Source organism: Rutidosis leptorrhynchoides, chromosome 11 (genome assembly GCF_046630445.1).
Source record: "Rutidosis leptorrhynchoides isolate AG116_Rl617_1_P2 chromosome 11, CSIRO_AGI_Rlap_v1, whole genome shotgun sequence".
In the NCBI taxonomy this organism is placed as follows: domain Eukaryota; kingdom Viridiplantae; phylum Streptophyta; class Magnoliopsida; order Asterales; family Asteraceae; genus Rutidosis; species Rutidosis leptorrhynchoides.
The window spans coordinates 320,152,018-320,224,106 of record NC_092343.1 but is presented as its reverse complement, the minus strand read 5'-3'; the positions used below and the strand labels follow the sequence as shown (position 1 = coordinate 320,224,106).

The following is a 72,089-nucleotide window of genomic DNA, read 5'->3' as shown; positions in this document are numbered from 1 at the left end:
AATTTTTACTCGAATTAGCAAATGGTAAATTAATTTCAGCAGATAATATATGTCGGAATCGAGAAATTAAACTGGTTAGCGAAACATTTAAGATTGATTTGATACCAGTAGAGTTAGGGAGTTTTGATGTGATAATCGGTATGAACTGGTTGAAAGAAGTGAAAGCAGAGATCGTTTGTTACAAAAATGCAATTCGCATTATACGAGGAAAAGGAAAACCCTTAATGGTGTACTGAGAAAAGGGCAACACGAAGCTACATCTTATTAGTAATTTGAAGGCACAAAAACTAATAAGAAAAGGTTGCTATGCTGTTCTAGCACACGTCGAGAAAGTACAAACTGAAGAAAAGAGCATCAATGATGTTCCCATTGCAAAAGAATTTCCCGATGTATTTCCGAAAGAATTACCAGGATTACCCCCACATCGATCCGTTGAATTTCAAATAGATCTTGTACCAGGAGCTGCACCAATAGCTCGTGCTCCTTACAAACTCGCACCCAGCGAGATGAAAGAACTGCAAAGCCAATTACAAGAACTTTTAGAGCGTGGTTTCATTCGACCAAGCACATCACCGTGGGGAGCTCCTATTTTGTTTGTCAAGAAGAAAGATGGTACATTCAGGTTGTGTATCGACTACCGAGAGTTGAACAAACTTACCATCAAGAACCGCTACCTACTACCGAGAATCGACGACTTATTTGATCTACTACAAGGCTTGTCTGTTTATTCAAAGATTGACTTACGTTCCGGGTATCATCAAATGCGGGTGAAAGAAGATGATATTCCAAAGACTGCTTTCAGAACACGTTATGGTCATTACGAGTTTATGGTCATGCCGTTTGGTTTAACTAATGCACCAGCTGTGTTCATGGACCTTATGAACCGAGTGTGTGGACCATACCTTGACAAGTTTGTCATTGTTTTCATTGATGACATACTTATTTACTCAAAGAATGACCAAGAACACGGTGAACATTTGAGAAAGGTGTTAGAAGTATTGAGGAAGGAAGAATTGTACGCTAAGTTTTCAAAGTGTGCATTTTGGTTGGAAGAAGTTCAATTCCTCGGTCACATAGTGAACAAAGAAGGTATTAAGGTGGATCCGGTAAAGATAGAAACTGTTGAAAAGTGGGAAACCCCGAACACTCCGAAACACATACGCCAGTTTTTAGGACTAGCTGGTTACTACAGAAGGTTCATCCAAGACTTTTCCAGAATAGCAAAACCCTTGACTGCATTAACGCATAAAGGGAAGAAATTTGAATGGAATGATGAACAAGAGAAAGCGTTTCAGTTATTGAAGAAAAAGCTAACTACGGCACCTATATTGTCATTGCCTGAAGGGAATGATGATTTTGTGATTTATTGTGACGCATCAAAGCAAAGTCTAGGTTGTGTATTAATGCAATAAATGAAGGTGATTGCTTATGCGTCTAGACAATTGAAGATTCACGAACAAAATTATACGACGCATGATTTGGAATTAGGCACGGTTGTTTTTGCATTAAAGACTTGGAGGCACTACTTATATGGGGTCAAAAGTATTATATATACCGACCACAAAAGTCTTCAACACATATTTAATCAGAAACAACTGAATATGAGGCAGCGTAGGTGGATTGAATTATTGAATGATTACGACTTTGAGATTCGTTACCACCCGGGGAAGGCAAATGTGGTAGCTGATGCCTTGAGCAGGAAGGACAGAGAACCCATTCGAGTAAAATCTATGAATATAATGATTCATAATAACCTTACTACTCAAATAAAGGAGGCGCAACAAGGAGTTTTAAAAGAGGGAAATTTAAAGGATGAAATACCCAATGGATCGGAGAAGCATCTTAATATTCGGGAAGACGGAACCCGGTATAGGGCTGAAAGGATTTGGGTACCAAAATTTGGAGATATGAGAGAAATGGTACTTAGAGAAGCTCATAAAACCAGATACTCAATACATCCTGGAACGGGGAAGATGTACAAGGATCTCAAGAAACATTTTTGGTGGCTGGGTATGAAAGCCGATGTTGCTAAATACGTAGGAGAATGTTTGACGTGTTCTAAGGTCAAAGCTGAGCATCAGAAACCATCAGGTCTACTTTAACAACTCGAAATCACGGAATGGAAATGGGAAAACATTACCATGGATTTCATTACTAAATTGCCAAGGACTGCAAGTGGTTTTGATACTATTTGGTTAATAGTTTATCGTCTCACCAAATCAGCACACTTCCTGCCAATAAGAGAAGATGACAAGATGGAGAAGTTAGCACGACTGTATTTGAAGGAAGTCATCTCCAGACATGGAATACCAATCTCTATTATCTCTGATAGGGATGGCAGATTTATTTCAAGATTCTGGCAGACATTACAGCAAGCATTAGGAACTCGTCTAGACATGAGTACTGCCTATCATCCACAAACTGATAGGCAGAGCGAAAGGATGATACAAACGCTTGAAGACATGCTACGAGCATATGTTATTGATTTCAGAAACAGTTGGGATCGACATCTACCGTTAGCAGAATTTTCCTACAACAACAGCTACCATTCAAGCATTGAGATGGCGCCGTTTGAAGCACTTTATGGTAGAAAGTGCAGGTCTCCGATTTGTTGGAGTGAAGTGGGGGATAGACAGATTACGGGTCCGGAGATTATACAAGAAACTACCGAGAAGATCATCCAAATTCAACAACGGTTGAAAACCGCCCAAAGTCGACAAAAGAGCTACGCTGACAATAAAAGAAAAGATATAGAATTTGAAATTGGATAGATGGTCATGCTTAAAGTTGCACCTTGGAAAGGCGTTGTTCGATTTGGTAAACGAGGGAAATTAAATCCAAGGTATATTGGACCATTCAAGATTATTGATCGTGTCGGACCAGTAGCTTACCGACTTGAGTTACCTCAACAACTCGCGGCTGTACATAACACTTTCCACGTCTCAAATTTAAAGAAATGTTTTGCTAAAGAAGATCTCACTCTTCCGTTAGATGAAATCCAAATCAACAAAAAATTTCAATTCATCGAAGAACCCGTCGAAATAATGGATCGTGAGGTTAAAAGACTTAAGCAAAACAAGATACCAATTGTTAAGGTTTGATGGAATGCTCGTAGAGGACCCGAGTTCACCTGGGAGCGTGAAGATCAGATGAAGAAGAAATACCCGCATCTATTTCCAGAAGATTCGTCAACACCTTCAACAGCTTAAAATTTCGGGACGAAATTTATTTAACGGGTAGGTACTGTAGTGACCCGAACTTTTCCATGTTTATATATATTAATTGAGATTGATATTTACATGATTAAATGTTTCCAGCATGTTAAGCAATCAAACTTGTTAAGACTTGATTAATTGAAATATGTTTCATATAGACAATTGACCACCCAAGTTGATCGGTGATTCACGAACGTTAAAACTTGTAAAAACTATATGATGACATATATATGGATATATATATATATATATATAGTTAACATGATACTATGATAAGTAAACATATCATTAAGTATATTAACAATGAACTACATATGTAAAAACAAGACTACTAACTTAATGATTTTTAAACGAGACATATATGTAACGATTATCGTTGTAAAGACATTTAATGTATATATATCATATTAAGAGATATTCATACTTGATAATATAATAATTTAAAATCTCATTTGATATTATAAACATTAGGTTAACAACATTTAACAAGATCGTTAACCTAAAGGTTTCAAAACAACACTTACATGTAACGACTAACGATGACTTAACGACTCAGTTAAAATGTATATACATGTAGTGTTTTAATATGTATTTATACACTTTTGAAAGACTTCAATACACTTATCAAAATACTTCTAATTAACAAAAATGCTTACAATTACATCCTCGTTCAGTTTCATCAACAATTCTACTCGTATGCACCCGTATTCGTACTCGTACAATACACATCTTTTAGATGTATGTACTATTGGTATATACACTCTAATTATTAGCTCTTAGCAGCCCATGTGAGTCATCTAACACATGTGGGAACCATCATTTGGCACTAGCATGAAATATCTCATAAAATTACAAAAATATGAGTAATCATTCATGACTTATTTACATGAAAACAAAATTACATATCCTTTATATCTAATCCATACACCAATGACCAAAAAAACCTACAAACACTTTCATTCTTCAATTTTCTTCATCTAATTGATCTCTCTCAAGTACTATCTTCAAGTTCTAAGTGTTCTTCATATATTCTACAAGTTCTAGTTACATAAAATCAAGAATACTTTCAAGTTTGCTAGCTCACTTCCAATCTTGTAAGGTGATCATCCAACCTCAAGAAATCTTTGTTTCTTACAGTAGGTTATCATTCTAATACAAGGTAATAATCATATTCAAACTTTGGTTCAATTTCTATAACTATAACAATCTTATTTCAAGTGATGATCTTACTTGAACTTGTTTTCGTGTCATGATTCTGCTTCAAGAACTTCGAGCCATCCAAGGATCCGTTGAAGCTAGATCCATTTTTCTCTTTTCCAGTAGGTTTATCCAAGGAACTTAAGGTAGTAATGATGTTCATAACATCATTCGATTCATATATATATAAAGCTATCTTATTCGAAGGTTTAAACTTGTAATCACTAGAACATAGTTTAGTTAATTCTAAACTTGTTCGCAAACAAAAGTTAATCCTTATAACTTGACTTTTAAAATCAACTAAACACATGTTCTATATCTATATTATATGCTAACTTAATGATTTAAAACCTGGAAACATGAAAAACACCGTAAAACCGGATTTACGCCGTCGTAGTAACACCGCGGGCTGTTTTGGGTTAGTTAATTAAAAACTATGATAAACTTTGATTTAAAAGTTGTTATTCTGAGAAAATGATTTTTATTATGAACATGAAACTATATCCAAAAATTATGGTTAAACTCAAAGTGGAAGTATGTTTTCTAAAATGGTCATCTAGACGTCGTTCTTTCGGCTGAAATGACTACCTTTACAAAAATGACTTGTAACTTATTTTTCTGACTATAAACCTATACTTTTTCTATTTAGATTCATAAAATAGAGTTCAATATAAAACCATAGCAATTTGATTCACTCAAAACGGATTTAAAATGAAGAAGTTATGGGTAAAACAAGATTGGATAATTTTCTCATTTTAGCTACGTGAAAATTGGTAACAAATCTATTCCAACCATAACTTAATCAACTTGTATTGTATATTATGTAATCTTGAGATACCATAGACACGTATACAATGTTTCGACCTATCATGTCGACACATCTATATATATTTCGGAACAACCATAGACACTCTATATGTGAATGTTGGAGTTAGCTATACAGGGATGAGGTTGATTCCAAAATATATATAGTTTGAGCTGTGATCAATACTGAGATACGTATACACTGGGTCGTGGATTGATTCAAGATAATATTTATCGATTTATTTCTGTACATCTAACTGTGGACAACTAGTTGTAGGTTACTAACGAGGACAGCTGACTTAATAAACTTAAAACATCAAAATATATTAAAAGTGTTGTAAATATATTTTGAACATACTTTGATATATATGTATATATTGTTATAGGTTCGTGAATCAACCAGTGGCCAAGTCTTACTTCCCGACGAAGTAAAAATCTGTGAAAGTGAGTTATAGTCCCACTTTTAAAATTTAATATTTTTGGGATGAGAATACATGCAGGTTTTATAAATGATTTACAAAATAGACACAAGTACGTGAAACTACATTCTATGGTTGAATTATCGAAATCGAATATGCCCCTTTTTATTAAGTCTGGTAATCTAAGAATTAGGGAACAGACACCCTAATTGACGTGAATCCTAAAGATAGATCTATTGTGCCTAACAAACCCCATCCAAAGTACCGGATGCTTTAGTACTTTGAAATTTATATCATATCCGAAGGGTGTCCCGGAATGATGGGGATATTCTTATATATGCATCTTGTTAATGTTGGTTACCAGGTGTTCACCATATGAATGATTTTTATCTCTATGTATGGGATGTGTATTGAAATATGAAATCTTGTGGTCTATTATTATGATTTGATATATATAGGTTAAACCTATAACTCACCAACATTTTTGTTGACGTTTTAAGCATGTTTATTCTCAGGTGATTATTAAGAGCTTCCGCTGTCGCATACTTAAATAAGGATGAGATTTGGAGTCCATGCTTGTATGATATTGTGTAAAAACTGCATTCATGAAACTTATTTTGTTGTAACATATTTGTATTGTAAACCATTATGTAATGGTCGTGTGTAAACAGGATATTTTAGATTATCATTATTTGATAATCTACGTAAAGCTTTTTAAACCTTTATTGATGAAATAAAGGTTATGGTTTGTTTTAAAATGAATGCAGTCTTTGAAAAACGTCTCATATAGAGGTCAAAACCTCGCAACGAAATCAATTAATATGGAACGTTTTTAATCAATAAGAACGGGACATTTCACATCCCTCGCCCGCGACTTAACCATCGTTAACTACAATCTCTGTCTCAATTCAACAAATTCCAATTCTTAATAAATCAAGTATATATTTGATTTTACACTTCATCATTGATGTAACCGAAACTTTTCAGATAACATCATTCGTACTTTGTGAAGTTCACAAGAATTTAACGAAAACCAACATCACATCTTAACAAATAACGAAGTATTGATTCATAATTTCAATATTATTGAAGAAATACTTATGTAACCTCTAAAGCCTTCAAGGAATTATTCAATTCTAGTTCCAACCGTAAATCGAATGAGTTTAATTCAGTATTAACTCATTAAAATCTATGTTACATCTGAGGAGAATATATACATATATATTTTCATAAAGACTGTAATAAAATTCTTATGTACAAAATATTAATTGTGAATTTTTTTTTAACGGGTAGGTAATACCCGAGAGATATATATAAATTCACAATTAATATGTTACATTCTTCGAATCAGATTAAGCAAATTATCAATTATACTTCCTACTTTCACAATAATATACATTCTTTAATAGAAATCAAAACAACCATATTCATTCAAACCCAATTACATATTCTGATTTTAAAATCTCAGAATTCAATTTGAGATATAACCGGTACCATCACTTTTAGATTCCTACATCTTTCAAAGCTATACTTTGACTTCAAAAGTGTGTTAGAACATCAAATGTATACAAACGATTACAATCCGTGTTCAAAACCTTAGAAAATATTTGAAGACACTTCAAATAATGAGCAATCGAGATGATGATCCAACCACATATTACCCACAGTTATGTACTTAAAAAGCTCTCGAAACCAAAGTCATAATTCAACACATATCTGTGTCAGATCTTTTGGCATTTATTAGCAAAAATAACCTTGCAATTCCTTTGCAAAGTAACAAATTATATCACAGTTCCAGCAAGACAACTTCGATTTTTCATTCGGAGTAGCCTTATCATAATTTTGATATACGTGATTACCCTTTTGTTACCAGAGAACCTTTCATATTTCACCACATTAGCAATAAACTTACCAACAACTTCACTGATCTTGGGCATTCCGAAGAATCATTATATTTATCGAAACCTCATCATTTACTCATCTGCCTCTTGTAACGAGAATTGCCATACGAATCATTGAGAATTAGCAATCAGTATTTTGAAATCTCACAGCATGTTGACACCAACAGTTATACATAACGTCTATTTCCAAGGCTTACATACTTCGAATGTGAAGTTTCTGAAAAACACTCTGAACCGCGAACTAGTTCTCGAAATGCTGATGAAGCAACAAAAACTGTAAACGACCTTAGCAGTAAAAAGTTTAATGATAAAGATTAGTGTATTAGCAAAGCTCATAAATAGAGAAGTTTTGGAACTGGAAAACGGATTGAGCAAAGTATGAAGGAGGCTGTGGACAAATCACAAAGACTGAACCTGCCTTCAAAGAATCCAAATGATTCAGTGTCTGCTGAAGTCATTAACGAATACCTTGCTCCTAACACTAAACCCTTACAGACAATATACTTCATCGTCCTCTGATATTAGAAATTCTAAGATATCATCGTATCTTTCATTATAAATATCCTCCATATTTCTGAAGATATTTCCATAACTATTCTTATCTGGAATTATTTATCTCTTTGCGCTATCTGTATTACATCAAAAAAGAAACTGTTTAGTTCCTATACTCTGTAAACCTTTGAGTTTAAAATATGAATGTTTTTGAAGTAGTGTTGGAAACTGAAGCATGAGTTAGTATAATATAATGACACTTGATCAACGTGATTATATTACAGTAATTCATGCTGAGTTTCTAAATGGAACGTGATGATTCACAGATCAGAACATCATCATGTGCCATGTTATAAGACTCTTGTATTCTATTTAACCTCTAAAATATCAAGAAAATATTTCTTGATGATTCGGCTTTTTCTGAGGTATTCTGGTAATTTGACAAGTCAAGATCGTGCCATTACAGTTTTCTTCCTAGAATATTAACAATGTTCATTCCAAAATTCATATCTGCAAATTCTGGACCATTACAAGCGGTGCTTAATCGCAAGAAGAAGAAACGAAGGGACAAAACTCCGAAATAGAAATTGGGGTATAAATTGCAGCAAATAAAAGAGAGCATTAACTGTGGATGACAATGATTATAGAAGATAGAAACAGAGAACTTTGAAATATAAGGGAAGATATAAAGCCCAACGACAAACCAAAAGTTATAAACCATATATATGGATGCATATAGCAATATAAAGACACGGGAGAACTATAAACACTATAAACCCAAGAGTATAGTAGAAGTAAATAGATTCTTCCGGCGGTAGATGAAAAAGAAGAATGACCGATATGAAAGTTAGAAGTATATCGAGAATCAGAACTGGATGGAGCATATTGATGAATACTTTAAAATATGAGTTGAGGGGGAAAGAATAGAAGGTGATGAAACATGACTATGAACTTAGAAATCAACAGATTTAACTCACACAATGATGGAATAAGTGAATCAAACCCTCTAGTGAATAGGTTAAGCTTTTTGGGATTAATTTAGTCATACCACAACTAAATCAAGTGTGATTAGATACACACCTAGAGCTATTATTCACCACCTGGGTGATTTGGGTTGAGAGAGAATCGGAGGAGCTCACCAGATCTGAGTGTGCGTAACAAATGAGAGGCTTAACCTAAAATGAAGAACATAAGACTTTATATACCCTTGCTGTTGACTCACACGTACGATTCATCCATCACACATATGAGTTGGCTTCATCAGCCGTACGGGTGATCACTCACTCGTGTCTTCTCATTTAGGTTGTAATTGTGACTTAGCTCAGCATCAACCATGCGTATGAGCCTGTCAGCCGTACGAGTGAGGCTTCACTCGGATGTCTAACTAAGTCTAACATAGTCAAACATCCAAATCTCGTTCCTGCAGTTCCTGTAACCACATACAAACACGGATAGGATAATAACGAACGATCATGGTGGTCTGTAAACTGTTGTACCTGCAATAAACGTGGGTAGATGTCTAGGGACTTGCATAAAATGCATCAACAGAAGGTGTGAGTTGTAAGAAAACGAAGGAGGTGAATTTATAAGAAAATCTTCGACAGAACAATTAAAATGGACGATCGCATTTAAAGTGGATCCTAATTCCCTTTGTTACCGGAGAATCAAATCTTATTACAAAGATTTTCTTCAAATCCCTTGAAATCTGAAAATCAATCATATCTACGTCAAATGATAAAATAAATCTACACTTACTCATTTCACTCTTCTATGTTAGCTTCATTCGTACTCTTCATATAAATGGATTGTTTATCCAAATTATTCGCTGATGATAAAACTCTAATTTTCAGCCTGTATGCATCATGAAAACATACTTATTATCATTCACGACCTTTTCACTCAAATTTCGGGACGAAATTTCTTTAACGGGTAGGTACTGTGACAACCCGGAAATTTCCAACCAAATTTAAACTTTATCTTTATATTATTCCGACACGATAAGCAAAGTTTGTTAAGTTAAATCTCAAGAATTTTAAATTGTGTTCATACATTCATTATAACCACGACCAAATTCCGACGATTCACGAACCGTTATATATAAATAAATATGTATATATATGTATATATATTATAACTTGAGAATATTAATAAAGTATTAAACGTATAATACTTTACATGAACGTATTTGTTTCAATATGTTTATCAATGGAATTAGAAGATAATATCAAATGATTGATTTATCAGATACATTGTGATATGATTATGGGTCTATGTTATGAGGTCCACTGTGATTTAAGAAATCTATTCTTTTTGACAACATTCGGAAAATGGTAAAGTGATTTATAAGTAAGAACGTGAAGTGTAACTAACTTAGATGTTGGATATCGACAAGTTAAGTAACTCGACATTTTTCATTAAGATGATTTCATACGTTTATTTAACCTTTGAACTTTATCCCATGCTTCACCAACAGACTGTAATTTAAAAACTTGAAACCTATTATGAATATATATGATTCTACTTTTCTAAAACGTTTTATGATATAACGATTTCCATTATTTTAACCTTTAAACAAAATGATTCTTAAAAATATATTTGGTTTTGGAAAACAAAATTATTATATTTATTTGATTTAGTTTCAAACGTACAAAAACGTTTTCAGTTTAAAAAGAACTTTATTATTAAAACATATATAACTTTTATAAATATCTAGAACCACTTTTGACAACTCATTACTTAACCAGTATGATAAATATAACGATATTTATATTTTATTTTATTAAATATATATAACGATTTAAATTAATATTAATATTATATATATTTATACGCATATTATACGTACATAGTTTTATACTTTTACTTTACTTAAACTTTACCTTTACTTTATTTTTACTTTACTTTAACTTTAATAATTCATACTTTAATAATTCACTTTAATAATTCATACTTTAATAATTCATTTTAATAATTCATACTTTAATAATTCACTTTAATAATTCATACTTTAATAATTCAAAAATCTATTATAAATAGAATTCAATAGGTTTCATTATTTCATAGAAACTTGAAAATATTTTTCTCTAAACTCTCTCAATCGATTTACATATATATATATTTACTTCGTATTATTTCAAGATATTATTAGTATACATAAAATATTACTTCGGAGTGCTGTCTGAGTGATTTTGAAATTATTTTTCGAGTGGGATTGGATTAAGAAAATTATGGGTTATAGCTATGGAGGTGATTGGGTATGGTTCATGGGTATGCTCCTAAGGTCAATATAGTGTTTATCATCTCCGTTGCGTCTACGTACCTTTCCTGCAATATTGAATCTCAATATTGATACGTGAGTACTCATAATTTAACTTTTACATACTAATAGTGTATCCCTGACTAGTGCTCGAGTATATAGGATTATGCATGTTTGTACTTTTGATATTGCCTTTCGTTAGTTTATGTTGAATCCTGAATTAGTTATATATGCGACTGAGATAAGGTATAAGATATGCATGTCGTTGGAAAGCTAGCGAAAAATTAAGAACTTTTCATTTAGATATCGAATGATTTCGATGAACGGATTTGAAGTTATAGTCCATCGAATTTTTGTATTATTATTAAAAATGATTATTATTATCGTCGTTATTATCGTCGTTCTAGTTTTATCTTATTATTATTATTATTATTATTATTATTATTATTATTATTATTATTATTATTATTATTATTATTATTATTATTATTATCTTTATCAATAAAAGGATTTATCATTAAAAATTGTTATTTTTATTATTATTACTATCGTTATTATCATTAAAGTTATAATTAGTATTATTATTATTATTATTATTATCTAATTATTATTATTATTATCTAATTATTATCTAATTATTATTATTATTATTATTATTATTATTGTTATTATTATTATTATTATTATTATCATTATTATTATTATTATTATCATTATTAATATATATATCATTATTTAAAAATGGTTATTGTTATTATTATTATTATATTATCATTATCCTTAATAAAGTCATAGTAATTATCATTATTAGTATTATTGTAATTAAAACTAATATTAGTAACACCTAATTATTTTGATTACTATTATTATCATTATTATGAACACGATATAAAAGACGAGTAAAAGCTATTAAACGAAACGATTAGAAAATAATGAGTAAGAGTATCATGATGAAATTAAAATATTATAAGATATTGATTTAGATAAAATTATCGTTCTTATTATTTTTATCATTACTATTATTATTAAAAGTATCGTTAGTATCAAAACTATCATTTTAACAAAAATTATCATTTTAACAAAAATTATCATTTTAATAGAAATGTCATTGTTACTATAAAATATCATTTTAAATAGAATTATTATTTTAAAGATAATATTAAAAATTATCGTAAATATTAAAGTTATCATAATTAGAATTATCGTTTTATCATAATATCATCTTAGTAATTATAAATATTGATATTTTTATAATAATAATTATTATTACAAAATAATACAACTTTTACTTACTAACATTATAGATATTATTTTATCAAATAAATATGTAATACAAACATATTTTACTGCGTGTAATAAATTACTTTAATAATACCTATCATATTATCTTTATGATATTAAATGAACCCTATAAATTTTATTACTTAATATATATAAAAGTATATTTTATTATATAAATTTTAATATAAAATTTTATTTATTAATAAATGAATTATATTAATTACTCTAATAAATCTTTTAAAAATATTTAAAAATATAAAATGACGATATTTAAATTATATTATAATCATGTATAAATTTTGGAAATCATTTTGAGTCAAATTGACTTTTGTTGACTTTTGCATATTAGTCTCGAGCATTAGGATTGTGGTACACTATGACCTGACCTAATTGTTAGACAAATATTGACCAACATATAATTATATATAATTAATTTAGGTTCGTGAATCCGAGGCCAACCTTGCACTAGTTCAATGACGTTATATGTATTTTCACTATGAAATACAGTATGGTGAGTTTCATTTGCCTTTTTACCCTTTATATTTTTGGGCTGAGAATACATGCGCAATTTTTATAAATGTTTTATGAAATAGACACAAGTAATCGAAACTACATTATATGGTTGAATTATCGAAATCGAATATGCCCCTTTTTATTAAGTCTGGTAATCTAAGAATTAGGGAACAGACACCCTAATTGACGCGAATCCTAAAGATAGATCTATCGGGCCCAACAAGCCCCATCCAAAGTACCGGATGCTTTAGTACTTCGAAATTTATATCATGTTCGAAGGAGGATCCCGGAATGATGGGGATATTCTTATATGCATATTGTGAATGTCGGTTACCAGGTGTTCAATCCATATGAATGATTTTTGTCTCTATGCATGGGACGTATATTTATGAGAACTGGAAATGAAATTCTTGTGGTCTATTAAAATGATGAAGATGAATGATTATGATAAACTAATGAAGATGAATGATTATGATAAACTAATGAACTCACCAACCTTTTGGTTGACACTTTAAAGCATGTTTATTCTCAGGTATTAAAGAAATCTTCCGCTGTGCATTTGCTCATTTTAAAGATATTAATTGGAGTCTTTCATGGCATATTTCGAAGAACGTTGCATTCAAATCATTGAGTTCATTAAAGATTATTATTATTAAGTCAATTTATAGTTGGATAGTGGATATTATGAAATGGTATGCATGCCTGTCAATTTTCGATGTAAAGAAAGTTTGTCTTTTAAAAACAAATGCAATGTTTGTAAAATGTATCATATAGATGTCAAATACCTCGCGATGTAATCAACTATTGTAAATCGTTTATAATGTATATGAACGGGTCCTTTCAAAATCGGCATGTAGTCTCATACTCTTAGCCCTTTCATTCAACGTACGATTCATACGTTCGGCGACCCCATTGTATTCGATGTCTCCGGTACCATTTTTAACATCTTAATACCGAGCTTTGCACAATGGTCTTTAAACTCAAGACTACCATATTCTCCTCCATTATCTGACTTTAAGCACTTCACCTTTAAATTAGTTTCATTCTCTACCATAGCTTTTCACTTCACAAAAGTATCAAATACATTGGATTTAACTCTAAGAAAATAAACCCATACATTTCAAGTGGAGTAGTCAATGAAGGTGACATAATAACGAGAACCTCCATGTGATTCTACATTCGTTGGACCAAACACATCCATATGAACTAGCTCCAATTTCTCCAACTTGGGCGCATTCCCTGATTTCCCAAAAGTCACCTTCTTTTGCTTTCCATATATACATGGTTCGCAAAACTCAAGCTCCACTTTCTTTAAATCCGAAATTCTCCCACTCGAAACAAGTATCTTCTTACCCTTTTCACTCATATGCCCAAGCCTTCAGTGCCATAGAGTAGAATTATCTCCAACATCAACCGTAGCAACTACCGTGTTTCATCAAACACCTCAACCATATAAAGCGTTACCCTTTTATGTCCACGAGCCACGACCCAACTACCCTTAACCACCTTCCATTGGCGATTTCAAAATTAACCGCATTACCTTCCTCATCCAATTGACCCACTGAGATAAGCGTCCTTTTCAACTTAGGAATAAACCTCACGTCTTTAAAAGTCCAATTAGAACCAAGAGTAGTCTTCAATACAACAACTCCTATGCTCCAATTTCAAGCTTTTTATTGTTTGCCAATCTAACCTTACCTTGATACGATTGAAAATTCGTCATCAAACTCCTAGTGGGTGAGGCATGAAACGAAGCTCCCGAATCCAAAATCCAAGACTCCACCGAATCTTCAATACTACATAAAAGTGCATCATCCGTATCTTCCGCTGTAAAGTTAACACCTTTTCCCCTGAGAATTTTTACAAAATCTTTGAAAGTGTCCTTTTGATTACAACCCCATCAAATAGCTTCACTTCGGTCCTTTGATGTATACCGCTTCTTTGACTTTTTTCTACCATTCTTCTCACCACCAAGACAAATTTTTCTACCCCGGTTGTCGGCACTTAACAAGGATCCAGATGACGATTCCCCCGAGTTTCTCCTACGAGTGTCTTCACCGAGAATCAAATCCCTAATACATTCAAACGCTAGCTTAGTAGTTCCCGTAAAGCTACTAACCGCGGTAACCGTACCCGATCAACTCTCCGGTAATGATGAAAGCAAGATTAGTGCTTTTAGTTCATCATCAAACTTGAGGTCTACCTATTCAAGCCTTGATATAATATTGTTGAATTCATTGATGTGATCCGTTGCACTCGAACCTACCCTCATTTTCGTATTGAACAATTGCCGCATAAGAAAAACCTTATTCGACATCTTAGGTTTTTCATACATGTTAGAGAGCGCATTCAAACATGTAAACGTTGTTTTCTCGTTCACAACGTTATATGCAACGTTCTTGGCGAGAGAGATGAATCGCATCTAAAGCTTGGCGATCCAAAAGAGACCAATCGGCATCATCCATGACTTCGGGTTTGACCTCCAACAAGGGTTGGTGTAGCTTCTTTTGATACAAGTAATCTTCGATTTGCATCTTCCAAAAGCCGAAGTCTTTTCCATCAAACCTATCGATTCTAAATTTTCCGTCTTCCGCCATCTTCCCAATTCGAAAACCTTGAGCTCTAGATACCAATTGTTAGGATTATAGGACCCAACAATAAGAGTGATTCCAGAAATCACTCTTCCCACAATAGATAAACGAAGACAAAAATAAAGAAAATAGAACCCGGAGAATTAACGTGGTTATATGTAATCAACGGATTGATTACTTTAATCCACGGACCAAACTAGAGAGATTTTATTGATAAATTTCGTGATATAATGTATGGGTTACAATAAAGTCTTTATATAGGCAAAACTCAACAAGGAAACGACTCAGGGAGCAAGCCAAACTCGATTCTGGAAAGTTCCTTCCGTCAAACACGCATCACGGCCGCGATGCCCTCATCCCGGTCGCGATATACTCTCCCATAATTGGGTCTCGTTCTGTCGTTGCATCACGGTCGCGATCCGCTAGTTGCGGTCGCGATTCGCCCCTGTTTTCGCGAGTCTTGATTGTTTGAATCTCTTTTACACTCCAACAAATAATATATTTAAAGATGATTAATTTGGTAACACATATTCTTGATTACTGAATGCTTCTGTATCTTAAAAGAAACTAGAAGAAAAAGGATTGTTCTAGTATATTAACACTTACTATCACCAACATTAGTAATAGTAAAAGTATCTCAAATTATGCTTTGTGTCATTACATAACTTCAAAAAAACTTCTCAAAATATCGCAGATTAATATAATAAAAGAAACTTGTAATTTCTAAACACGTAATCACATCTTAAACTTGGCTCCAGTTAAGTCTTCTCTTACTAGCTATCGAACAGCTTTATATCTGTCAAATAACAAAACACAAATTATTTAAATTCACAATTGAGTTGTTAGTTAACGCCATATTGATAAGCTATAATATTGATAAATCAATTAATCCTGCTATACTTGGTTGAAGTATGCACATAAATGAGCAGAGTGGTTGGTTGTTTGGCTTAGTTCGTTGTTGTTGACAAGGTAAACGATGGCATTGATAAACATCCTATGTCATCTGATCGTAACCGAGTTTTTCTTTTTAATGTTTATTTTTTCGCACTCGCGGGACTTGATTACCCAATGTTTTGGGAGCCAATGTGTTCGTTCATAGAGGGTTTCCTCGCGGCTGTATTTAGGGATATAAAACGGGCATATCTTAGAGGAATTACATTAAACAGCTGTATGAGCATCATATTTTTTCCTGTGTGCATCTTTGAGTTACTTGTGTTGGTGTGCGAAGCGAGTTAAACAAGAATTCGGTTCAACAGACAAGGCGCGCCGTGAAATGTCCCGTTCATAATAATTATAAACGTTTCATATTAATTGATTTCGTTGCGAGGTTTTGACCTCTATATGAGACGTTTTTCAAAGACGGCATTCGATTTTTGAAACAAACCATAACCTTTATATTTGTGATAAAGGTTTAAAATATTACGAAGATTATCAAATAATGATAATAAAAATGTAGCGTTTTCACACGACCATTACATAATAGTTTACAATAATATTACACAACAACTTCAGTCTTCGAATGCAGTTTTTAAACAATATTGTACAAGCATGCAGACTCCAATCCTGTTTTTATTTAGCATGCAACAGCGGAAACTCTTAATAATCACCTGAGAATAAACATGTTTTAAACGTCAACAAAAATGTTGGTGAGTTATAGATTTAACCTATATATCAAATTATATTAATAGGCCACAAGATTTCATTTTTCATAATTAACTGCAGGAACACTCATCTGTAAAAAAATATATAATACAGGAATACTCGTCTGTATAAAAATCATTCATATGAAGAACACCTGGTAACCGACATTAACAAATGCATATAGAATATCCCCAAAATATACATGTACACTCAACTGTATATAAAAATCGAAGTACTAAAGCATCCATAACCTGGATGGGGTTCGTTAGGCCCATAGATCTATCTTCAGAATTCGCGTCAGTTAGTGGCGTTCACTAATTCTTAGGTTACCAAGCAAAATGGTGATATTCAATAAGATAATTCAATCATAGAATGTGATTTTCAAGTACTTGTGTCTATTTTGTAAATCATTTATAAAACTGCATGTATTTTCATCCCAAAAATATTCGATAGTAAAAATGGGACTATAACTCACTTTCACAGATTATCCCTTCGTCGGAAAATAACACTTGGCCACTGGTCGATTCACGAACCTATAACAAATATATACATATATATCAAAGTATGATCGAAATATATTCACAATATGTTTTATTATGTTTTAACGATTTAAGTTTGTTAAGTTAATAGTCCAACGTTCGTAGTCCATAATTAGTTGTCCACAGTTAGTAGTACAGAAATAAATCAATATATATTATCTCGAATCAATCCACGACCCAGTGTATACAAGTCTCAGACTCGATCACAACTCAAAGTATATATTTTATTTTGGAATCAACCTCAACCCTGTATAGCTAACTCGAACATTACCGCATATAGAGTGTCTATGGTTGTTCCAAATAATATATATAGATGACGTCGATATGATATGTCAAAACATAGTATACGTGTCTATGGTCTATCAAGATTACATAATATATGTTAGAATACATGTATAATACAATATAAGTTGGTTAGGATATGGTTAGTATAGATTTTTGTCAATTCATCCCATAGTCAAATTAACCATTTTTAATCAATTTTATTTTACCCATAACTTCTTCGTTTTAAATCCGTTTTGAGTGAATCAAATTGCTATGTGTAACACCCCGTCAAAATCGACATTGACACAGATGTTAACTCTGGTCCCAGTGCATGGCTTGACTTCTAAGTACATCAAAGTTCTACAGCGGAAGCATAATATATAAGTACCTGAGACAAAACATGCTTAAAAGTGTCAACCAAAAGGTTGGTGAGTTCATATGTTTATCATAAACAATGATTTTGATAATAATGATAGATCACAAGATTTAGTTTAAAATTGATTGATATAGAAATATCAATCTAAAAGTGTTGCTGCAATTTGTAATATCGCTACTAAATAAGTTTACCCGATGACACCTTGTACTGTCAGTGTCGTGGAATCATTATTATGTAACCAAAGACCAATGGTCGAATGGTTAAAGACGTTACTCTCAATAGGCCTACTCATAATAATTAAGTTTGCATTTAAACATAGCAATTAACGATATTACGGTAGGGATTTAGCATGAATCAAAGCATGACAGCATAGTTAACAATTTAGTACTTGTGTCTAAGTGTAAAACAGTTATAAAGCAAGCATGTGTCTCACCCCAAAAGTTATAAATAGTTAAGTAAACAGTAAAAGTGGGGCTATGAAAATCACCTTAGTAGCACAAAAGAGTATTCCACGAAAGAATTGAACGGAAGGACGTGACCGAGATCTCAACTTAGAGATAGAACGTATGATCAGACATTGCCTAACAGACAATAGTATATAGTACTATATTGATAGTAATGTTTCACTAAAGAATTTCCATTTTCGGAAGGTTACTATTTATGAAAAGTTTCCACTTATAGTAATTTTCCAATTTTAAAAAGTTCGGGTTAATCTTTAGCAAGACGTTGTATAACTTTACTCAAACTTCGTTACTATCAAATAAGTCAGGAATGACCAGATGTAACCGGGGGCCCAGGACTCTTGACCAGAATTTAAGTCATGGCATTCGAGATCCACAAGCTTACCCATAAATGGCAACCTAGACATCATTCACTTACGACCGTGAGTAACGATGAAGTTCACATGAATTGTACATTATCTTTGATTAACCTTCACTTTAGGTTTATATGTTATTATATATGTTATATTATATTTATTAATGTATTAACAATTTGATTATCTTATATTATATACTATAAGTTATTATTATTAAATTAGTATAGTTATAAAATAAGTGTTTATTAATAATGTATTGTTATTAACTTACATTATCAGCATTATACTTTATTATATAGTATACTTAGTTATTAACCGTAAGTTATAATAATAATATTAATTTAGTATATGTAATATACTTATGTTAATCGAAAATCATACTAATATATGTTAATTCGAATATTAATTTAAATATTATATTTATAATTTTTATAAACTTAGTTAATTATACAATTCAGTAGGATATTTTATAAAAATAATTTTTCAAGTTTTTGTATTTATTTCCCACTTTTCTTTATATATATACTCGGTTTATATTAATCAAATTTAATTAGGTAATAAATATTAAAACGAAATAAATAAATAATTTTATATTTTTTACAGGTTCTATATTATGTAAAAATGTTATAAAAATTATTAAATCAAATTTTATATCAAAACATTATTTATTTAATGTTTTCTAATTATTTAACCATTGTAATCGGCCTATAATTAAATAAATAGAAACAATAATTTAAAATTAATTTTTATATTTTTTTAAAGTATCTAGTGATGCTACTAATCATATAAAAATTTTATAAAAATATTTAATACATGTTTGTATTTATTTTGTATTTTCTTTATTATTTCTTTCGGTTTAGAATAATGCAAAAGTAAATTCTTTTTAAATACTAATCTTCCCATTTATTTAAGTTTTATAATTTTCGCTTGTTTATAAAAGTATAATAATCTCAAAAAAAAATTATAATTATTTTTATTACTGTTTAATATTTTATTACGAATTTTATATTGTTTTTATGTTTAAATACTACATAATTCATATTTAATTATAAATAATATTCCATAAATTATCAAAATTATTTTTATACATCATAATACTTATAATACTAATTATAACATGTAAAAATAATTTATATATATTAAATTTGAATTTTTAAAGAATATACAAAAAAATAAAAGCAATTCGATAAAAAATATAGAAAATACCTCAAGTACTTTCTCAAGTTTGTGAGAGAGTTTTTCCAAAGATTTGATACAAGTTTTTATGAAATGGAAGTGGGTATTTATAGGAAAAAAATGGTTGGTGAAAAGAAAAAATATAAATAAAATAAAGGTGCCAATTTTGACAAAAAATAAAAATATGTTAAAAATGTTTTTAATAAGTTTTTGTTTTTGAAAATATTTAGTCAAAATTCATAGGCTCATTATTTAATTTATAAAAAAATCTCTTTTTTTAATAAGCTAAAAATATATATATAATGATTAAAATAACTTATCATTTAATTAATAATTATGTTTCATATAGTTTTAAATATAATACGCATTAATATTAATATTAACTAAAGTTATTTTATATAATTAGTGTAAACTTTAGTTAACAAAAAGTGTCGACTAAAAATAAATATTTGATCAATGTCAAATTTAATTATATATTACGTATGGATAACAACCCTATAGTCAAATTAGTCAATTCAGGTATGGAAATATGAGAGTTGTTATACTGTGGTTTTATATTGAACTAAAATTTATGAATCTAAACAGAAAAAGTATAAGTTTATAGTCAAAAATATAAGTTACATGTCATTTTTGTAAGAGGTGGTCATTTCAGTCGAAAGAACGACGTCTTGATGACCATTTTGAAAAACATACTTTCACTTTGAGTTTAACCATGATTTTTGGATATAGTTTCATGTTCATAAGAAAAATTATTTTCCCAGAAGAACAACTTTTAAATCAAAGGTTATCATAGTTTTTAATTATCTAACCCAAAACAGCCCCCGGTTTCACTACGACGGCGTATGTCCGGTTTTACGGTGTTCTTCGTGTGTTCAGGTTTAAAATCATTAAGTTAGCATATCATATAGATATAGAACATGTGTTTAGTTGATTTTAAAAGTTAAGTTAGAAGGATTAACTTTGTTTGCGAACAAGTTTAGAATTAACTAAACTATGTTCTAGTGATTACAAGTTTAAATCTTCAAATAAGATAGTTATATATATATGAATCGAATGATGTTATGAATATCATTACTACCTCAAATTTAGTAGGTAAATCTACTAGAAGTGACAAGAAATGATCTAGCTTCAAAGGATCTTGGATGGCTTGAAAGTTCTCGAAGTAGAATCATGACACAAAAACAAATTCAAGTAAGATTTTCTACTCGAATTAAGATAGTTATAGTTATAGAAATTGAATCAAAGTTTGAATATGAGTATTACCTTGTATTAGAATGATAACCTACTATAAGTAACAAGGGTTCCTTGAACTTATATGATTACTTGGAATGGATTAGAAAGCTTGGAAGTAAACTTGCAAACTTGGAAGTGTTCTTGATTTTATTAAACTATAACTTATAGGATTTATGAAAAACACTTAGAACTTGAAGATAGAACTTGAGAGAGATCAATTAGATGAAGAAAATTGAAGAATGAAAGTGTTTGTATGTGTTTTTGGTCGTGACTCATGGATTAGATATAAAGGATGTGTAAGTTTGTTTTCTTGTAAATAATTCATGAATAATTTATAATATTTTATGTAATTTTGTGAGATATTTCATGCTAGTTGCCAAATGATGGTTCCCACATGTTTGATGACTCATTAAGGGCTGCTAAGAGCTGATCATTTAAGTGTATATACCAATAGTATGTACATTTAGGAGCTAGGTATTGTACGAGTACGAATACGGTTGCATACGAGTAGAATTGTCAATGAAAATGAATGAGAATGCAATTGTAAGCATTTTTGTTAAGTAGAAGTACTTTGATATGTGTCATAAAGTCTTTCAAAAGTGTACTAATACATCTTAATACACTATATGTATATGCGTTTTAACTGAGTCGTTAAGTCATCGTTAGTTGTTACATGTAAGTGTTCTTTCGAAACCTTTAAGTTAACGATTTCGTTAAATGTAATTAATCCCATTGTTATTGTATTTAATGAGTTGTTAAATTGTTACATTATCATGATAAAATGATGTACTAATATATCTTAATATGATATATAAATATTAAGACGTTATTACAACGATAATCGTTACGTATAGATATCGTTTTTAATTTCTTAAGTTAGTAGTCTTGTTTTATGTATAAGGTTCATTGTTAATATACATAATGAGATACTTTAATTATCATTTCATCATGTTAAACATATATATATGTTCATAATGAGATACTTTAATTATCATTTCATCATGTTAAACATATATATATATATATGTTCATATATATAATATCATGTCATATATAATATCATGTCATATACAAGTTATAACACAAAAACAGTTTCAATTAATCAAGTCTTAACAAGTTTGATTGCTTAACATGTTGGAAACATTTATTCATGTAAATATTAATCTCATATAATATATAATCATGGAAAAGTTCGGGTCACTACACGTCGCGGCCTATCCTAGGCGCGACGCGGCCTAGAGTGTGAACAAGGGTCGAGCTAACTTCTATTTTAGACTTTGCCTTGGAGGCGCGGCGCGGCTATCCCTGGCACGGCGCGGCTTCGTCTGCGAGGAAGTTTCCAAAATCGAGTTTTCTTGTTCCCAAACTATTTCTTTGTTTAGTTTTGCCTATTTAAGCATCTTATTGTAACTCATACATGTATCCACGAAATTTATCAATAAAGAACTCTCTTTGGTGGTCGAGGATTAAAGTAATCATTCGTGATTACATATAACCTCGTTAAATTCTCTTGTCTTTATCGTTTTTTGCTAGTTTCTTCGTATACATCAACTATTTTCGTTTATTGAAAGTGGGTTTGATAACCTAGGGTTATCAAGTCTTGTTAGGGCTCACGTACTTCATTCCTAACAAGAGGTATCAGAGCTTCGGTTCGGTTTCACGAGAACAATGGCGGAAAAGAGTGATATGAAGATTGATAAGTTTGATGGGAATGATTTTAGCTTTTGGAAGATGCAAATTGAAGATGGGCTCTATCAAAAGAAGCTTTATCAACCGTTGAAGGGTGTTAAACTGGAAGAGATAACTCAAGGCGAGTGGGAGTTGTTGGATAGGAAAGCCCTAGGAGTTGTTCGAATTTCTCTGGCCAAGAACGTTGCTTATAACATCAGGGTGAAACCACAATGGCGGGATTGGTTGCGGCTTTATCTAACATGTATGAAAATCCATCCGCTTTGAATAAAGTTTTCTTCATTGCCCGATAGTTGGGCCGGTATGGTTATGGCAGTTAGTGGTTCAACCGGAACTACTAAGTTAACTTTTGAAAGAATCTGAGATTTGATTCTTAGCGAAGGTATTCGTAGGAAAGATTCGAATGGAAGTACGGGTTCGGTTCTTAGTGTTAGTCGGGGAAGAGCTAGGTCAAGAAGTCTGTCAAAGTGCAAGAACGTGGTGTGTTAGAATTGTCAACAAGTTGGTCACTATAATTCAAAGTGCCCGAGTTTTAAGTCGGGTGGAAGCGTATCGACTGTGGTGATCGAAGATGCGTTGATGTGTCAAAAAGAGGTTCTTGACGAATCTTGGGTTTTAGATTCTTGGGTTTTAGATTCGGGTGCCTCGTATCATGTTACCCATACATGAACGAGATGGTGAACTTCAAGGAATACTCCAGTAAGGTTCGAATTGCGAATGGGAGTATACTTGATATTGCGGTAATTGGTGATCTCGTGGTTAGACACTTGAATTATGCTTGGATCTTGAGGAATGTGCAGTTCGTTCCAAAGCTCAAGAGTCAGTTGATTTCGGTTGGGCAAGTGGATGACAATAATTGTCTTGTCCTATTTGGAGATCAAAAGTGGGTAGTGTTTAAGGGAGATTATGTGGTTGCTCGCGGATTTAAAAGGGGAACCATGTATATGGTTGAAGTTCCTAAAGAGGAATGACTAGGTGATTTTGTGGATGTCAAAAGTCCCAGCATGCTAATGCTTTCTGTAATTTTTGAGTGATCTTGTTTGAGTGGGAGCTTAAAGGAAGTTGAAGCTAGTGAAAATTCGGGTCGAATTGGGTACACTAGAGCTTACGATACTTCGGGTAGATCTTCTCCAATGACAACCTTGTTGTGGTCGACCGAGGAAGATGAACAAGAGGTTTTCTTAAGAGTCATGGTTAATGATACATCCGTACAATGGGAGTTGGCTTGGGATGGAAAATCGGGTTTGTCAAAAGACGTGCGCACGTATGCGGTCGGTATTCCAATGGTGAAAGCAAAGGCGGTTATGTGGAAGATCAAGGATGTGATTGCGTTCTCACACGGCTGCCTTGATGGTGTTATCCACATGTTTGATCTACTGGCGGGTTTATTCTTTGTTGGAAAGTTGAATCGGGTGGATGATATTGTGTACGGGTGGATCGCTTGGGCGATGGGGTTAATTGGGTTGGGTCGGACTCAAACGACCCGTTATCTCCAAAACTAAGGAGGTATGTGTCATAGCCAAAGAGAGGGTCTTGTTTCCCAAGCTAGTAACAAATGGATAGAATTATAGCTCAACGGTATTTTTTGGTGTCGAAAGACTTCACCTGTTCGAAGGTTATCTAATGAAGTGCGGCGTGATCCGAGTGCAAATCCGGTGGTATCAAAAGGAGGTATAATTAGCGGGTCAAGTTGTTATTGTGGGATGATGATGTTGATGATGTCAGGTTAAGATGTATGTTGTTTAATGTCTCTTCGAGTGTGAGATTGTTGCTGTGCGAAGTGAGTTAAACAAGAATTCGGCTCAACACACAAGGCGTAACGCGGCCTATCCTAGGCGCAACACGGCCTAGAGTGTGAACAAGGGTCGAGCTAAAGGAAAACTTCTGTTTTATATTTTGCCTTGGAGGCGCGGCGCGGCTATCCGTGGCACCGCGCGGCTTCGTCTGCGAGGAAGTTTCCAAAATCGAGTTTTCTTGTTCCCAAAGCTATTTCTTTGTTTAGTTTTGCCTATTTAAGCATCTTATTGTAACCCATACATGTATCCACGAAATTTATCAATAAAGAACTCTCTTTGGTGGCCGAGGATTAAAGTAATCATTCGTGATTACATATAACCTTGTTAAATTCTCTTGTCTTTATCGTTTTTTGCTAGTTTCTTCGCATACATCAACTATTTTCGTTTATTGTAAGTGGGTTTGATAACCTAGGGTTATCAAGTCTTGTTAGGGTTCACGTGCTTTATTCCTAACAACTTACAATGATGCCTAAACATAAATAAATAATATCTTAATTAATAAGTATGTCATCTTAAGAGATAAACATGAAGGTAACTTTTATACCTGCTAACATGTACTTCAAAGATGAAGTTCTCTGTAGGATATCTTTAATATTCAGGCACTCACAAATATAAAGTTGTTGAAGGTGAGTGATGTGTTGTAAGACCTCTGAAATAGATTTCACATCCTTAAAACTACTTATTTCTAGAGTAGTTAGAGATGGTGGAAGAAGAAAAGATGTTGACGAAGTATTCATCGCATCTCTTTCTATTCCAAATGAAGTCACTCCTGAATTTTAATGAAGTCACTCCTGAATTTTCACCAAATAAATGTAATTCAACAAGTGAGGACGGGTAATTCTGCAACCCCCACTCGGACATTGGCTTCTTTAACTCTCCTATTTATAGCTTTCTTAGATTAGGAGGCCACAATCCACTTGGAAAAGTATCGTCCATGGTTGGACATATTACTATCTCCATCTTCTCTAAAGACTTGAGATTTTGCAAATGCTTATGAGGAATTGACTTTAGATCCACACAATTCCAAATATTAAGAACTTTGAGAGAGGAAAGAAGCTGATTGAATGTTGTTGACAAGGAAAATGATGTCATTGATAAATATCCTATGATCTCCAAATTCTCAACAGTATTGGAGCAATTATAACCTCCAATGAATCACAACCAAAAAAACTCACCTTTCTAAGGACAGGTTTCGTGTTGCTAGTTTCAACATCTACCTCTTCTTCTCCCATTGACACTAAATTGCTAAAATTACCAACTTTAAGAAACTTAAGAGAGGATGGAATCTCACGAAATGTTGTTGAAAATGTCAATGACTTTATTGAACAACAATTAAATATCTTCAAGCTCTCAACAATACATGGGCAATTGTAACTCTCCAATGAATCACACCCAAAAAGAAAAACATAGCTAATGACAGATTTCGTTTTGCTACATGCATCATTATCTTCATTTAGCGGTATTAATCCAATTGACACCTCGACTAGTTTTGGACAATCCTTTATATGAATTTCACGAAGATGAGGAAATGATTCAGTAGTTTTGTCATCATCAAAAGTTGACAATATCTCCAAGCCATCTATATCAGAAACTTCCAAGTATTCTAATGAAGGAAATACAATACCATGAGAATGTTTAAGATATCTACACACTTTTACTCTAAGCTCGGCTAACTTATCAAATGAGGGACTGACAAACCAGCTAGGAAATTTCACATCCCCATAGTTCAAAATGTTCAGTTTTTTCAACTTAGTAGCAGGTCTTAGCCTACAAAATACCTCATATTCGATCAACGAATTCCGTGAAGCATCAAATTCATCACCCCATTCCATATCCAAATTAACAATGCCCTTCTTTTTTTGTAAGTTAGCATCATTTGCTTGTTGTGGATTTTTCACTCTTTCCAATCCTTTAATGGAAAGTTAACCTTGAAGATTCAATAGGCTTTTAAGGTCGAATACCTTGAAACCATTAGCTTCTTCGATAATAACCTTGGACAGAGTTTGTAGACTCGTTAAACTACCTATCCCTAAGGGTGTCATCCTCAACAATGGATTATTACTCATGTCTAGATGTCGCAAATTTATTAACTTTACAAAACTGACTGGCAACATACATAACTCCTTACAACCATGAACCAACAAGCTTTGTAGATTATCGAGGTCACTGACCTCTTCTAGTACTTGTTTGATGTTTGTTCTTAAAAATTTGAGGTACCACAAATGCTTGAGAACACCAACTGATCGTGGTACATTTGTGATTGAATGTCGAGTAAGCTTAACACCCTTAGGAACTGTAATCGGGGAAGTATCTCCATAAGAACAATGTCCAATGTATTGATGTACGACGAACGATCTGACACATGTAAGAATGTTCGCAAGCGTGCTGATCTGTATAGTTTCTTGAGCTTTCGATATTTTGTACCTCGTTGAGGTAAAAATGAAAAGTGACGGAACTTATCAAAATCTTTGTTTCTAAAATCTACACCCCTCTTATTATCCAACATAAAGAAGAATTCTCCCGCAACACTTTTGGCCAAGTCATTCATTAAGTCATGCATGTTGTATACCGATTTGTGACACGTTGAATGCTGAAAAATTGACCTTGACTGTAGCTCTTCAAAGTACTGACAACCTAAACTCTCTGATGTTTAAAGCTAAGGGGTATAAAATACTATTAAATTTTACAAGGAAATACTATTAAATACGATACAATTTTACTCAAGATATTTATTTATTTATTGAATGGATATACCTAAACCTTGCTACAACACTATAGGCAGTGTACCTAATCGTAGAGTAGTGTAGTTTTTAGTAAGTCCGGTTCGTTCCACAGGGAAAATCTTTTTCACAAAGCTTAACGCTATATTAGCTTAAATTTATAAAAATACAAATATATATATATATATATATATAAGTAATATTATTATTATAAAGGGGGGTTTTTACCGTTTAATGACCGGTTTGTCGATTTTAAAACTTTAGTCGCAGTTAAAACAAAATGTAAAATATTAAATAAATAAAAGACTTAATTTAAAGCGTAAAGTAAATAACGATAATGAAATTGCGATAAATAAAAGTGCGATAAAATAAACTTGCGATAATTAAAAAGTACGATAATTAAAAGTGCAATTAAATACAATAACAATAAATAAAAGTGCGATAATTAGAAGTGCAATTAAATATAAAATAAAGGAAATTAAATATGAAATAAAAGAATTATGCTTATTTAAACTTCCGTAATCATGATGTTTGACGTGTTGATTTTAGTTTTATGCCCATGGGTTAATTGTTCTTTGTCCTGGATTATTTAATATGTCCATACGGATTTATCCATAATAGTCCATCAGTCATAAATATAAAGAGCGAAAGCCTTCGTCAAATTATTCTTATTCCCGAAGTCAAATATTCCAACTAATTGGGGATTCGAATTGTAACAAGGTTTTAATACTTTGTTTAATGAATACACCAGGTTATCGACTGCGTGTAAACCAAGGTTTTACTACTTTGTTAACAATTACACCAATTACCCTTGAATGTAATTCACCCCTGTTTCAACAAGTCTATTAACTATTAATCCAGTTCCGTGTCCGGTAAAATGAATAATTATTGGTATTTATAGATATCCCGCCCACCGTACCCAGTCAAGCGTATGTGGTTATATATAAATACATCGAATTATAAGTTTGTTTATTAAATTAACAAGGTATTGTTTAGTTAATATAAAATCCATTAATAGCCCATAGTCTAATTTCCACAAGTGTCGTTCTTTTGTCCAAACCCCAATTATGGTACAAAGCCCAATTACCCAATTTTAGTAATTAGCCCAACATCATGATTACTTCGGATTAAATAAGCATAATAATAACTTAGCTACGAGACATTAATGTAAAAAGGTTGAACATAACTTACAATGATTAAAAATAGCGTAGCGTTACACGGACAGAATTTTGACTTACACCCTTACAACATTCGCTAACATACCGTTATTATTAGAATTAAAATTAAAATTAAAATTAAAATATAAATATAAATATATACTACGTATATAGATAGAGAGATTGATATTATGTTATTTTGATCGATCAAACTGCGTTTGCATTTATAGGCAGATTCATTTTTTGGGGCTCCGCGAGTCGCGGCCCATTTGGTCTTCGAACTCCGCAAGTCGCGGAGTTCCATTTTACAGCTCACTCAACTTTGGCTCTTTGTTTGCCGACGATTATATAAATAAATATAATATATAAATAATTTTAGTAATTATTTAAATATTATATTATATTTATGTCCATAGTTGACTTGTAATTTTTAGTCCGTTGCGTCGAACGTTGAGAGTTGACTCTGGTCCCGGTTCCGGATTTTCGAACGTCCTTGCGAATAATTTAATATCTTGTACTTTTGCGTTTTGAATCTTGTACTCTTGTAATTTAGAGACGTTTCTTATCAATAATTGAAACCTCATTGATTGTATTTTGTACTTTTGAGCTTTTTGGTCGTTTGCATCTTCAATTCGTCGAATCTATCTTTTGTCTTCACCTTTTATTATTTAAACGAATATCACTAGTAAATAGAACAATTGCAACTAAAAGCTTGTCTTTCTTGAGGAATAATGCTATGAAATATATGTTCGTTTTTAGCATTATCAAATATTCCCACACTTGAGCGTTGCTTGTCCTCAAGCAATATAGTCTTGTAATACTAGAATCACTTCTTTATTCTTCACACTTTGTACATTAGTGATTTCTTTACGGCGGTATAAACAATGGTAGTAACGATGTGGTTTACAGTCCCACATGACTATAAAAATTTAGATCCTTTAAGAAATTGGATCTTTATGAAAACACTTGATCTTTTGAAAATTAAATCTAGTTTTTACCCTAGATAAGTTTGGTGGGTTTCAGATTTGAAAACTTTAGCTCAAAACTTGTGGTTTTGTGTCACCCACTTGCTAACCTTGTATTGGGAAAGCAACACGTCCAGTATACTTGCTCCGAATATTACCTTTCGATAAACTACCGTCCGGTTGTAAAGGAAAGCATTGAACAAGCAACTGTTAAGGCAATGTTCCCTGACATGCTTTTAATTATGGTCTATAACGTGTCAGACGCAATTACTATCCTTGGTAGGAGCAATAGTAAAGCTCTCCCTTATGATTTTTCCGTCTGGCACAAGGTCCTGTCTTTGACCATGCTATGCAACCACCGTTCTTACGGTTGACACCCGATTTGGTTCAGGTGACCTAATGAATTCCAGATGAATTCCTAGGATTTTACGTTCAATGGTAATGAACGTATTGAAAATGGGTATTCAGAAAACAAATCGGTTTATAATTTGATCAAAATATTTTCTCGTTCAAGCTCGAGTTTAGATAACATTGAATTCCATGAGTTTGAATTTCTCAATCTTTAAGGTCAATCTCTAAGATTGAGTAATATCAGTCTTAAAAGCTGATTTTTGATCTTTAAGGAGATTATCCTTTCTGGGGATCTGATTCATTAGTCTTATCCAGCTAATTTGCACAGTGCCCCCCCATTTTACGAGATTAATCCTTCTCATGGTTAGGATAAATCTGACCACTTGGCGACCCTGTTTTATGCTGAGGTCCGTGGATTTCCTGCTGATTTTAGTGATGACTTTTCTAGATTTTTCGTCAACCTACAGCTGGTCTGGACGACAACTTCCTGACCTAAATCAAGAAGCGCGTTTCTTTTTTGGAAGACTTTACTTCTTTTTAATGATGGAATTGATTCATCGTGTAGATCCATCTCTTCTTTTCTTTCATCGGGTAAAACAGTTTAGTTTAGTCCAAAGCAAAAGTATTTTCAGTTATTTGTTACAGAAATATGTGACATATGTTTAAAATATCTTGGTAAATTTTCCCACACTTGGCTTTTATTTTCCTTTTTATTGTCCTCTATTCCATTTTAAATGAATTTTAACATTTTGGTTTGTTTCTCAATTTATGTCCTTTCCGAGGTAACAATAATTTCGGTGTTAAAACCTAGTTTTATCGTTCATAAATATGTATAAACATTATTTTGAGTTCATTTAATTGAAAATTTTTAAAAATTTTACTAGAATTGGGTAGTCAGTATATAAGACTAGGGATGTTCTTTATTATCAGAGAGTACTAGGTTCTAATACAACTACTACTTTACTAGTATTTCTAATGGTAACCAAGTGTATAAAGTAAAAATTTTATAATCCGAAAGAATTTAACCCCTTCCCACACTTAAGATCTTGCAATGCCCTCATTTGCAAAAAATCAGTAACAATTTAAATTATTGAGGGTGATTTGTGTGAAAATGATTAAATTTTACCAAAGTTTCCAAACATATTGGCATTTGTTTGCTGAATGATAAATGGTGCATATCATTTGTTCATTCCGTCTTGTTGTTATATCACATTTATTTTGCATCTTGTCGTCAAAATTAGTTGCTTTTGCTGAACTTAATGCCAGTCTTTGAAAATGCGTTGTTTTACCCTGTTGTGTACATAAGATAAACTGCAAACATATATACATATTTTTGAAGTTTGGTATATTACCCCACATTCAAACATTATTAAAATCTAAAAATAAAAATTTGTAAATTATAAAAACTAATACAATTCCAACATAAGTATTAAATGTATCAACATTACAAATTATAAAATAAATAAAACTAAGTAGACTAGGGATGATACTGATACCAGTAGGGGTTCCATGCATAACCATATGTGTTATAAAATGCTTCGGCTGGGTTATACGTAGGATACGGTGGTTGGATCTCTATAGACCAGGGAGGAAATACGGGCGATGGAGTAGGAATATAGTTTCTACCTACATGTTGGCAATGAGCTATGATTTGGTTTTGATGAACTTGCCAATCTTCAAATGCTCGATGTCTAGCATTTTCATACTCTTGTGAAGCTATAAACCTTTGCATTTGTGTCATTTCATTTCCTCCTCCCATATTACCTGGCTGTTGGTTTCTCTCAACCTGTGGATGTCTACCATGGTACTGTACTGCGGCGTTATTTCGCCTCTTCAAAACCTTCGCACCATGGTATACATTTAAACCTATTGTATCGCGGGGTTCTGGTTCTTCGACTAATAATCCCCCCTGACTTATATCCACACCGAGATATTCAGCAATCAAAGTAATAAATATACCTCCTCTTATTATGCTATGCGGTCTCATCCCCCTAACCATAGCTGATAAATAATAACCCACACAATAAGTTATACTTACAGCGCTTTGTGGGTCTCGAATACACATGTGGTAAAACAAATCCTGTTCATTTACCTTTTCCTTATTCTTACCTCGTTGTGTAATCGAATTGGCTAAAAACCTATGAATTACTCTTAACTCTGCTCTATCTATATTCAAATAAGAGTAATTTCCCCCTTTAAATCGGTGATGGCTAGTCATTTGACTCCATACACCATGCGTATCAAAATTTTCATCAATTTTCCTACCGTTCAATATCAACCCTCTACAATCGGCAGATGCTAACTCCTCAGGCGTATATATACGTAAGGCCTGAGCCATGTCTAGTAAAGACATGTGGCGCATCGAACCTCCTAACAAAAATCTAATAAAAGATCGATCGGTTAAACTAACTACCCGATCATTTATTTCTATACTACATAATAATTCTTCACACCATACTTTATATACAGGTCTACGCATGTTGAATAAACGTACCCAATCGTTAAAAGTAGAATTACCATACCTCTGTGTAAGTAATTCCCTAATTGGCCCGGCTAATTCTACAGCTTCTAACGATGCCCATTCTATTACCATAGGTACTTCAACAGCTTTAGAATGAAGAGTATGCAAACCCCTTTGGTATTTTGGATAATCTATCCAACGTCTGTCAAATCTCAAGTTCGGGTGCAAATCTTCAAAGTGCATATCTGAAAATGTCATGACTGGATGAGGTATATCTTGTTTATAATAGCTATCAACATCCTGTTGTTCCGCATTCTCAGGAGGAGCATTGCGAGCTTGGGATGAAGATTCACCCCTTTCAGTCGTTTTTCTTGAGTAATTCCTTGATAGCATCCTTCTCAACATGATTTTAGTAAAAGATTTGATGAAAAACGGCCAAAAATTGCGAATTTCGTGTGTGTTTTTCGGGTGTTTTTCGTAGTTTGGAGTGTGGTTGTGGGTGGACTGATCAGTTCTTTACGTTTTTATTTTTTTCTGTAATTTGGTCTCTCCGCGAGTCGCGGTGATTTTGTTCTTCAAACTCCGCGAGTCGCGGCGTTTTTTTTTTTTTAATAAGCTTTAACTTATAAAACAAATATAAAATAAATTTAAAATTTTGTTTTCCTTTGTTTTAGGATGAGGTCGTTTCGGATCGATGTCTTAGTCCGTCCCTCGACAAAATTTTAAAATTTGTCTTTTTCAAGCGATTGTTTTAAAAGCTTAGATTTTTGGGTTTTTTTTTATAATGTTTTTGGCATACTTTAATTCAATAAGTTTAAAAATAATGATAATAAAAGTTCTCGTCCCTCCCTCGGGTAAAGCAATTTCGATTCAAAGACCTAGTCTTCAACTTACGACGAATTTTAAAAATCATATTTTTAACTTAGCGAAATAAAGTAAATTTTTGTTTTTAAATTCACACCAAACTTAAATTTAAAATGCATAAAATTAAAAATTCACACCAAACTTAATTAAAAATTCATATTATAAATTCACACCAAACATATATTTAATTTTGTTGTTATACATACAAACTTATATTAAAAATATTAATTTTTCAAATATTTACAATTTTAAATATATTAATTTTAAAAAGTTTACAATATTAAATTAATATTTATATATTAATTTTAAAAATATGGTAAAAATAAAATTAAAAATCTTTTTGGCTTTTATCCCACTTTAATCAATCAAATATTATCAAAAATATACGCCCATCTTTTCGGTAAAGTAATTTCGGTTCCATGACCTAATTTAACTCATGACGAATTTTTGAAATATTTTGGGTTGATTGATTAAAGATATTTATACCTTAAGAATAAACGTTAAATTTCGCAGTGATGTAATAAATTTTTAAATGATATCAATAATTTCGGTCGCCAAACCTAATTTCATCGAATACCAATTTAATACTTTATAGTGAACAAATTAGCGTTTATTATCAAAAGGTTAAAAATAAAAATAAAAAAATAAAAAACTGTACAGACTTACCTGTGAGATAGTATTCTTAGTTATATGATCTATCCCATTCATAAGATAGTCGGTTTAATTGATTTTTCATAGCTACATATGCGTAACCTCGAGCATTCAGTGTTTTTTCTTCTAAACATATGAACGGTCCGTCTCTGCATAAAGTAACAAATTCGGTATTTGAATAGGTTTGATTATTTGAACATTTACCTCCACGTGACCATTTTCCGCATTTGTGACATCTTTCAAGGTGTCGTGCTCTTCTTTTCGCTGCAGATTTTGATTTTCCTTTACCAAATTGTAACTTATTATCTTCGCATCTGGATTCTTTTCTTACTCCGTCCAATCTTTCTCTGATTACTGATACTATTTCACTCGGAAGTGTGTCATTATTACGTTTAGTGATCAAAGCGTGTAGCATTAGACCATGGTTTAGTTCACAGGCAGTCTTCATTTCCTAAAAAAATAAAAATTCAGAATGGGGGGAGAAGACTAGTTCTTTAGGGTCTGCTAGGGAAAGACCATTCGGGTTCCATTTTCGAGAACTACACGAAAACAGAAAATCTAACTCTAACAGAAATACATATTATCCTTTAAAAGACTTAATTCTCCCCACACTTAGTTAGCTGTGGTATCGAAATTGTGATTAACTTCATTGTCAACTTCCATTGGACTATCTATGTAATGTTTAACTCTGTGACCATTAACTTTAAATTCAATTCCATTTGAATTTATTAATTCTATCGTTCCGTATGGGAAAACTCTTTTGACTATGAATGGTCCAGACCATCTTGATTTCAATTTTCCAGGAAATAGCTTGAATCGTGAATTGAAAAGAAGAACTCTGTCTCCTTCTTTAAATTCTTTTGAACTTCTGATTCTTTTATCATGCCATTTCTTCGTTCTTTCTTTATAGATTAACGAATTTTCGTATGCTTCATGTCTTAATTCTTCTAATTCATTTAGTTGGCTTAATCGTAGACGTCCAGCTTCATGTAAATCAAGATTACATGTCTTCAAAGCCCAAAATGCTTTGTGTTCAATTTCTACTGGAAGATGACATGCTTTTCCATAAATAAGTCTAAAAGGTGTGGTTCCAATTGGAGTTTTGTAGGCTGTTCTAAAAGCCCAGAGTGCATCCTCCAATTTAATGGACCATTCCTTCGGATTTGATCCTACAGTTTTTTCTAGAATACGTTTTAAAGCTCGGTTGGTATTTTCAACTTGTCCACTTATTTGTGGATGATTTGCGGTGGAGATTTTATGAGTTACTCCATATCTTTTGAGAACTTTCTCAAGTTGATTATTACAAAAATGAGTTCCCCGATCACTTATTAAAGCTTTCGGTGTTCCAAACCTTGCAAAAAGACGTTTTAAAAAGTTGACTACAACTCGTGCATCGTTAGTTGGGAGAGCTTGTGATTCCGCCCATTTAGATACATAATCAATGGCTACGAGAATATAGAGATTATTATGAGATTTTAGAAATGGACCCATAAAGTCAATACCCCAAATGTCAAATACTTCACATACTTGAATGACATTTTGTGGCATTTCATCATGTTGACTTATTTTTCCGGCCCTTTGACAAGCATCACAGGATTTGCAAAGAAGGTGTGCGTCTTTGTAAATTGTAGGCCAATAGAATCCAGCATCATAAACTTTTCTTGCTGTTAGTGAGGCCTATAATGCCCTCCTGTTGATCCTGTGTGACAATGGTTTAAAATTTTACTAGCTTCATCTCCGAATATATATCGGCATATTATTTAATCTGGATAACTTTTAAACAGATGTGGATCTTCCCAGAAATAGTGTTTTATATCACTAAAGAATTTATTTCATTTTTTGGTACGATAATCCTTTTTCAAGGAATCCACATACTAAGTAGTTTGCATAGTCTGCAAACCATGGTATTTCATTATAATCTATCTTCAATAGATATTCATCAGGAAAGTTGTCTTGTATGGCCGATTCATTTAGAACTTCTAATTCAGGATTTTCAAGACGAGAAAGATGATCAGCGGCGAGATTTTCTGCTCCTCTTTTATCTCGGATTTCCATATCGAATTATTGTAAGAGTAAGATCCAACGAATTAATATTGGTTTGGCATCTTGTTTCAAAAATAGGTATCTAAGAGCAGAATGGTCGGTATAGACCACCGTTTTTGCTAGAACGAGATATGAACGAAATTTGTCAAAAGCGAAGACAATAGCAAGGAGTTCTTTTTCAGTAGTTGTGTAATTCGTTTGTGCTCCTTATAACGTCTTACTAGCATAATATATAAGTTGAAATTGTTTTTCAATCCTTTGTCCTAAAACGGCTCCCATTGCAAAATCACTTGCATCGCACATTAATTCAAACGGTAGATTCCAATTTGGTGTTATCATGATCGGCGCATTAGTGAGTTTCTCTTTAAGAATATTAAAAGATTTGATACATTCATCTGAAAAGATGAATGGAGCATCCTTTTCTAGGAGTTTATTCATAGGAGTGGCAATTTTAGAAAAGTCTTTTATGAAACGTCGGTAAAAACCGGCATGCCCTAGAAAATTCCTAACTCCTCTAACATTGGTGGGATGTGGAAGTTTAGCAATTACATCTACTTTAGCTCTATCCACTTCAATTCCTTCTTTTGAAATTTTATGTCCAAGAACGATGCCTTCTTTAACCATGAAATGGCATTTCTCCCAATTAAGTACTAGATTTGATTGTTCGCATCTAATAAGCATTCATTCCAGATTAACTAGACATGATTCAAATGTATCACCGAAGACTGAAAAGTCATCCATGAAAACTTCCATGCATTCTTCTATCATGTCATGAAAAATCGCCATCATGCACCTTTGAAAGGTTGCAGGGGCATTGCAAAGTCCAAATGGCATGCGTTTGTAAGCAAAAGTACCATAAGGGCACGTGAATGTGGTTTTCTCTTGATCTTCGGGTGCTATTGGAATTTGAAAATATCCGAAAAAACCATCAAGAAAACAATAGTAACTATTTCCGGCTAATCTTTCCAACATTTGATCAATGAAAGGTAAGGGAAAGTGATCTTTTCTGGTGGCGTCATTTAATTTTCTATAATCAATACACACACGCCATCCTGTTACAGTCCTAGTAGGAATAAGCTCATTTTTCTCATTTGTGATAACAGTCATGCCACCCTTCTTAGGCACGCATTGAACTGGGCTTACCCATGGACTATCAGAAATTGGATAAATTAAACCTGCATCTTGCAGTTTAATTATTTCTTTTTTAACAACATCTTGCATATTAGGATTTAGTCTTCGTTGACGTTGCACATACGTTTTATGACCTTCTTCCATAAGGATTTTATGTGTGCAAACGAAGGACTTATTCCTTTAATATCATGAATCTTCCATGCAATGGCTGGTTTATGAGCTTTCAACACAGAAATGAGTTATGATTTCTCATTTTTAGTAAGAGAAGACGATATTATTACAGGTAATTCAGATTCACCATGTAAATAAGCGTATCCAAATGGTTTGGAAGTGGCTTTAGCGCTAATGTCGGTGGTTCTTCTATCGATGATTTGTATCGATATCTGTCTTCTTCTTTTAGCATTTGAATTTCTTCTGTTGTTGGTTCGTAATCATTAGCCATAAGTGTGGCTAACATTTCAGTTTATCAATTGGTTCAGTTCCTTTTCCTAAAGAACATTCTCTTGTTCCTTGTAATTCTGGAAATTCTTCTAACAATTTTGCATGTGAATCTATAGTTTGAATATAATAACATGTATCATCTGCAGATTGCTGTTGTTGCATTGCTCTATCAACTGAAAAGGTAACACTCTCGTCCTCTATACTTAGGGTCAATTTCTTACCGAACACGTCTATCATTGCTTTAGCCGTGTTTAAGAATGGTCTTCCTAATATGAGAGGAACTTGAGAATCTTCTTCCATGTCCAGAACAACAAAATCTACTGGAAATACTAAAGTACCAACTTTAACTAGCATATTCTCCATTATCCCTCTAGGATATTTTATTGATCTATCGGCTAGTTGTATACTTATTCTTGTTGGTTTCAATTCTCCAAGGTCTAGTTTAGCGTATAGTGAATACGGCATTAAATTTATACTAGCACCTAAGTCTGCCAATGCTTCTATTGAACTAAGACTACCCAGAAAATATGGAATTGTGAAACTTCCTAGATCAAATAGTTTTTCTGGTATCTTATTCAACAGCACTGCTGAACAATTAGCATTCATAGTAACGGCCGAGAGTTCTTCCATTTTCTTTCTATTCGTGATCAGATCTTTCAAGAATTTAGCATATCTAGGCATTCCTGAAATCACATCAATGAAAGGAAGATTGACATTTATTTGTTTAAACATATCCAAGAATTTGGATTGCTCGGCTTCAAGTTTCTCTTTCTTCATTTTACTCGGGTAAGGAAGTGGTGGTTGGTATGGTTTAACATAAGGTTTATCCTTAACTGTGTTATCTTCATTAACCTTTTCAACTACCGGTTCTTTTTCCTTATCTTGTTTAGGTTGTGGTTCTTGTGGAGTAGGAATAGCTTCATCAGAAGTTACAGGTATTTCAGGTGGTTTAAGTGTTGTACCACTTCTTGTGGTAATGGCTTTAGCTGTTTCATTCCGGGAGTTTGCATTTGTATCACTAGGTAAACTTCTCGATTTTCTTTCACCTATTAACCTTGCTAGGTTACTTACTTCTTGTTCCAAGTTTTGAATAGAAGCTTGTTGATTTCTAAATGCTTGAGCATTTTGTTCATTGGTTTGTTTCTGAGATGTGAAAAACTGCGTTTGAGTTTCAACTAGCTTCGTCATCATATCTTCTAAATTCGGCTTTTTATCATCGGTTTGTGGTGGTTTGTTTTGAAAATTAGGTCTTTGCTGATTGTAAGTATTATTGGATACTTGTTGATTGTTAGGACCTTGTTGGTTGTTGTATGAAATATTTCGATTATAATTCGGGTTTTGATTATAAATAGGTCTTGGCAATTGATAATTATTCTGATAATTATTTCTAGGCCTTTGGTTTAGATATGAAACATTCTCTCTTTGTTCCATTGTTAATTCAATACTGAGACAATCTTTTGTCAAATGTGGTCCTCCACACTACTCACAACTAATTCGTATTGAGTGGATATCTTTAGTCATCTTTTCCATTCGTCTCTCGACAGCATCTATCTTTGCAGAAATGGAATCTAAGTCATGGCTAGAATCGGCTCTAGCTGCTTTAGATGATCTAACGATATCTTTTTTTTGGTGCCACTCATGTGAGTGGGAAGCAGTGTTATCAATAATTTTGTAAGCATCAGTTTCGGTTTTCTTCATAATGGAACCACCAGCTGCTATATCGATGTCTTTCCTTGTAGTGATGTCGCATCCTTGGTAGAATATTTGTGCTATTTGACAGGTGTCTAAACCATGTTGCGGACATCCTCTTAATAATTTTCCAAATCTTGTCCACGCCTCATATAGAGTTTCATTCGGTTTCTGTGTGAACGTAACAATTTCTCCTTGAAGTCTTACGGCTTTAGATGCCGGAAAGAATTGTTTAAGAAATTTTTCAACTAAAACGTCCCATGTATCAATCGCCCCTTCAGGTAACGATTCCAACAAATCTTTGGCTTCTCCCTTTAAAGTCCGGGGAAATAACATGAGATATATCTGTTCATCCTCCACTTCTCTTATTTTAAATAGTGTGCAGATCCTATTAAAGGTACGAAGATGTTCATTTGGATCTTCCTTCGGCGCACCACTAAATTGGCATTGATTAGTCACCATATGTAGAATTTGTCCTTTGATTTCATAATCTGGCGCATTAATGTCTGGATGAGTAATTGCGTGACCTTGTCCAGTGCGTTTAGCTCTCATTCGGTCTTCCATACTTAAAGGTTCCAGATTCTCCATAATTGAATTTGTTGAATCTGAATCACTAGAAGATTCTGATTTAATGGTTCGTTCCTCAACAATCTCTGTTTGAATGATTGGTGGTTCCGGAGGAAAAATTAATGGTTCAGGATCTACGAATCGTCCCTGAATATTCTCCGGATTCTCAATTGTGAGGTCGGGTTCAAAAAATGGATTATCGGAAATTTGAACTGGAGTACTTGGTCGACTGGATGACGATTCTAAAGGAAAATCAACGGCGGTAATATTTGCTAGATGTCTTGATCTAGTTACAGGTGGTGAACGTACAAAAGGTGGTGAACGTCTTGCTCGGTGCATTCACTGAATATCCTATTAGTTTTTAAAAGGAAAGAAAAATTATATAAGTTATCCAATTAATAGACTTTTCTGATTTTGTCCACGTTTCGAATAGCCAAAAGATGCAGCAGAGGGGCAGGATTCGTTTGGTCTCAATATAATTGAGGACTGTTTGGCTCCAATAACCCGGTCCACGTACAAATCCAACTATTACTACGAACCAGAAAATTTTGATGTTTATCAATTTAACCACTTAAAATAAATTTTCGTAATTTTAAGAAATTTAGATAAGAAGTAGAAAAAAAATCTATGTCCTAAAACTAGAATAGCGAGAAATAAGAAAGAAAAAGAGTGCGTCGAAAAAGAAAAAGAAAATTGTTGAAAAATAAAAGGCGTCGAAAAATAAGAAATAAAAAGAGTGACTTATAAAACTTTAAAACACTTGCCTAACCCAACCTTATTACTACCACTAACTTAAAATTATAATCGCAAATTGAGATTACTAATTGGAATGATAATTGATACATAGGTAAAAGGTGTCTAAAAATATTAAAGCTTACAAGTAAAACTATATCCCAAATGGAAATAACTTAAAAAGGTACTAAAACTTAAAAAGACGTCGCAAAATTCTAAAGCACCTAGATCTTAGTCTAAAGAAAAAGCACTTAAGGGATTTTACGACAGAGCCTAAAAATCTAAAAATAACTATGGCAAAAACTATGTCTTAAAACTAAATACGAGCGAAAAATATAAAAGTTACGCTAAAAACAAATAAAAGGGACAAAATATAAAAATATACTAAAAGTTGTAAAAAGTACAATTTTTATAAAAATATTATTTTTATATTATTTATTTTATAAAATTATTAATTTAGTAATTTAAATAATCTAAATAAACTAAAATACAAATTAAATAAAAAGTAAAACTAAATAATATTAAAATCTAAACCTAATTAGGGTTTAAAATTAATTATAATTAATAATTATCCGTAATTAATGCGAATTAGGGCTTCTGTGTGGCCCGTGTCAGACGGCTCCGCGAGTCGCGGTGCCTCGTGGCTACAAACGCCGCAAGTCGCGGGGTTTGGAATTTCAGTTGACAGGCTGATTTAAATTCGACGTTTTACTTTTTTTTTATATTTTCTGTTTAAATATTTAAATAAAATATTTATAAAAACTAAATAAAAACTTATGTTTTAAAAACTAAAATAAAAATAGAAATACTTTATAATAAAAATCTTAAAACTAGATTTATATATTTATTTATTTATATTTTTTTTTTGGTTTTTAATTTTATGTTCTAAATAAACACAAAATATTTAAATAAAACTTATATTTTTATAAAATAAAAATAAAGAAACTTTATAAAACTTAAATATTTAACAAACTCTTAAAAATATTGTATTTTTGTTTTCTTTTTATATTTTCGAATATATTAAAACGTATTTTTACAAAAACGTATTTTTATAAAAGTAAACTAAAAATAAAAATCTTTTTTTTCGGTTTTTTTTATAATTAGCGTTGCGCTTCCGGCTTTTAAGCTAGATTGTCCCCGGCAGCGGCGCCAAAAATACTTGATGTTTAAAGCTAAGGGGTATAAAATACTATTAAATTTTACAAGGAAATACTATTAAATACGATACAATTTTACTCAAGATATTTATTTATTTATTGAATGGATATACCTAAACCTTGCTACAACACTATAGGCAGTTTACCTAATCGTAGAGTAGTGTAGTTTTTAGTAAGTCCGGTTCGTTCCACAGGGAAAATCTTTTTCACAAAGCTTAACGCTATATTAGCTTAAATTTATAAAAATACAAATATATATATATATATATATATATAAGTAATATTATTATTATAAAGGGGGGTTTTTACCGTTTAATGACCGGTTTGTCGATTTTAAAACTTTAGTCGCAGTTAAAACAAAATGTAAAATATTAAATAAATAAAAGACTTAATTTAAAGCGTAAAGTAAATAACGATAATGAAATTGCGATAAATAAAAGTGCGATAAAATAAACTTGCGATAATTAAAAAGTACGATAATTAAAAGTGCAATTAAATACAATAACAATAAATAAAAGTGCGATAATTAGAAGTGCAATTAAATATATAATAAAGGAAATTAAATATGAAATAAAAGAATTATGCTTATTTAAACTTCCGTAATCATGATGTTTGACGTGTTGATTTTAGTTTTATGCCCATGGGTTAATTGTTCTTTGTCCTGGATTATTTAATATGTCCATACGGATTTGTCCATAATAGTCCATCAGTCATAAAATATAAAGAGCGAAAGCCTTCGTCAAATTATTCTTATTCCCGAAGTCAAATATTGCAACTAATTGGGGATTCGAATTGTAACAAGGTTTTAATACTTTGTTTAATGAATACACCAGGTTATCGACTGCGTGTAAACCAAGGTTTTACTACTTTGTTAACAATTACACCAATTACCCTTGAATGTAATTCACCCCTGTTTCAACAAGTCTATTAACTATTAATCCAGTTCCGTGTCCGGTAAAATGAATAATTATTGGTATTTATAGATATCCCGCCCACCGTACCCAGTCAAGCGTATGTGGTTATATATAAATACGTCGAATTATAAGTTTGTATATTAAATTAACAAGGTATTGTTTAGTTAATATAAAACCCATTAATAGCCCATAGTCTAATTTCCACAAGTGTCGTTCTTTTGTCCAAACCCCAATTATGGTACAAAGCCCAATTACCCAATTTTAGTAATTAGCCCAACATCATGATTACTTCGGATTAAATAAGCATAATAATAACTTAGCTACGAGACATTAATGTAAAAAGGTTGAACATAACTTACAATGATTAAAAATAGCGTAGCGTTACACGGACAGAATTTTGACTTACACCCTTACAACATTCACTAACATACCCTTATTATTAGAATTAAAATTAAAATTAAAATTAAAATTAAAATATAAATATAAATATATACTACGTATATAGATAGAGAGATTGATATTATGTTATTTTGATCGATCAAACTGCGTTTGCTTTTATAGGCAGATTCATTTTTTGGGGCTCCGCGAGTCGCGGCCCATTTGGTCTTCGAACTCCGCAAGTCGCGGAGTTCCATTTTACAGCTCACTCAACTTTGGCTCTTTGTTTGCCGACGATTATATAAATAAATATAATATATAAATAATTTTAGTAATTATTTAAATATTATATTATATTTATGTGCATAGTTGACTTGTAATTTTTAGTCCGTTGCGTCGAGCATTGAGAGTTGACTCTGGTCCCGGTTCTGGATTTTCGAACGTCCTTGCGAATAATTTAATATCTTGTACTTTTGCGTTTTGAATCTTGTACTCTTGTAATTTTGAGACGTTTCTTATCAATAATTGGAACCTCATTGATTGTATTTTGTACTTTTGAGCTTTTTGGTCGTTTGCGTCTTCAATTCGTCGAATCTATCTTTTGTCTTCACCTTTTATTATTTAAACGAATATCACTTGTAAATAGAACAATTGCAACTAAAAGCTTGTCTTTCTTGAGGAATAATGCTATGAAATATATGTTCGTTTTTAGCATTATCACTCTCCATTGACATGCTGCCTTTATCTTGTTTAGGAAACCCATCTGCCATCCATAATAGGACTAGTTTATCCTTCTTGAACAAGTAGTCTTTTGGAAATAAAGAACAATACGCAAACAGTTGTTTGAGATGTTGAGGAAGATCATAGTAGCTCAACTTAAGAGCCGGAAGAATATCACTTTTGTTTTCTTTCCATATCTCACTTTTCAATAGATTTTCCCAATCAACCTTAACAATTTCTTTTCCTTTCAAGACCCTCCCAATCGCTATTAACACCAAGGGCAACCCCTTACATTTTTTAACGATCAATCGAGCAACTGATATTAGTGATGGATGCTTGTCAAAATTATGATCATCTAAGGAAGATTTAGCCAACAAAGATAGAACATCTTCTTCTGATAGAAGCTATAGATAATGACGTAGGGTGCTGTTCATCACCCTTGCAACGGTGGTCTTTCGTGTAGTAACTATAATTTTACTTCCCGGCGCCCCTTTAAGAGGTTTTTCAAGATTTGTCCACTTCTCGTGGTCTTCATTCCATACATCATCCAACACGAGTATGAACCTTTTATTTGTGAGTTTTTCTTTAAGGGATACATGAAGAAGATCTAGATTAGAAAATGTTTTCTCTTCCCCGGAAACAGCTTGATACATCGCTCTGCTAATAGCGAGTACATCAAACTCGTCTGAAACACAAACCCATGCTTTGAGTTCAAAGTGATCTCTTACTTTTTTGTTGTTGTACATAAGTTGTGCAAGAGTTGTTCTCCCTATCCCACCCAATCCAACAATAGACAACATTCTCACATTTTGATTACATGCTTCATCTCCCAACAACTTATTGAGCAATGCTTCTTGATCCACTTCTCGACCCAAAATGGTGGACCCCTCAACTAATGATGTTTCCTCTAGTCGTTTATCATTTCTATTTGATCTATGTTCACCTATAGCATTGATACATAGACCGAGATTATTTTTCCAGCTCGACAAGATCATTCAGTTTGACGGTGATCACATCTAGCATAAAACGTATCTTACGCCCACAAATCAAGTTTTAAGGAGACAAATTAGTACACCAAGTTGGAATGATCTTTTTCAATCCCTTACCAGGGCTTTTGCTGCCAGATGATATATCATTAAACTTTCTTTTCATAGTTTCGGTGGCCATATCATTGAGTACATCGTCTATATCATAGGCCAAATGATAAAGCTCTTGTAGCTACTGATAGTGTATCCCCCCGTCAAGATAAACGAAGCTCAGTTAACGGAGATATCGCGCCTAACGAGGATAGATGACATAATAATGGATCACAAGAACACATATGTCAAATACAAATCGAGGGCGGGATATCCTCAAACTCAAATAAAGGCGCCCAAATGATAAAATAAGAATGCTACCAAAGTAGAATCCCAATATTTAGAGTTGGTACGAAACCACTTCCGTTATACGAAGCAATAGTAACGAAGGAACGTGGTGATGAAGAGATCATGGTTACCAATGGACAAGAACTTCTCCTAAAGTCACATGATCACCTAGACTGAAGGAGAGAAGTAAGCGGTTGACCAAACTCGCTTCTACTAACATCCAAATGACAAAAGAGGAATGTTGTAGGGTAGCTTTCTTAAGCCAGTAGGAGTTGCAGTTGGCCGAAGTGAAAGTCCCCTTTGTCTTATCAGAGATAGCCTCGAAGACTGAATCTACCTAGAAAGCTGGTGATAGAGCTATTGCCTAACCCTATAAAAACGAGAACATGATCTCTGGAGAAGGCATTCACTCTAAGTTACAATTACTCATATACAATACTCTCAATGAGTTACCTTCGTATCTTAGTGGCGTAAAGTACGATACCTTCATACTACCTTCGGGGAATCGCCAACAAGCATACATTCATTATCATATCCTGTTATATTACCCATTCAGTGATCAGACCTCAATATCCTTATTTCTTCAATAAGGGTTGCCAAGAATTGTACAAACAATTGGCGCCATCCGTGGGACTCCACTTCAATATTCACTTTGTTTGAGAAAAATACAAGATCATGGCAGAATCTGATCACCCACCACCCGGTTTCTCTTTACCATCTGAGGTAGACCAGCATGAAACTAGGACACGAACGCCTATCACTCCTGCTATGCCAATAACCACAGATCGGAGTGATTCTGGACCACCGCCGTTAATCGACAAAACTTTCATACTCAACAACTATGATAACATACGTACCGTTATCAAAAAGTTACGAGAAGAGGGGAAATTACTTAGTCGGTGAACCCTCACATATGATAGCGAGGACGTTGACGAAGATATAGAAATGGAGGCGAGGCTAGCAAGAAGTCTCCCTCTTACCAGCTAGCCCTAGATCTTACAACTGGCTATCCCTCCGAACATCACTTTTCAGCCGGTGCCTTCGTAACCAGCTCATTCAATGATCACCACCAGTGTCCCGTTGAACAACACTGGAGGGCCAGTTACGCAGCAATATACCTTCGGGAGTCCGTTTCCTGTTGTTCCACAAAACATGCCTAACACCATCACGGTCCTACCGGCCACATGATTTATTCCCGTGGTAACTAATCAAAACGCTTCGTTGCTTATGGGGTCGCAAATATGGAACGGAGGTAATCCATGGGTTAGTTTACCCTATCAAAATGTGTATGCCGGAGGCACCCCCGTAGCAAACAACCTTCACCACGGAGCTAATGGAAACATTGGCGGATGCTTAGACCAATTCTGGAAGAGTCAGAAAACTCCTTTTATATCTTCGATACAAAACCACCCGCTACCTGTTGAGATGAAGATACCTTCCCACCTGGGATATTACGAGGGAAAAGATGACCCTGATGATTTTATAAATATCTTCGAAGGTGCGGCTCGAATGTCACGGTGGGACACGGCCGTAGCTTGCCATGCATTCTCATACGTGCTCAAAAGCGATGCAAGGATCTAGTTTGACTCTTTAGCAAAGGATTCCATCTCGAGTTTTGAGGACCTTAAACGACTCTTCAGGTCGAAGTTCAGCCAGCAAAAGAAACACAAGAAGAATCATGTTGCTGCCCACAGTATCAAGCAGAAGGAAAGTGAAGCTTCGAGAGCTTTTCTCATCCGGTATATGGATGAAACCCAACAGATCCCCGAACTCCCCGAGTCACAAAGAATCCCGAGACTCTTATACGGCTGTAGGACCCGATCGTTGGTGAAACATCTTAGCCGTGATCTCCCCGACACTTACGAAGCTTTGCTAGACAAAGCGCACGTTTGGTTTGATGCTAAAGACACCACCAATAGCTTCATAAACGAAGAATCCCAGCGTTTTAAGCAGAAAGAAAAGGCAAGTCACCGTGAAGAAAAGTCTTGAAGAAGGAACGAGCGGAACAGGTTCTCCCCTTACAGAAGGGAAAACACCCCCGGGATCCTCGAAACGTTGATAAAGTCACCTAAAGAAATCCTAGCTACCGAAAGGGCTGCCCAAGCCTTTAAAGCTCCACAGAAGCTGAATAGCAAAGGAAAGATGAGAGATACAAGCAAATTTTGTGACTTTCATAATGACTTCGGGCACGAAACGGACGACTACATACAGTTGAGGCAGGCCATAGAGGAGGCAGTCAGATCTGGAAAATTAACGCATCTAGTAAAGGGCATACGAAACCCGAAGGTACCGAAGCAAGAACCTAAGCCCGAAGAAAAGAAACCAAATGCAGACAACGCCATACTGACTATCGCGGAATGCTTCACCGTCGAGAAACTAAAGACCTACAAGAGGGGAAGAAAAAGCGGAGTGATAAAGTAGGAAGAGATCTCCTTCCCAGCACTCGATACCATCACTCCCTCCGATAAACCTGTTACAATCAACGGACGAATCTTTAAGAGAGAAGTACATTGAGTTCACTTGGATGGCGGCAGTGCATGCTACATCATGTATGAGCATTGCTTCGATCAGCTTAGCCCTGCCATCAAAGCCCGCCTAAGTCCACCAAGAGTACCTCTAGACAGAATCTCCGGGGAAAGATGCTGGACTATCGGAGAGATAGATCTCGATTTCACCATTGGAGAACCACCGTTGTCCACGACCGAAACACTAGACTTTGTAGTAGTCCGGTCCACCTCGTAGCATAATATTCTGCTAGGGAGAGTAGCCATGATGAAGATGGGAATAATTGCATCTACTATACACCAATTAGTAAAGTTCTATACGCCCGAAGGGATTGGTACCTGATGTGCGTAGAGGTTTATACGAAATAGTTATATTTTTATACGAAATACTATTAAATACAATACAATTTTTCACAAGTTATTTATTTATTTATAGAGTGGATATACCTAAACCTTGTTACAACACTTATAGGCAGTGTACCTAATCGTACAGTAGTGTAGTTTTTAGTAAGTCCGGTTCGTTCCACAGGGAACTAGCCAAGTTTAACGCTATAATTTTTTAAAAACTATATTTCTATAAATAATATATATATATATATATATATATATATATATATATATATATATATATATATATATATATATATATATATATATATATAAGTAGTATTATTATTATTATAAAAGGGGTTTTTACCGTTTAATGACCGATTTGTCGATTTTATGTCTTAAGTCGCAGTTAAAACCTAATGTAAAATATTAAAAATAAATATAACTTAATTTAAAGCGTAAAGTAAATGATGATAATTAAAATACGATAAATTAAAGTACGATAAATAAAATGACGGTAAATAAAATTGCGATAATTAAAAAGTACGATAATTAAAAAGTGCGATAAATAAAAATGCAATGAATAAAATGACAGTAAATAAAAGTGCGATGAAATATGAAATAAAGGAATTATGCTTATTTAAACTTCCGTAATCATGATGTTTGACGTGTTGATTTTAGTTTATTACCATGGGTTAATTGTCCTTTGTCCTGGATTATTCGATATGTCCATCTGGTTTTTGTCCATAACAGTCCATCAATCATAAATATAAAGTGCGAGTGTCCTCATCAAATTATCCTTATATCCGAAGTCAAATATTCCAACTAATTGGGGACTTAAACTGTAACAAGGTCTTAATACTTTGTTTAATAACTAGTGTTCGAGCCCTCGCTTCGCGGCGGGGGTTCGGTTTTCAATGTATTTTATTGCGTTTAGTTTGTAAAATCATTTTGTGGTTAACGATGATGTCGTTGAAGCGCAACTCGAGTCGAACTAAAAGGTATAACCCGTGAAAGATTTAAATGTTATTTTAAATTAACAATATATGTACATCTCCGCATTTCGCTATGGAATTGTCGACTTTTAAAAATTTAACGGAGAATTAACGTGTATGAAAAGTACCCCAAATATTTGGCATTTTTTAAAAAGCGTCCCTTTTGCGTATAGCTAGTGACATTGTGTTTCTAAAATTACTTCGAGTTTAACGATGGTGGCGGAAAAATTTAACTCATTGCGAGCGCGAAGATATGGCCCGTTGAATATTTGGGTGGAGTTTGTTTAAGATTTTTTATGAGAATGGGTATTTGACACTTTATCCCCCTGTTTAGGGGGTGGGTTTGATTTTTTGGATAAAGTGTGGGGGGTTTTGTTGTTCAAGTTGGGGAAAAAAAATGCGAAAAGTCGAAAGTACCCCTGTGCACTATTCATTTACCATATGTCTTTTAGATATAGATATAATATAATAATAATAATAATAATAATAATAATAATAATAATAATAATAATAATAATAATAATAATAATAACAATAATAATAATAATAATAATAATAATAATAATAATAATGAATAGTTGTTAAGTGTTATAAGGGCGGGATTGAATTGTGAAAAATAAAAAGTTTGAGGGGTGTTTATAAAACTTTTGAGGGCTACTATTCATTTCTTCTATATCATTTAGATATATAGAGTAATTACACCAGGATATCAACTGCATGTAACCCAAGGTTTTAATACTTTGTTAACAATTACGCCAAGTGTCCTTGTACATAATTTACCCCTGTTTTAATGAGTCTATTGACTATTAATTCATTCCCGTGTCCGGTTAAATGAACGATTATTAGTACTTATAAATATCCCACCCATCGTGTCCAATCGAGTGTATGTGGTTATTTATAATTACGTCCAATTGTAAATCTTTATATTAAATTAACGAGCTATCATTCAATTAAACAAATATAAAGCCCATTAATAGCCCATAGTCCAATTTCCACAAGTGTCGTTCTTTTGTCCAAACCCCAATTATGGTACAAAGCCCAATTACCCCATCTTTAATATTTTAGCCCAACATCATGATTACTTCGATTTAAATAAGCATAATAATAACTTAGCTACGAGACATTAATTTAAAAAGGTTGAACATAACTTACAATGATTAATAATAGCGTAGCGTTACACGGACAGAATTTCTACTTACACACTTACAAAATTAGCCACTATAACCTTATTATTATTAATTTAAAATTAAAATTAAAATTAAATTTTTTTATATATATATATATATATATATATATATATATATATATATATATATATATATATATATATATATATATATATATATATATATATATATATTTAAGAGTAAGAGAGATTGATGATGGAGTGTAAAATTCGGCCAGAAATCGAGCTATTTAAAGAATGTGGCCTGCTACAGTGATCAATGCGACTGCATAGATCTTGTGCCTTCTGGCCACGCGATCGTATGGCACCATTTTACAGCTCGGGATCTTTTATTTTTTTATTTGCCGACGGTTTTAATATATAATATAATATATATATAATTTTAAGAATTAATTATATATTATATTATATTCATGTGCATAATTGACTTGTAATTTTTAGTCCGTTGCGTCGCGCGTTGAAAGTTGACTCTGGTACCGGTTCCGGATTTTTGAACGTCCCTGCGTACAATTTAATATCTTGTACTTTGCATTTTGCGGCTCGTACTCTTGTAATTTCTAGACGTTTCTCATCAATAATTTGAACCACTTTGATTGTACTTTGTACTTTTTAGCTTTTTGGTCATTTGCGTCTTCAAATCGTCAAATCTGTCTTTTATCTTCACCTTTTAATATTTAAACGAATATCACTTGTAAATAGAACAATTGCAACCAAAAGCTTGTCTTTCTTGAAGGATAATGCTATGAAATATATGTTCGTTTTTAGCATTATCAAATATTTCCACACTTGAGCGTTGCTTGTCCTCAAGCAATATAGTCTTGAAATAAAAATACTAGAATCACTTCTTTATTCTTCACACTTTTACATCAGTGATTTCTACACGGCGGTATGAACAATGATAGTAACGTTGTGGTTTACAGTCCAACATGACTATGAAAATTTAGATCCTTTAAGGAAATTGGATCTTTATGAAAACATTTGATTTTTTTAAAATACATGCTAGTTTTTACCCTAGACAAGTTTTCCGGAATAACCCTTTACCAGTGTTTGCAAAATTATTTTTGTGGGTTTTGAGGGTTTCAGATTTGAAAATTTTAGCTCAAAACTTACGGTTTTGTGTCACCCACTTGCTAACCTTGTATTGGGAAAGCAACACGTACAGTATACTTGCTCCGTATATTACCTTTCGGTAAACTACCGTCTGGTTGTAAAGGAAAGCGTTGAACAAGCAACTGTTAAGGCAATGTCCCGTGACATGCAGATAATTATGGTCTATATCGTGTTGGATGCAATTACTATCCTTTATAGGAGCAATAGTAAAGATCACCCTATAGTTTTTCGGTCTGGCACAAGGTCCTGTCTTTGACCACGCTATGCAACCACCGTTCTTACGGTTGACACCCGATTTGGTGACCTAATGAATTCCAGGTGAATTTCTAGGATTTTACGTTCAATGGTAATGAACGCATTGAAAATGGGTTTTCAGAAAACAAATCGGTTTGTAATTTGATCAAAATAATTTCTCGTTCAAGCTCGAGTTTAGATATCATCGAATTCCTTGAGTTTGAATTCTCAATCTTTAAGGTCAATCTCAAGGATTGAGTAATATCAGTCTTAAAAGCTGATTTTTGATCTTTAAGGAGATTATCCTTTCTGGGGATCTGATTCATTAGTCTTATAAGCTAATTTGCATGGTGCCCTCCATTGTACGAGACTGATCCTCTCATGGTTAGGATAAGTCTGACCACTTGGCGACCCTGTTTGATGCTGAGGTCCGTGGATTTCCAGCTGATTTTCGAGAAAACTTTTCAAGGTTTTTCGTAGACTCTACAACTGGTCTGGACGACAACTTCCTGACCTAAATCAAGAAGCGCATTTTTTCGGAAGACTTTACTTCCTTTTAATGATGGAATTGATTCATCGTGTAGATCCATCTTTTCTTTTAAATATATTATAAGAAATTGGGTAAAAATGATAAAATTGTCCAAAACAAATGTATCTTCAATTATTTGTACAAAAATATGTGATATATGTTCTAAATAATTTGGTAAATTTTTCCCACACTTGGCTTTTATTTTCCTTTCTTTGCCTTTTTATTTTCCTCTATTCCATTTTAAATAAATTCTAACATTTTAGATTATTTCTCAATTTATGTCCTTTCCGAGGTAACAATAATTTCGATGTTAACACCTAGTTTTATCGTTCATAAATATGTATAAACATGATTCTGAATTCATTTATTTGAAAATTTTGAAAAATTTTACTAGAATTGGGTAGTCAGTATATAAGACTAGGGCTGTTCTTTATTATCAGAGAGCACTAGATTCTAATACAACTACTGCGTTACTAGTATTTTTAATGGTAACCAAGTGTTTTAATTTAAAGTTTTAAAAATCCGAAAGAATTAACCCCTTCCCACACTTAAAATCTTGCAAGCCCTTATTTGCAAGAAATCAGTACAATTTAAATTATTGAGGGTGATTAGCGTAGAAAAATTATTAAATTTTACCAAAGTTTCCAAACATATTGGCGTTTGTTTGTTGAATGATAAATGGTGCACATCATTTGTTCATTCCGTCTTGTTGTTACATCACATTTGTTTTTCGTTTTGTCGTCAAAATTAATAGCTTTTGCTGAACTTAATGCCAGTCTTTGAAAGTTCGCTGTTTTACCTGTTGTGTACAATTGACAATATACATACATCCAAATAATAACATGCATGGTAATTTGAAATGGGACTTAACATCCCACTTTCAAATCAAATATGAAATATGAAATATTAGTACAACATAATAAAAATGTTAAAATTTACATAAAAGTATCACAATATTATATGTTTTAAACATAATTAAATAAAAATAATAAAAGATAAAAATCATGGAAATCACCAACGGGAACTGTATCAATCTAGATAGGGGTTCCAGTTCATGTCGTCGGTCGAGTTTCACAGTTGGTTATAGGTGTACTGATAGGCCTGGTTAGGGTCGTAGAGAGTAAATGGTGGTTGCATATCGGGCTGGTGTGGCGGATAGTAAGCAGGTCGGGTCAGTACGTACTTATTTGGTACCTGAGGTGATAGCTGGCTCATGATCTGATGTTGATGATAGTGCCATCTATCATGCTGTCGCTGCCTAGAATGCTCGTACACATTCTCGACGTGCCACTGCTCGTACCTACTATGTCTAGCCTCATTTGTCATTTCTACCTCATCTATACGCTGGTAAACGTCAGTAACAGCCTCCCTAATTACATCCCTAATGTCATCTGGTTTCTCCATTTCCTCATCTAAACCTCTCTCTACCTGTGGATGACGACCCTCATATGGTACTGCCTGATTGCGTCTGCTCTTTAATACCTTTGCACCCTGATAGACCCGCAATCTTAAAGTCTCAACCTGTTCCCTACATACCATCAGTGGAGCCCCTTGATCCCTATCTACACCTAAATACTCTCTAATGAGAGTAACAAAAATACCTCCTCCTATTATTCCCCCGTCCTGTATTCCTTCCACCATTTTGGACAGATAAAAACCAACACAGTAGGGGATATTAACAAAGCTTCTAGTGTTTCGAATACACTTAAGGTAAAATAAATCGTGTTGAGTCACTTTCTCCTTGTTGTTACCTCTTTGTGTAATCGAATTAGCTAAAAATCTATGTATAATACGAAGCTTGGCTTTGTTAATATCTAAATAGGAGTGTCTTCCTCCCCGCGTAAAAACATTATAATTTGACATACGCCTCCAGACGGCGTCAGCGTCAAAATTCCTATCTACCCTTTCACCATGATAAATCAAATTTGTACAATTAGGTAGTAGTAATTCATCAGGAGTGTAAATCTGTAAAGCCCTGGCCATGTTCAGCATGGACATCCTATACATCATACGGCCAAGTAAAAATCTAAAAAAATTCCTATCGTCTAACCTAACTACATCCGCATCAAGTGATATAGTACTCATAAGCTCAACACACCACTCTTTATATACAGGCCTACGAATGGTGAATAAACGTTCTCAATCGGGAAAAGAAGAGTTCCCATACCTTTGAATCAGATGCTGCCTAACTGAGTTAGCTAGTTGGACCATTTCCAAAGGCTCCCAATTACCCTCGGTACTTCTACATTTTTCGAAACCAATTTAAATTTGTTACTTTGGTACGTCGGGTAATCTCTCCAGCTTCGATCAAATCTCAAATTGGGATGCAACTGTTCTTCATGAATCGTTGGGTGTTCTATTATTGGATGAATCGAAAATTGTACGTAGGCATTAACATATTCTTGTTGCGGATCATAATATGGTATGTGTTGATCATTATGATATTGTTGTTCTTGTTGTTGTTCCTGTTCAGGTTCTGGTTCATATTGTGGCTCATATTGCATTTCTGGTTCATGTTCGTTTTTAGGTTGTCTGGATGATGATCCACCGCCAGATTCGGTATATTTCTGCAAAACACATTAAACAAAAAATTCGTGCATCTAAATATGCATTAGTGTTAGCAAAATAACAACTTGAAACAATTACAATGACATGATTAATCCATATTAAACTCATGCTCATTTTCATATTTTTATCAATTCTACACTTTTTCAAATAAGCATATATGAAAATGTTTACAAAGTTCATAAGCATTCTACTCAAATAACATGTCAAAATAATCATTACTAGCAATTAAACAAGTTTCAAATGGCATTTACATCAATTTAATCAAGTTCATGAATTTTAGACTTAAAAAGTCCACTTTAATTCTCAAAAATCATGTTTAGGATCAAAGTTTGGATCATTTAGCTACCTAAAAATGTTACACTACTTAATTTAGCAATAATTCATGACAAAAATCGGCCATAACCCGTTTATATCAAAAAGCCCCAAATTGCTCAAGAACACAAACCCTAGATTTCTAAAAATTTTGAAGTTTAAGGCTTCAAATCATGTTAAATAGCATCAATCTAGGTTATACATGCATAATATACTAACAATTTAACTCTAATTACACTAGAAATTAACAAAATTAAATTAGGTAAAAATTAGCTCAAGAACACTAAAACTGAGAATTTAAAGAGTTTAGGGGTGAAATTTTTACCTTTTTGCCTCCCCATCTGAAGAAAGACATGATTATAGCGGATTATTGTGAGAAATTTGGTTGATTTTGGTGAAAAATTGGTGATTTTTTGGGAAAGATTGGGAGAGTGTTTGTGTATTGTGTGTGTGTGTGTGTGTGTTGTGTTATGAAAGAGCAGGTCGACTGACTTATGCTCCTGACCAGTTTGCTGCCTTCATGCGATCGCACGAGGTTACAGGGTAAATCTCATGCGATCGCATGAGGTCCCTGCCTTTTTTATATATATATATATATCAAAATCTTTAACTTATAAAACAAATAATTAAATAAATTTAAAATTTTGTTTTCCTTGTTATTTAGGACGAGGTCGTTTCGGATCGTTGTCCTAATCCGTCCCTCGACAAAATTTTAAAATTTGTCATTTTAAGCGTGGTTTTAAAAGCAAAGATTTTTGGATTTTTTAATATTTTTGTCATACTTTAACTCAATAAGATTAAAAATAATGATAACAAAATTTCTCGTCCCGCCCTCGGGTAAAGCAATTTCGGTTCAACGACCTAGTTTTCAACTTACGACAAATTTTAAATATCAAATTTTTAACTTAATGAAATAAAGTAAATTTTTGTTTTTAAATTCACACCAAACTTAAATTTAAAATGCGTAAAATTAAAAATTCATATAAATATCGTTAATATTTTTATACATTAATTTTACAAACTTATATTAAAAATATTAATTTTTTTTAAAATATTTAAAAACTTAATAATATTGGTTTTAAAAATTTACATTAAAAATTTAATATTTATATATTAATTTTAAAAACAAGGTAAAAATTAAAATTAAATATTTTTTTGGTCTTTTATCCCACTTTAATCAATCAAATATTATCAAAAATGTACGTCCCTCTTTTGGGTAAAGTAATTTCGGTTCCATAAACTAGTTTTACTCATGACGAATTTTTGAAATATTTTGGGTTGATTGATTAAAGATATTTATACCTTAAGAATAAACGGTAAATTTCGCAGTGATGTAATAAATTTTTGTACGATATCAATAATTTTGGTTTCGCATACCTAATTTTATTGAATATCAATTTAATACTTTATAGCGAACGATTTAGCGTTTATTATCAAAAGGTTAAAAGCAATAAATATAAAACAAATAAAAACTGTACATACTTACCTGTGAGAAAGAATTCTCAGAGACCTGCTTTAGCTGACTCATAGGAGAGTTGTGTGATTTGGTTTTCCATAGCTACATAAGTGTAACCTCGATTCTTCAATATCTTTTCTTCTAAACATATGAATGGTCCTTCTCTGCATAGAGTAACAAATTTGGTATTTGAATATGTTTGATTGTTTGAACATTTACCTTCGTGTGACCATTTTCCGCATTTATAACATCTTTCAAGGTGTCGTGCTCTTCTTTTTGTTGCGGATTTTGATTTTCCTTTACCAAAATGTATCTTATGATGATCTTTCCTGAGTTCTCTCCTTACTTCGTCCATTTTGCCTCTTATGAATGATACCACTTCACTCGGGAGTGTGTCATTATTACGTTTAGTAATCAAAGCGTGTAGTAGTAGACCATGGTTCAGATCAAAGGAATTCTTCATCTCGTAAAACCTAAAAAAATAAAAATTCAGAATGGAGGGAGAAGACTAGTTCTTTAGGGTCTGCTAGGGAAAGACCATTCGGATTCCATTCTCGGGAACTACACGAAAACAGAATATCTAACTCTAACAGAAATACATATTTCCTTAAAAAGATTCGAATCTTCCCACACTTAGTTAGCTGTGGTATCAAAATTGTGATTAACTTCATCTTCAACTTCCATTGGATTATCTATGTAATGTTAAACTCTGTGACCATTAACCTTAAATTCAATTCCATTTGAATTTATTAATTCTACTATTCCGTAGGGGAAAACTCTTTTGACTATGAATGGTCCAGACCATCTTGATTTCAATTTTCTAGGAAATAGCTTGAATCGTGAATTGAAAAGAAGAACTCTGTCTCCATCTTTAAATTCTTTTGAACTTCTGATTCTTTTATCATGCCATTTCTTCGTTCTTTCTTTATAGATTAACGAATTTTCGTATGCTTCATGTCTTAATTCTTCTAATTCGTTTAGTTGACTTAATCGTAAATGTCCGGCTTCATGCAAATCAAGATTACATGTCTTCAAAGCCCAAAATGCTTTGTGTTCAATTTCTACTGGAAGATGACATATTTTTCCATAAACGAGTTTAAAAGTGTGGTTCCAATTGGAGTTTTGTAGGCTGTTCTAAAAGCCCAGAGTGCATCCTCCAATTTCATGGACCATTCTTTCGGATTTGATCCTACGGTTTTCTCTAGAATACATTTTAATGCTCGGTTGGTATTTTCAACTTGTCCACTTGTTTGTGGATGATAAGCGGTTGAGATTTTATGAGTTACTCCATATCTTTTGAGAACTTTCTCGAGTTGATTGTTACAAAAATGAGTACCCCGATCACTTATTAAAGCTTTCGGTGTTCCAAACCTAGCAAAAAGACGTTTTAAAAAGTTGACTACAACTCGTGCATCATTAGTTAGGAGAGCTTGTGCTTCTGCCCATTTAGATACATAATCAATATCAACGAGAATGTAGAGATTGTTATGAGATTTTGGAAATGGTCCCATAAAGTCAATACCCCAAATGTCAAATACTTCACATACTTGAATGACATTTTGTGGCATTTCATCACGTTGACTTATTTTTCTGGCCCTTTGACAAGCATCACAGGATTTATAAAGAAGGTGTGCGTCTTTGAAAATTGTAGGCCAATAGAACCCAGCATCGTAAACTTTTCTTGCTGTAAGTTGAGGCCCATAATGCCCTCCTGTTGGTCCTGTGTGACAATGATTTAAGATTTGACTAGCTTCATCCCCAAATACACATCGGCGTATTATTCCATCAGGACAACTTTTAAACAAATGTGGATCTTCCCAAAAATAGTGTTTTATATCACTAAAGAATTTCTTTCATTTTTGGTATGACAACCCTTTTTCAAGGAATCCACATACTAAATAGTTTGCATAGTCTGCAAACCATGAAATTTCATTATAATCTATCTTCAATAGATATTCATCAGGAAAGTTATCTTGTATAGCCGATTCATTTAGATCTTCTAATTCAGGATTTTCAAGACGAGAAAGATGATCAGCGGCGAGATTTTCTGCTCCCTTTTTATCTCGGATCTCAATATCGAACTCTTGTAAGAGTAATATCCAACGGATTAATCGTGGTTTGGCATTTTGTTTCGAAAATAAGTATCTAAGAGCAGAATAGTCGGTATAGACCACCGTTTTAGCTAGAACGAGATATGAACGACATTTGTCAAAAGAAAAGACAATAGCAAGGAGTTCTTTTTCAGTAGTTGTGTAATTCGTTTGTGCTCCTTGTAACGTCTTACTAGCATAATAAATAGGTTGAAATCGTTTTTCAATCCTTTGTCCTAAAACGGCTCCCATTGCAAAATCACTTGCATCGCACATGAGTTCAAATGGTAGATTCCAATTTGGAGTTATCATGATCGGCGCATTACTGAGTTTTTCTTTAAAAATATTAAAAGATTTGATGCATTCATCTGAAAAGATGAATGGAGCATCCTTTTTTAGGAGTTTATTCATAGGAGTGGCAATTTTAGAAAAATCTTTTATGAAACGTCGGTAAAAACCGGCATGCCCTAGAAAACTCCTAACTCCTCTAACATTGGTGGGATGTGGAAGTTTAGCAATTACATCTACTTTAGCTCTATCCACTTCAATTCTTTCCTTTGAAATTTTATGACCAAGAACGATGCCTTCTTTAACCATGAAATGGCATTTCTCCCAATTAAGTACTAGATTTGATTGCTCGCATGTAATAAGCATTCGTTCAAGATTAACTAGACATGATTCAAAAGTATCACCGAAGACTGAAAAGTCATCCATGAAAACTTCCATACATTCCTCTATCATGTTGTGAAAAATCGCCATCATGCACCTTTGAAAGGTTGCAGGGGCGTTGCAAAGTCCAAATGGCATGCGTTTGTAAGCAAAAGTACCATAAGGGCACGTGAATGTGGTTTTCTCTTGGTCCTCGGGTGCTATTGGAATTTGAAAGTATCTGGAGAAACCGTCAAGAAAACAATAGTAACTGTTTCCGGCTAATCTTTCCAACATTTGATCAATGAAAGGTAAGGGAAAGTGATCTTTTCTGGTGGTGTCATTTAATTTTCTATAATCAATACAAACATGCCATCCTGTTACAGTCCTAGTAGGAATAAGCTCATTTTTTCATTTGTGATGACAGTCATGCCACCCTTCTTAGGTACGCATTAAACTGGGCTTACACATGGACTATCAGAGATTGGACAAATTAAACCTGCATCAAGTAGTTTAATAATTTCTTTCTTAACAACATCTTGCATATTAGGATTTAGTCTTCGTTGGCGTTGTACATACGTTTTATGACCTTCTTCCATAAGGATTTTATGTGTGCAATACGAAGGACTTATGCCTTTAATGTCATGAATCTTCCATGCAATAGCTGGTTTATGATCTTTTAGCACAGAAATGAGTTGAGATTTTTCATTTTCCGTAAGAGAAGACGATATTATTACAGGTAATTCAGATTCACCATGTAAATAAACGTATTCCAAATGGTTTGGAAGTGGCTTTAACTCTAATGTCGATGGTTCTTCTATCGATGATTTATATCGATATCTGTCTTCCTCTTTTAGCGTTTGAATTTCTTCTGTTGTTGGTTCATATCCATTAGCCATGAGTGTAGCTAACATTTCAGCTTCATTAATTGGTTCAGTTCCTTCTCCTAAGGAACATTCTCCTGTTTCTTGTAATTCTGAAAATTCTTCTAACAATTCTGCATGTGAATCTATAGTTTGAATATAATAACATGTATCATTTACAGATTGCGGTTGTTGCATGGCTCTATCAACAGAAAAGGTAACACTCTCGTCCTCTATACTTAAGGTCAGTTTCTTACCGAACACGTCTATTATTGCTTTAGCCGTGTTTAAGAATGGTCTTCCTAATATGAGAGGAACTCGAGAATCTTCTTCCATGTCCAGAATAACAAAATCTACTGGAAATACTAAAGTACCAACTTTAACTAGCATGTTCTCCATTATCCCTCTAGGATATTTTACTGATCGATCGGCTAGCTGTATGCTTATTCGTGTTGTTTTCAATTCTCCAAGGTCTAGTTTAGTGTATAGTGAATACGGTATTAAATTTATACTAGCACCTAAGTCTGCCAATGCTTCTATTGAACTAAGACTACCCAGAAAACATGGAATTGTGAAACTTCCTGGATCTTTCAAGAATTTGGCATACCTAGGCATTCCTGAAATCACATCAATGAAAGGAAGATTGACATTTATTTGTTTAAACATATCCAAGAATTTGGATTGCTCGACTTCAAGTCTTTCTTTTCTCATTTTACTCGAGTAAGGAAGTGGTGGTTGATATGGTTTAACATAAGGCTTAGCCTTAACTGTGTTATCTTCATTAACCTTTTCAACTACTGGATTTGTTTCCTTCTCTTGCTCAGGTTATTGTTCTTGTGGAGTAGGAATAGAGTCATCAGAAATTACAGGTATTTCAGGTGGTTTAAGTGTAATACCATTTCTTGTGGTAATGGCTTTAGCTGTTTCATTCCGGGGGTTAGCATTTGTATCGCTAGGTAGACTTCCGGGTTTTCTTTCACCTATCAACCTTGCTAGGTTGCTTACTTCTTGTTCCAGATTTTGAATAGAAGCTTGTTGATTTCTAAATGCTTGAGCATTTTGTTCATTGGTTTGTTTCTGAGATGTGAAAAATTGAGTTTGAGATTCAACTAGCTTCGACATCATGTCTTCTAAATTTGGCTTTTTATCATCAGTTTGTGGTGGTTTATTTTGAAAAATAGGTCTTTACTGATTGTAAGTATTATTAGATACTTGTTTATTGCTAGGACCTTGTTGGTTGTTGTATGGAACATTTCGGTTATAATTCTTATTTTGATTGTAGATTGGTCTTGGCGGTTGATAATTATTCGGATAATTATTTCCAGGCCTTTGGTTCATGTATGAAACATTCTCTCTTTGTTCCATTGTTTGTTCAATACTGAGACAATCTTTTGTCAAATGTGATCCTCCACACTGCTTACAACTAATTCGTATTGAGTGAATATCTTTAGTCATCTTTTCCATTCGTCTCTCGACAGCATCTATCTTTGCAGAAATGGAATCAAAGTCATGGCTAGAATCTGCTCTAGCTGCTTTAGATGATCTAATGATATATTTTTCTTGGTGCCACTCATGTGAGTGGGAAGCAGTGTTATCAATAATTTTGTAAGCTTCAGTTGCGGTTTTCTTCATAATGGAACCACCAGCTGCTATATCGATGTCTTTGTGTGTAGTGATGTAGCGTCCTTGGTAGAATATTTGTACTATTTGATAAGTGTCTAAACCATGTTGCAGACATCCTCTTAACAACTTTCCAAATCTTGTCCATGCCTCATATAAAGTTTCATTTGGCTTTTGCGTGAACGTAACAATTTATCCTTGAAGTCTCACGGCTTTAGATGCTGGAAAAATTGCTTAAGAAATTTCTCAACTAAAACATCTCATGTATCAATCGCCCCTTCAGGTAACGATTCTAACCAATCTTTGGCTTCTCCCTTTAAAGTCTAGGGAAATAACATGAGATAGATCTGTTCGTCATCCACTTCTCGGATTTTAAATAGTGTACAGATCTTATTAAAGGTACGAAGATGTTCGTTTGGATCTTCTTTCAGCGCACCACTAAATTGGCATTGATTAGTTACCATGTGTAGGATTTGTCCTTTAATTTCATAATCTGGTGCATTAATTTCTGGTTGAGTAATTGTGTGACCTTGGCCAGTGCGTTTAGCTCTCATTCGGTCTTCCATACTTAGAGGTTCCAGATTTTCCATGATTGAGTTTGTTGAATCTGAATCGCTAGAGGATTCTGACTTAATGGTTTCTTCCTCGACAATCTCTGGATGAGTGATTTGTGGTTGAGGAGGAATAATTAGTGGTTCAGGATCTCTGAATTGTCCTTGAATATCTTCCGGATTCTCAATTGTGAGGTCGGGTTCAAAAAATGGATTATCGAAAATTTGAATTGGAGTACTTGGACGACTAGATGACGATTCTAAAGAAAAATCAACAGCGACAATGTTGGCTAAATGTCTTGATCGAGTTACAGGTGGTGAATGTAGTGACCCGAACTTTTCCATGTTTATATATATATATATATATATATATATATATATATATATATATATATATATATATATATATATATATATATATATATATATATATATATATTAAATGAAATTGTTATTTTACATGATTAAGTGTTTCCAACATGTTAAGCAATCAAACTTGTTAAGACTTGATTAATTGAAATAGGTTTCATATAGACAATTGACCACCCAAGTTGACCGGTGATTCACGAACGTTAAAACTTGTAAAAACTATATGATGACATATATATGGTTATATATATAGTTAACATGATATTATGATAAGTAAACATATCATTAAGTATATTAACAATGAACTACATATGTAAAAACAAGACTACTAACTTAATGATTTTGAAACGAGACATATATGTAACGATTATCGTTGTAACGACATTTAATGTATATATATCATATTAAGAGATATTCGTACATCATAATATCATGATAATATAATAATTTAAAATCTCTTTTGATATTATAAACATTGGGTTAACAACATTTAACAAGATCGTTAACCTAAAGGTTTCAAAACAACACTTACATGTAACGACTAACGATGACTTAACGACTCAGTTAAAATGTATATACATGTAGTGTTTTAATATGTATTCATACACTTTTGAAAGACTTCAAGACACTTATCAAAATACTTCTACTTAACAAAAATGCTTACAATTACATCCTCGTTCAGTTTCATCAACAATTCTACTCGTATGCACCCGTATTTGTACTCGTACAATACACAGCTTTTAGATGTATGTACTATTGGTATATACACTCCAATGATCAGCTCTTAGCAGCCCATGTGAGTCACCTAACACATGTGGGAACTATCATTTGGCAACTAGCATGAAATATCTCATAAAATTACAAAAATATGAGTAATCATTCATGACTTATTTACATGAAAACAAAATTACATATCCTTTATATCTTATCCATACACCAACGACCAAAAACACCTACAAATACTTTCATTCTTCAATTTTCTTCATCTAATTGATCTCTCTCAAGTTCTATCTTCAAGTTCTAAGTGTTCTTCATAAATTCCAAAAGTTCTAGTTTCATAAAATCAAGAATACTTCCAAGATTGCAAGTTTACTTCCAAGTTTTTTTAAATTCATTCCAAGTAATCATCCAAGATCAAGAAACCTTTGTTACTTACAGTAGGTTATCTTTCTAATACAAGGTAATAATCATATTCAAACTTTAATTCAATTTCTTTAACTATAACAATCTTATTTCGAGTGGAAATCTTACTTGAAATTGTTTTCGTGTCATGATTCTGCTTCAAGAACTTTCAAGCCATCCAAGGATTCTTTGAAGCTAGATCCATTTTTCCCATTTCTAGTAGGTTTATCCAAGGAACTTGAGGTAGTAATGATGTTCATAACATCATTCGATTCATACATAAAAAACTGTCTTATTCAACGTTATAAACTTGTAATCACTAGAACATAGTTTAGTTAATTCTAAACTTGTTCACAAATAAAGTTAATCCTTTTAACTAACTTTTAAAATCAAATAAACACATATTCTATATCTATATGATATGCTAACTTAATGATTTAAAACCCGAAAACACGATAAACACCATAAAACTGGATATACGCCGTCGTAGTAAAACCGGGGGCTGTTTTGGTTGGGATAATTAAAAGCTAAGAAGCACTTTGATTTAAAAGCTATACTTCTGGAAAAATGATTTTTCTTATGAACATGAAACTATATCCAAAAATCATGGTTAAACTCAAAGTGAAAGTATGTTTTTCAAAATGGTCATCAAGATGTCGTTCTTTCGACGGAAATGACTACCTCTTTCAAAAACGACTTGTAACTTGTATTTCCAACTATAAACTTATACTTTTTCTATTTAGATTCATAAAGTTAAGTTCAATACGAAACCGTGGCCACTGGAATCACTCAAAACGGATTAGAAACGAAGAAATGGAGACTAAAACAAAATTGATAAAAACTACTCATTTTACCTACGTGAAAGTTAGTAATAAATCTATTCCAACCATAACCTAATCAACTTATATTGTATATTATGTAATCTTGAGATACCATAGACACGTATACAATGTTTCGACCTATCATGTCGACCCATCTATATATATATTGTGGAACAACCATAGACACTCTATATGTGAATGTTGGAGTTAGCTATACAGGGTTGAGGTTGATTCCAAAATATATATATAGTTTGAGTTGTGATCAATACTGAGATACGTATACACTGGGTCGTGGATTGATTCAAGATAATATTTATTGATTTATTTCTGTACATCTAACTGTGGACAACTAGTTGTAGGTTACTAACGAGGACAGCTGACTTAATAAACTTAAAACATCAAAATGTATTAAAAGTTTTGTAAATATATTTTGAACATACTTTGATATATATGTATATATTGTTATAGGTTTGTGAATCAACCAGTGGCCAAGTCTTACTTCCCAACGAAGTAAAAATCTGTGAAAGTGAGTTATAGTCCCACTTTTAAAATCTAATATTTTTGGGATGAGAATACATGCAGGTTTTATAAATGATTTACAAAATAGACACAAGTACGTGAAACTACATTCTATGGTTGAATTATCGAAATCGAATATGCCCCTTTTTATTAAGTCTGGTAATCTAAGAATTAGGGAACAGACACCCTAATTGACGCGAATCCTAAAGATAGATCTATTGGACCTAACAAACCCCATCCAAAGTACCGGATGCTTTAGTACTTCGAAATTTATATCATATCCGAAGGGTGTCCCGGAATGATGGGGATATTCTTATATATGCATCTTGTTAATGTCGGTTACCAGGTGTTCACTATATGAATGATTTTTATCTCTATGTATGGGTTGTGTATTGAAATATGAAATCTTGTGGTCTATTGTTACGATTTGATATATATATAGGTTAAACCTATAACTCACCAATATTTTTGTTGACGCTTAAAGCATGTTTATTCTCAGGTGAATACTAAGAGCTTCCGCTGTTGCATACTAAAATAAGGACAAGATTTGGAGTCCATGTTTGTATGATATTGTGTAAAAACTGCATTCAAGAAACTGATTTCGATGTAACATATTTGTATTGTAAACCATTATGTAATGGTCGTGTGTAAACAGGATATTTTAGATTATCATTATTTGATAATCTACGTAAAGCTTTTTAAACCTTTATTTATGAAATAAAGGTTATGGTTTGTTTTAAAAATGAATGCAGTCTTTGAAAAACGTCTCATATAGAGGTCAAAACCTCGCAACGAAATCAATTAATATGGAACGTTTTTAATCAATAAGAACGGGACATTTCAGTTGGTATCCGAGCGTTGGTCTTAGAGAACCAGAAAAATTTGCATTAGTGTGTCTTATCGAGTTTGTTAGGATGCATTAGTGAGTCTGGACTTCGACCGTGTTTTCTTTAAAAATGATTGCTTAACATTTTTGTTGGAAACTATATATTATTAACATGTAAATATTATGTGATATATTAATCTCTTAACGTGTTTGATATTATGTGATAGATGTCTACCTCTAGAACTAGTCCCATTGACTCACCTAATAATAATGAAGAGTCAAATGTAAATTGGAATAATTCGTGGACTGATTCACAAGTTCCCGAAGAGGAACCGAAAGAAGAATCGGAACCGGAAGAAGAAATAGAACCAGTGGGGGAAATAATAAAACGGTTAAGTAGAAGAAAATCCTCAACCAACTGACCAAATTTAATTATGGTCAATGGTGTTTCCGCCAAGGAAGCAAAGTATTGGGAGGATTATCAATTCTCCGATGAATCGGATCCCGACAAGGAATCCGATGATGTTATAGAAATTATCCCAACACAATTTTATAAGGCAAAAGAGAACAATAAGGGAAAGGGCATAAAAATAGAGAAATTTGATTCCAAACCCGATGAACTTTATATGTATCATCAACACCCGTATTTCTTAAGTTGTGACAATAACCCGGGAACCTCTAAACCACCAGGTTTTTCTAAACCATTGTGGAAAACAACGGCTCGTATTAGGGGAACATCATATATCCCTAGAAACTTGTCAAAACGAACCAAAACTGAAGAAGAAGAAACGAGCGAGTCGGAATAAGATAGTTGTATTCGTGTGGTGTAATATATGTAATATAGTGTGCATATGCTTTATGATATATGTAAAAAAAATTGCTTGTATTAATAAGTATATTTTTTATGAATCTAACCCTTGTCTATTTTACAGTATAAAAACACAAAATGGATAGACAACCCAATATTTTAAGAGACCTACCCGGAGACATGATTGATGAAATCTTGTCTAGAGTCGGTCAGAATTCCTCGGCACAACTATTTACAGCGAGATCAGTTTGTAAGACATTCGAAGAACGTTCCAAGAATTCCTTGGTGTATAAAAGGCTTTCGTTCGAAAGATGGGGGATATCATATTGGGAAACCCATAAGTTACGATGTGTTTACTTTGACGCATATATTGCGGGGAACTCAAATGCTATTTTACGCAAAGGGTTAAGAAATTATTTTGACTCAATATATCCGAATATAGGACTTCGTGATTTAGAAAAAGCGGCTAACATGCAACATAAAGAAGCATGTTATGCTTACGGCTTAGTAATGTTCGCTTCTCACCAAAGTGAGAACAAGAACATCGGGCTACAACTATTAAACAAAACGTTCCCATAAGTGACGGAGTCGGTAATTGGGGTAAGAAATGAGGTTTTTAGATTGTTAAGGGACTGTTGGATATTACGTAACCCTCGTCCCTTTGATGACGTTACAACACGCTGTCTTATCAACGGCCATAACGGTTATGTTCCATAAGACCAAGGATGGGAAGTAGTCCTAGTAAAACTAGCTAGAATGCATGACTTGTTTCTGGACGTATGAATTACGTGTCTTTATTGCCTTTACTGAACGACTTGTGTACTAGCTAGAATTATCTTCACAACTATCTTGTATCAAAGTTATTTTGTGCTATATTTCATGCTATATGTAAAATAAGCGGTATTGTAAGTTTGTAAAATATTGTGTAAAAGTTTGAACGCGAAATATTATTATAATCAGTTTTTCATATAGAATTGTAGTAGTTGAATTGTATATTAGCTACTAAGTATGAACTTAACGGGTAGGTACTACCCGAATTTAAACTTATAAAATACTAATATGAAGAAAAAGCTTTTATAAATGAGTTCATATTATGCTACGAAATACTATCGACTATTCTTAATATTCTGTATGATTTACTTGTTTAATTTGACTATTTGAAGTAAATGGCACCGACTACTCGACAAACCTTGAATATGAGCGAAGAGGAATTTCGTGCCTTTCTTGCTTCAAACATAGCCGCAGTACAGGCTGCGCTACATACCAACAATAACCTTGGATCTAGCAATACAGGAAATCGTGTAGGATGCACCTACAAAGAATTCACTGCCTGCAAACCTTTGGAATTTGATGGAACCGAAGGACCGATCGGATTGAAACGGTGGACCGAGAAGGTCGAATCGGTGTTTGTCATAAGTAAGTGTACTGAAGAGGACAAAGTGAAGTACGCTACGCATACCTTCACAGGTTCTGCGTTAACATGGTGGAATACCTATCTAGAGCAAGTGGGACAAGATGATGCTTACGCACTACCGTGGTCAGCATTCAAGCACTTGATGAACGAGAAGTACCGTCCCAGAACCGAGGTCAATAAGCTCAAGACAGAACTTAGAGGGTTACGAACCCAAGGATTTGATATTACCACGTACGAAAGACGATTTATAGAATTGTGCCTATTGTGTCCGGGAGCATTCGAAGATGAGGAAGAGAAGATCAACACGTTTGTGAAAGGATTACCACAAAGAATCCAAGAAGATATAAGTTCACACGAGCCCGCCTCCATACAACAGGCATGTAGAATGGCTCACAGGCTAGTAAACCAGATTGAAGAAAGAATTAAAGAACAGACTGCTGAAGAGGCCAATGTGAAGCAAGTCAAAAGGAAGTGGGAGGAAAACGGTGATAAGAATCACCAATATAACAACAACAGTAATTACAACAATAATCACAACAACTATCCCAACAATCGCAACATCAATCGCAACTACAACAAACGGCCCAACAACAACAACAACAACAACAACAACAACAACAACAACAACAACAACAACAACAGCAACTACAACAATCATCCCAACAACAATAATAACCGCAACAAAACAACAATCAGAAGCAGCCATGCTAAAGGTGTGAAAAGTATCACTCGGGGTTCTGCACCAAATTTTGCAATAAGTGTAAAATAAATGGTCATAGCGCGGCGAAGTGTGAGGTCTACGGACCAGGGGTTAATAGAACGAAAGGAACAAATGGTGTCGGAACGAGTAATGGCGGAGCAAGTAGTGTCGGAGCAAGTTATGCCAATGTAGTTTGTTATAAATGTGGAAAACTGGGCCACATTATTAGAAATTGCCCGAACCAGGAGAACACGAATGGACAAGGTCATGGAAGAGTTTTCAATATTAATGCGACAGAGGCACATGAAGACCCGGAGCTTGTTACGGGTACGTTTCTTATTGACAATAAATCTGCTTACGTTTTATTTGATTCGAGTGCGGATAGAAGCTATATGAGTAGAGATTTTTGTGCTAAATTAAGTTGTACATTGATGCCTTTGGATAGCAAATTTTTACTTGAATTAGCAAATGGTAAATTAATTTCAGCAGATAATATATGTCGGAATCGAGAAATTAAACTGGTTAGCGAAACATTTAAGATTGACTTGATACCAGTAGAGTTAGGGAGTTTTGATGTGATAATCGGTATGGACTGGTTGAAAGAAGTAAAATCAGAGATCGTTTGTTACAAAAATGCAATTCGTATTATACGAGAAAAAGGAAAACTCTTAATGGTGTACGGAGAAAAGGGCAACACGAAGCTACATCTTATTAGTAATTTGAAGGCACAAAAACTAATAAGAAAAGGTTGCTATGCTGTTCTAGCACACGTCGAGAAAGTACAAACTGAAGAAAAGAGCATCAATGATGTTCCCGTCGTAAAAGAATTTCTCAATGTATTTCCAAAAGAATTACCGGGATTACCCCCACATCGATCCGTTGAATTTCAAATAGATCTTGTACCAGGAGCTGCACCAATAGCTCGTGCTCCTTACAGACTCGTACCCAGCGAGATGAAAGAACTACAAAGCCAATTACAAGAACTCTTAGAGCGTGGTTTCATTCGACCAAGCACATCACCGTGGGGAGCTCCTGTTTTGTTTGTCAAGAAGAAAGATGGTACATTCAGGTTGTGTATCGACTACCGAGAGTTGAACAAACTTACCATCAAGAACCGCTACCCACTACCGAGAATCGATGACTTATTTGATCAACTACAAGGCTCGTCTATTTATTCAAAGATTGACTTACGTTCCGGGTATCATCAAATGCGGGTGAAAGAAGATGATATTCCAAAGACTACTTTCAGAACACGTTACGGTCATTACGAGTTTATGGTCATGTAGTTTGGTTTAACTAATGCACCAGCTGTGTTCATGGACCTTATGAACCGAGTGTATGGACCATACCTTGACAAGTTTGTCATTGTTTTCATTGATGACATACTTATTTACTCAAAGAATGACCAAGAACATGGTGAACATTTGAGAAAGGTGTTAGAAGTATTGAGGAAGGAAGAATTGTACGCTAAGTTTTCAAAGTGTGCATTTTGGTTGGAAGAAGTTCGATTCATCGGTCACATAGTGAACAAAGAAGGTATTAAGGTGGATCCGGCAAAGATAGAAACTGTTGAAAAGTGGGAAACCCTGAAAAATCCGAAACACATACGCCAGTTTTTAGGACTAGCTGGTTACTACAGAAGGTTCATCCAAGACTTTTCCAGAATAGCAAAACTCTTGACTGCATTAAAGCATAAAGGGAAGAAATTTGAATGGAAGGATGAACAAGAGAAAGCGTTCCAGTTATTGAAGAAAAAGCTAACTACGGCACCTATATTGTCATTGCCTGAAGGGAATAATGATTTTGTGATTTATTGTGATGCATCAAAGCAAGGTCTCGGTTGTGTATTAATGCAATGAACGAAGGTGATTGCTTATGCGTCTAGACAATTGAAGATTCACGAACAAAATTATACGACGCATGATTTGGAATTAGGCGCGGTTGTTTTTGCATTAAAGACTTGGAGGCACTACTTATATGGGGTCAAAATTATTATATATACCGACCACAAAAGTCTTCAACACATATTTAATCAGAAACAACTGAATATGAGGTAGCGTAGGTGGATTGAATTGTTGAATGATTACGACTTTGAGATTCGTTACCACCCGGGGAAGGCAAATGTGGTAGCCGACGCCTTGAGCAGGAAGGACAGAGAACCCATTCGAGTAAAATCTATGAATATAATGATTCACAATAACCTTACTACTCAAATAAAGGAGGCGCAACAAGGAGTTTTGAAAGAGGGAAATTTAAAGGATGAAATACCCAAAGGATCAGAGAAGCATCTTAATATTCAGGAAGACGGAACCCGGTATAGGGCTGAAAGGATTTGGGTACCAAAATTTGGAAATATGAGAGAAATGGTACTTAGAGAAGCTCATAAAACCAGATACTCAATACATCCTGGAACGGGGAAGATGTACAAGGATCTCAAGAAACATTTTTGGTGGCCAGGTATGAAAGCCGATGTTGTTAAATACGTAGGAGAATGTTTGACGTGTTCTAAGGTCAAAGCTGAGCATCAGAAACCATCAAGTCTACTTCAACAACCCGAAATCCCGGAATGGAAATGGGAAAACATTACCATGGATTTCATCACTAAATTGCCAAGGACTGCAAGTGGTTTTGATACTATTTGGGTAATAGTTGATCGTCTCACCAAATCAGCACATTTTTGTTGACGTTTAAAGCATGTTTATTCTCAGGTGAATATTAAGAGCTTCCGCTGTTGCATACTAAAATAAGGACAAGATTTGGAGTCCATGTTTGTATGATATTGTGTAAAAACTGCATTCAAGAAACTGATTTCGATGTAACATATTTGTATTGTAAACCATTATGTAATGGTCGTGTGTAAACAGGATATTTTAGATTATCATTATTTGATAATCTACGTAAAGCTTTTTAAACCTTTATTTATGAAATAAAGGTTATGGTTTGTTTTAAAATTGAATGCAGTCTTTGAAAAACGTCTCATATAGAGGTCAAAACCTCGCAACGAAATCA

The 72,089-nt window shown here is 33.4% G+C and overlaps 1 protein-coding gene across 1 annotated transcript; it reads right to left on the bottom strand.

Annotated features, from left to right (window-relative positions):
* Window positions 1–26,303: 26,303 nt before the first annotated feature.
* Window positions 26,304–45,308, bottom strand: LOC139875688 (putative disease resistance RPP13-like protein 1). The gene is made up of 5 exons (XM_071863001.1): window positions 45,248–45,308; window positions 44,620–45,084; window positions 44,143–44,535; window positions 27,224–27,493; window positions 26,304–27,109 (listed from the first exon to the last, which is right to left on the bottom strand). The coding sequence occupies exons 1-5, from the start codon at window positions 45,306–45,308 to the stop codon at window positions 26,304–26,306; spliced, it is 1,995 nt and encodes a 664-aa protein (XP_071719102.1).
* Window positions 45,309–72,089: the final 26,781 nt, after the last annotated feature.

What these genes read in the sequence shown, in the direction of transcription:
- LOC139875688 (XM_071863001.1), bottom strand. Translation starts at nt 45,308, where the DNA reads ATGGCCACCGAAACTATGAAAAGAAAGTTTAATGATATATCATCTGGC. An exon ending in ATCTGGCAGCAAAAGCCCTG is followed by an intron (nt 45,085 to 45,247) that starts GTAAGGGATTGA and finishes TCAATGCTATAG; the next exon opens with GTGAACATAGATCAAATAGA. An exon ending in AGGCAGCATGTCAATGGAGA is followed by an intron (nt 27,494 to 44,142) that starts GTGATAATGCTA and finishes CCCCGATTACAG; the next exon opens with TTCCTAAGGGTGTTAAGCTT.